The sequence below is a fragment of the Pangasianodon hypophthalmus genome, chromosome 20 (genome assembly GCF_027358585.1).
Source record: "Pangasianodon hypophthalmus isolate fPanHyp1 chromosome 20, fPanHyp1.pri, whole genome shotgun sequence".
NCBI classification, from domain to species: domain Eukaryota; kingdom Metazoa; phylum Chordata; class Actinopteri; order Siluriformes; family Pangasiidae; genus Pangasianodon; species Pangasianodon hypophthalmus.
In genome coordinates, this window is record NC_069729.1 from 15,735,782 (window position 1) to 15,807,870 (window position 72,089).

General features: G+C 38.6%; 1 protein-coding gene across 4 annotated transcripts; it reads left to right on the forward strand.

Annotated features, from left to right (window-relative positions):
- The first annotated feature begins 14,296 nt into the window (after positions 1-14,296).
- Positions 14,297-43,828, forward strand: dag1 (dystroglycan 1). 4 transcript variants are annotated; one of them, XM_026932807.3, is made up of 3 exons: positions 14,297-14,886; positions 33,774-34,336; positions 40,116-43,828. In XM_026932807.3, the coding sequence occupies exons 2-3, from the start codon at positions 34,007-34,009 to the stop codon at positions 42,387-42,389; spliced, it is 2,604 nt and encodes an 867-aa protein (XP_026788608.3). In that variant the 5' UTR covers positions 14,297-14,886; positions 33,774-34,006; the 3' UTR covers positions 42,390-43,828. The 4 variants fall into 4 exon arrangements, with proteins under 4 accessions (XP_026788608.3, XP_026788611.3, XP_026788609.3 ...); XM_026932810.3 differs by lacking the exon at positions 14,297-14,886 and adding an exon at positions 14,893-15,226; XM_026932808.3 differs by lacking the exon at positions 14,297-14,886 and adding an exon at positions 15,237-16,276.
- The last annotated feature ends 28,261 nt before the right edge of the window (positions 43,829-72,089 follow it).

Consider the following 72,089-nt stretch of genomic DNA (forward strand, 5'->3'; position numbering starts at 1 on the left):
AGATCAGGACATATACACAAACCGAACAGAAAAGATTTGGCTTAGGAAGGCTGCAGATTAAGATTACGACTGTATTATTGTAGAATTCTAACTCTATTTCCACTTTTGTCGTATCTATATTTACTTGTCAAGATGCATTCCCAGTGTATTAAGCAAGGAATAAAAAAACAATAGAGTGGTATGATGTGGCCAGATCTCTGACTGTTACCAAGTGCTGACACTGGAGACTCCTTCCAAAAATGCTAAATAAACGTCTCCTTACAGAAAGCATCATCATATCAATGATTATACGCATTTTTAAAAATATGTTTGTTAAAAGTATAAAATACAATTTATTACACAGGCCTACTTTTCATAGATTTCAGATACTACAAGATTGAATTACCAAGAAGAAACCGACAACAGTACAGTCTGGGTCTCAGGAGGTTAATACAGATAGTCACTGCTTTTCATCACAAAGAATCAACAAATATATTAATTAACCAAGATCTAAAGGCATAAGATGATACGGCAAAGTTCAGCCAGTGTCAAACCGCTAAAAATTGTTGACCTAACATTTACTCTGTGTTGTTACTTGTGATACAAATCTCCATTTCTTGTTGCTCATGTGTGCAGTAAAACAGTCAATGCCAGCTTGCTATGTGCAGGCTTCAGATGTTTTATATAATTATTACTCTGTAATAACGATTTCTGGAGCCTTGTTCATCCGGAGCTTGTTTACCAGACGCTCTTCAGTCTATGTGAGCTTGATGCTCTCGCTTTCAGAGCTTTGCGTCATACTCTGGCCTCAGAGCTCTAATGCATCTCTAGACGGAGCTGATCCATCCTACAGCATTAGCAGCCAAGTAATAAGTCCTCTCCCTGGGAGAAGCCCCATGATCTGGGAACTGATCGGAAAGGTGGTGCACGCCGCGTGGAGGAAATGTCATGAGGAGAGATAGTGTGGTCTAAGAGAGAAGAGGGTAGTTTTTCTTTTAATACCCCTAGCTCTATCTGATTGCTGAATGCTGTAGAATGGAAATGCTACCTTAGTAAAAATGAGGGGGAACGGTGGGACTGGAAGCGATTGCGTAAACAGACTGGAAGGTTAAATTTGAGTTAACTATTTCATTTTGTTTTTGTTCATTTGGAGGCATAATAAGGAAAATTCATGTAAATAATGATGAAGCATTACACGTCTACTTGTGTACTCCCCACTCAAAGATTATGATTATAAAGTCATGTCCACATGGTTCTACTTGCATACTTGTGTGGTAGCTAAGCTCAACATTGTTCCTGACATTGCTTTAAGTGCCAGGAACTCCCATAAACGGTTCACTGCAGCCAATTTACTTACTGTTTACTTTATGGCTCATTTAACTCACAGCAAACGCCAAAGCCTCCCAGGAGGATTTCTTCCTCTTTTGAAAAAGCAGAAGTATCGTATAGCATTGCCGAGCTGCAAAGATGCCTCTATTGCAACTCGCTCCGATGCGCAGGGGCAGTAATTTTCTGTGGTCAATAATGAATCATCCTGATATAAAGCCTGATGCTGATAATTCTCAGCGAGAGGCGATGGCACTTTCTCCGGCTGAAATTACTTTGGAATGTCTCCATGGCCTCTGGCCTTAGGGACTGCACTTTTAAACTTGTTTTGCTTTTGTGGTTCCTCATGGTGCAACTTTGTCATTCTGTATCTTTTGGCAGACAGCAGCAGTTTGTTTTGGGCTAAACAAGGCTCATTGTGAAAGAATGAGAGATCAGCAAGTTAAGACTGTCTTGGAATCCCAGCTTATGAGCCCTCTGTAGTGGAAGACAATCACGGGTGGCCTCGGGTGATCCTGGGATTCCAGTAGGTAGATGGAAAGTAGTGCTTTCAGGGCTGGGTTGTTATAGGAGCCTCTAGCACAAAAGATCAGTGACAGGAATTCGCATGTCACCCATTCACTGGCTGTAGTGACTCATCCTTTCGCCCAGAGGACACAAAATGGAGAAAGATAGAGCAAGACTGATTGAGGGGTCACTGGGATTCTTGGCAACTTTCCCACAGCCTGAGGTGAAAGAGGTGAGGGAGGACTCTAATGCTGCCACATGGCTGTTTACATTGTGAATGACACTAATGAATTTGAATGCAGATTTAGAAAGATCACAGGAGACATGACATAGGTGGAGTTTTTGAGTGCCTTGATCTTGTAATGGCCTAGTGCTTTATCCATGCAACTCTTGGTCAAAGCTCTCTAACCCTTCTGTTCTACTTGGGTCAAAATGATTCATTCATTCATTCACTCATTCATCTACAGTATCCACTTAATCCTGGTCAGGGTCAGAATGGATCTAGAACCTATCCTGGGAACAGTGGGTATGAGGTGGGAATACACCCTGGATGGGATGCCAATCTATTACAGGGCACCATGCACACCCTAATTCACACCTACGTACATTGGACTTTTAGAATCATCTATCCACCTCCTAGAAAGTATAGAAAGCATAGACAGTCGCGCTCGGGATCAAAGCCTGGACATTGGAGCTGTGAGGTGGCAACACTACTGGGTGGTGGTGCACAACCATTCTGCCCTGGTTGAAAGTTACTACAAAAATATTTTCCATCATGAAACTGGCTTAACGCTTGGTTCATCCATCCAACCATATTCCATAACGCTTATCCTACACAGGGTCACGGGGGAGCCTGGAGCCTATCCCAGGGAGCTCGGGGCACGAGGCAGGGGACACCCTGGACAGGGTGCCAACCAATTGCAGGGCACAATCTCACACACACACACACTATTATCACATACATATTAACTATTCACATACTACAGACAATTTGGAAATACCAGTCAGCCTACATCGCATGTCTTTGGACTGGGGTGGAAACCGGAGTACCCGGAGGAAACCCCCAAAGCACGCATGCAAACATGCAAACTCTGCACACACTTGGCAGAGGCAGGATTCACCCTCACCCTCAACCCTGGCACTGTTGCGATTGACTGATCTTTGTAAATACAAAACAAAATGTGATTTTAGTTATACTTGTTGTGCTTTTCCTTCATCCATGTATGTCTCTGGCCTGACCAGATGTTCACTAAGAGACTCATTGTGGTGATGAATGACATCATAGTCCTGTCTGCTCTGCACCTGAGGTTGTCTGTTCTTTTAGTGTGTGTTCAGGGAGCAATGTGATGATAGATACGAGGTAGATGAGGTGTGTGTGTGTGTGTGTGTGTGTGTGTGTGTGCGTGCGTGAGGTAGCATGTGTTACAGAAGTAATCAGGCAGATTAGTGGCCATTGTTTGCCTGCTGTTTACCCACCTGCTTCCTGGGCTGCTTTTCAATATCCATCTCAGTTGGTGCTGCTTGAAAGTGGCTCTTTTGACTTTTGCAACTTCTCAAAGTACTGCTCTACATTTGCAACTTATAGCATGATAGTACTGACCTAGTCTCTGTCACAGGCACTCCACCCACCTCCCACAACCCACGGCATGTCTGAAACCTTTTTACACTCTGTTGGCCACAAGTTTTACAATCCCGAGGGTTGCATTTGCAACTAATTGGCTATATGTTTCTTCTGTGCAGTCCATTCCGACAAACTTTTAAGCATTCAGACAGATTGAGCATTTTGGAGCAAGACATAGTCACTGGATTGAAAAAAGCTCCTGGTAAAATGTATTAGAAAGGCTTCTTTTGAAACAGTTAGTAGTGAGTGCGGAAGGTCACTTAAACAGCACTTTTCAGTGAAAGTATGTGGGTGAGTCTACGAGTCTTTAAAATTCAACTTATTTTTTTATCAGTTAAATCCAAGAAATTTTGTTCACATTTGTTACATTTGTATACGGTTACACCCCTAGCACATACCCGTTTCAAATTCTGGTAAGCATATCATGTGGTCAGTGATATAGGGGTCAAGAAACCTAATAATCAATGTATGTATGGCCATGAAATTATATAGGTTTTATGAATCGTGTACATGTTGAAAACACTCAGTGAGTCGTCAGGGGTTCAGGTGACATTAACTTCACTGGAGAAACCAAGTGAAGTATCTAAGCTTTTTCAGCAAGATTATTATGTTTCCATTTGTTCCTTTTTTTTTTAATTCCTTCTTTTTTTAAATATTACCTCAGCACAACTTTCCATCATATCTTCAAGAGCATCACTTATGGACTAATCAGACTAGTCAAATATTCACAACACATTGTATATATGGTGTTGAATTTAAAGTTGGAAGAAATTCTATTTATTTATTTATTTATTTTTACTATTTATATTTATACAAACTGTAATGCAATATTAGGTTGTTAACCCACAGCACAGTTGAATGCTCGAATCTTATTGCTCAGAAAGTATGCATTATTTTTGTATAATAGCATGGATCGGAAAGTAGTTTTGGCTGCAACATGAACTCTAGGTTTATATTAATGCTCTCATTCTAATACATTATTGCATCTATAGTAACAGCTCATACATAGGGAAAGAGGATGCTAATAATAAGCAGATTTTAAAAAACGTTGTTGTTTAGCAAAGTAAAATGCATAATCACTGATGTGGGAACATTTTTAGGAGACATTTATTTGACATTTATGAAAGCAGTTTTGGTTGAAAGTACTTTGTAACAAAGGGTGTTTGGGGGTTAGAGGCACTCCGCTGGCGTGTTGTGCTGCATCACACCCCTCTACCCTGTGTGCATTGTTTTCGTTTAACAGCACGGTCTGTTGTGTGTTATTCCTTACATATTAATACTTTTAATTTTCATTGCTGCCACAAAGCTCAGGGGTCCAGGGTTCAATTCTGAACTTCAGTTTAATTCAGTGTTTCTGTGAGTTTCCAAGGGGTTTTACTCTGGGTTCTCTGGTTTCCTCCCATCTCTTAAAAACATGCCAAAATGTTTTTTTGGCTATGCTAAATTGCCTCTAGAGATGCCAATGGTCTACGGTGGACTAGCATCCCATCCAGGGAGTATAACTGAATGAAGGAATGAATGAATATTTTACCAGTTAGGTTCCTGTCTTAGTTGCTCATGTAGTATAAACTTTCATATGATTAAAATATCTGAAGTGTTGACGCTCAATTTAGGTTTAATATTAGACTCGAATTATGCCACTCGTATATAATATATGATAATAAATATGCATAATTAACATGGTCTCCTACTGTTTAATGTCTCTCACTGCCTATAGACTACTCATGATTTGTCATAATGCTGAGTGCTCTAGGATCTCAGTTGCTTCAAAATGCTGCATGTGATCGGCTACCCACAGAGATATGAGAAACATGTTAATAACTGTGCTGTGTACGACTTCCTGATGCAACACCAGGAAAGTAAGGAAAAGAAAACCACCTACCTCAACATACTGTGATTAATATGTTGTTTAAAAACCACACGTCAGGGTATAGAATGGAATATTCAGAGTTTCAGGGTGTTTCTGTTTTATTTCAGGCTTTGGGGCTTGATATACCTAAACAGCTGCTATTATGGAATGGTGAAGAAGATGTGATTTGAAATTGGATATACTGTTATACTTCATGTTGCCAAAAAGTTATTTCTAAATGCAGCACCTCATGAAATCACCTTTATGTGATTTTTGAATATTGTCCTACTTTTAAAGAATGAAAATACTTTTTTTTTTTTTTTTATTTCCAAGTATCTTTGTTCTTTAAACAAGTTTGCCTTCACTTTATATGAGTATTTTTAATTTTACAACTTTTTTTTTTTTTTTTACATGTAATGAATCTTGTTTGAAAATGGGATGATATACTAAATGATACACTATATAGTTACAATGAAAAAATATAATATGTGGTCAGATTTAACAGAACATATTACATACAGTTTGCATAAAAAAATATGATGTTTTTCATCAAAATGTGATTTCATTGCTTATACTAAACGTAGCTTAAACAAGTGTCTAATTACTGGATTGAATTATATAGAATGAACAGGATCAGTTTTATTATTGATGATAAATGATGATATTAATGTAAAGCAATTACATTATGAAATGTCAGTGACTTGGGTTTGGTCCTCAGTTCGCGTGAAAGTTCGGAGTATTCGGGTATTCGGTATTTGAATTAAGTAAATTCAGTAAGCTTTTTTTCAGTGTATTTTCAGTGAGTTTTTTTGTATGGGCTTGATTTCTTCTCTTAAATAGTCATACAATGTAAAAATAAGAATTAAATAAAAATGTATTAAAATAACCCCAAAATAACACCACGCTAAGACACATTAGACTATGTTAAAGTCATATTTCCTGCAAAAACAAGAATTTTGCCATTCTTTGTTGGTGTGTTCTTCCAATCAAGTGTCATTTACACATTCATGCTTTTCTGTCTGCTGAGATAGTTGTGGTTGTAGCCTCTATGATCCGCTCTGCTGATTCATCACATTTACCACAGCTCCACTGAAGTGATACTCTTATACTCCCAATTCCACAGAAGAGGAATTTCACAAACCAGATCAACAGGCTACAAAATATTTCTGAATATTTCTGAATTATATTAGAGTTGTGCACACATTTTAACTTGCACCTACATATGCTGTGAAAAGTTGTCACATTTTAAGCACATAGCAGCAGTCATGGATTAGGGGTCAGGAAGCCTTGAGCACATTTTATGAGAGAACTTTAATGCAGTATGTACTGTGTATAGCCACAAACAAAGTATACTGATTAATAGTGTATACGTCATGATCTGAAATTGGAAATAACAATAAACCCTTATCATTATGATTTACTGGGATATTTGCATATAATAAAAAAAGATACTTTTAAGTAAAACACCTCCGTATGATTGAAAAGCTGCCTACTTTTAAAGAACTTTTTTTTCCTTTTCGTTTATAACCACTTTATATAGGTTTCCCCTTACCAAATTATGTATTATCTGTATTTAATGTTATCTTGATGGAAAAAAATAAAATGTAAAAAAAACTGTAATTATGTAAACAACAACAACAACAATAATAATAATAATAATAATAATTTTTTTAAAGAAGGGAAACAGCTTTGCTGACATGTCTTGAGACATGTAAAGTTTAATTGCACTGACTCTGTCTCACTTACCTCCCAACACACACACATACACACACACACACACACGTCTTTAACATGACCATGCCTGCATGTTTACCTTTTCCTGCTTGAGGTAACTTGAAATCAGATGCAATGTATGTATGTATGTATGTGTGTATATATATATATATATATATATATATATATATATATATATATATATATATATATATATATATATATATATATATATATAAAGGAGACTTTGACTATAAACTTGATTAGAGAAGCAAAGCCTGAAGCATTAAAAATTCATGACACTTCTCACTCAAGCTGCACAGTCTGACTTGGAGCTTTCTGCTGTTTATTAAATGAAAGGAAGGAAGTTTGCATCATTTTGTTTTTAAACTCCAATAATCTTTGACCTCAAGGGGCTTATCTATTAAAAAAAAAAAAAGGGTGAACCGTATAAATCCAGCTATATTGCAGGAAACACATGGCGAGTGTTATGAAACTGAAAGATTCCATGAATAAGTTCTTGTGAAAAGTTACACAAATCTGTGAAGTAATGCATATTGATAAGATCACTGATAATCAGTGCTAATTCTAAAGCGCCCGTGAGATTATTGAACAACTTCAGCAGTCCAGAAGGTCAAACCGAATGCATAGTGTACTGTTATCGATTACTTGGACTTCTGTATCATTGATTACTTTTTGTCAGCTAACTTACTGGGAACAAATAGCAAAAAGCCTAAAGAAACATTATTTACACTCATAAATACAGTAAAATAGTTTCGCAAATAAAAAAAAGCATAATTCTTGTTTATTTTGTTTACAATGATATGGGTGACCTCTGTGTCCTGATGCTAATAAAAGTTGGACAGCTGGAAGCAAGTTCCTACTGTGTGAGTCTTGTATTTTTATTCTTACATAACACTGTGTGTGTGTGTGTGTGTGTGTGTGTGTCCTCCCACGGTGCAGAAATAATATCTACACTTAATCCCATATGGACTGCTGAAGATAGAACAGCTGAGCAGATGATCATGGTCTCATATAGCGTAATCTGGTTATTCTGTCTGTTTGAGTTTTACAGTAAAGAATCCAGCTACAATATAATATAATTAGCAGTTAACTACATATGTTTATTCAGAAATGAGAATAACTATATTCGGCGTGATCAGAATCAGAATCACAATTTGCCATATACAGAACATTTAGGTGTATTAGAATTTTTTCTTGGAGTTTGGCCAAAACATGGTCCATCGAACACAGTTTACAACACACACATCACAGATAACGCAATACACAACACAATTACCATCCTAATATACAAATACACAAATATTGCACCTTAAGCAGAAATAATATTCGTTAGTATTTATTGAAATGTTCCCTACGTGGTGTTGACACCTTTCATGATGGACAATGTGCACACATTTAGGAGTTACCTCCTGTTCTGTTTTTCTTTCTTTCTTTTTCCATTTCTTAGGATTGAATCTAAAAAAAGATAAGGATTAAAACAATAATAAAAAAGTAATAACCCACTGCAGGCAACAATGTCATTTTTTTTTACATTTCTTTGTTGCATTTACTCTTAAACAAGAGTTGAATTTTTTTAAGAATAGAATTATCAAATACACAAAATGTGGTTAGCCAGAATCCATGTTAATGGTGTAAAGACATTACAGACATTCTAATGATTCTGTGGAAGCAGGGGCGTGGTCAAGCGGCGGTTGTTGAATGGAGGGTGGAGCCAGGAAAAGTGGGTGGTAACGATCTATACCTGTGCGGGATTTTTCTAACGAGTGTTTTTTGTGTTTCAGTGAGTGGCAGCAAGGATAAAAAAAGGGGAGAGAAAAAAGCCATGGGGGGGAGAGAGAGTGAGAGAGAGAAAGAGAGAGAGAGAGAGAGAGAGACCAAGCCTTCCTACCTTCTCCTCATTTCTGGTCCAATTCGTAGAAATGTTCCAGATTTATTTAACCTTTATTTTTTTAATTAATGTTTTACTATCAATCTATAATTTGATAGTAGGGTTGTACTTTAATAATGACCTCATTAGTCAATATCGCAATATCATTGTAAATAAAGAAACAAAAATCAGAGAATTTACTTTTCTTCTTCCCATGATCTTCAGGAAATTCAGAAGATTGGGAGATACTTGGGGAATATTCCAGATATTTCATAGGGATTATTTTTTTCAGGTAACAGGATTGAGTGAAAATTGTGGGACACTAAAATTAAAATTTTTCATAACCTACAGTATAATGGACGACTCATGGAAAAGGATGAATCAAGCATGAAATGTTAAATGAATTCACACATTCATGCAAAAAAGTGCCATTTGTGAAGCATTTAATGATAGCTATAATGTGCTGTAGCTAGGTTTTTTATTAATATTTTTAATTATATATCTGGTACATAAATATAGGTTGTTGTGAAGGACACTGTGTTTACCTGTGTTTAAAATGTACCTTACCTTTACTTTACATACATATTTGTAAAAATCTTATCAGTGGGAACCAAATGGCACCCCAAACAACTTCATTTTCTTTGTGCTTTAATGTCATTCTTCAACTTGACAGCAGATCTTCTTTATTCCCAATCTGGACACTTATAAACTATGCAGTCTCTTGAGCAGAATCCCAAGGAGCTTGCAGTGCCATTGCTTTTTCGCCCATTTCCATCATTTTTAATACCTTAAGTGCAAAAACAAATAGGATTTGAAGCTCCGTGAACATGAAGGCTCTTGGGGACATTGCTTTGTCCTTTTAAATTAAACACACTTCAGTGGATTTCCTCCAACGTGTAACAGTGCCGAGCTGCATGCCGTATACCTCTCATTTCATGAATCAATGTTTAGTAATCCAAATCAACCGGGCCAGTGTTAGCTCAATGGCTGTAGTTCTGTACTACTGACTGGAAGATTCTGACTTCAGATCCCAGAGATGTTTAGATTGTATACTGTATTACTTGTGAGTTTTTTTTATTTATTTATTTTTTTTATAAGCATCTGTCACACATTGTTGCTTATTTTCCAGTAAAAGCACAAGCTGAATTGTTTTTTTTTCCTCTTATACCACAGCAATTTGTCAATTGTTTTTATTAAAGGTCGAATTTTTGTCTATTTATACTTACACTTAAAAACAAGTTAATTCCTGTTATTTCTTATGTTATAGCAGCTATAAACAGCTGTTGCCTCCTCATCCTTTCTTTTTTTTCCTCTTACTTGAGGTTAATACAACAAAATAATCACAGCTTGTTATGTTACCAGAAAGCGCAGGCTCCTCTGTCTTGAAGACTTTCCCACTGAGGTAAACTTAAAGCACTGACACTAGAGACTCCTTCCATAAAGGTTAAATAAATGTTTTTTATGGACCATATCAATGACTATACTTTTTAAAATCCATTTATTATTAGTCTTACGTGGAGCGTCCGCCATACAAGTCCCTGTGAAATAGATGCTACTATAAAAACAATGTATTAGAACGAGCACTCTAATGTAAACCTGTTATTTGCCAACACTTTCCGACCAATCAGTATCGAGAACTCAACAGTGCTATGATATCACCGAGTAATCCAGTAACTGATAAAAACCTTAGCAAAAAATATTTTGCTCTGCATATTTCCTACGAACTTTCAAAAAACTCCTGAAGATGCACCTCCAAGAGCATCTTCAGGAACACCTTCAGCCCCCGCCCTTTATGTGTTGATGCGCTGTGTATACAGTATGTTTCTATATAAACCAGTGTACCTTTGACCACTCATGCTACTCTGTTACTGTCAGGACTTTATTTGGAGTAGAAGCACTTATACCACATCACAGTTGTATTCTCAAATCTGATTGGATAGAAAGTGTACATTATTTTTGTATAACAACATGGCTCAGAGAGTAGTTCTGGCTGTAACATGAACAATAGGTGTATCTTAATGCGTTATTGTTTCTATAGTAACAGCTTGTACACGGGACTTGTATGGCAGATGCTTCACATAATCTAAGACTAATAATAAATAATTTTTTTAAAACCATGTTGTTTAACAAAAAAAATGTTTAATTGTTGATATGGTGAAGTTTTTTTTTTTTTTTTATTAGAAGGTGTTTATTAAACATTTATGGACGGAGTCTCAGTTTTCTAGCAGAAGAAAGTCTTCAGGATTATATGATTTCTGGTTTTCCAGTAAAATGACAACCTGAGAGAGAGAGAGAGAGAGAGAGAGAGAGAGAGAGATATGCTGATGAAGCAATGACTGTTTATCGCAGTTAATATGTAAGGGATAACAGGAACTAACTTGTCTTGCGGATATTCCACAACCTTAAATCTTAACTGTTAAAATGGATGATAAGTCATTCATTGTAGAATAATACACTCCAGATTGTACAGTTACATGAAAATAATCTACTTTGGGGTGTTAAAGGCACTCTACTGTGCGTTGTGTCGCATCACACCACCCCATCCTGGAATACTTTCATGTTTTATTCCTTATTTAATCCACCAATCAGGTTTATTTGTTGCTACTTTTTTGCACTTACTTCTGGTCAGTTGGTGGATACTTAATTCTGCAGCACTTATATCGCCGACAAACATTTCTCTGCTTGTAAATTGCATTGGATCGTGTTGGAATTGCATTGGAATGGAAGCAATTGCCAAATGAGTACAAAAGTATAAAATTGCTGAGTGGAAGATCACTGAATTATTGAACGCTGCTGCCCATTAGATAACATCAGCTAGGTTACAGGCAGCAAGCATGTTCAGATTTAAATATGAGTCCAAGTGTTAGATTTTTTCACCTGTGTTGTTTTTTATGGCATTGGTGCTTCAGGAATCCTATATCAATCAACTGTCTACATTTTGAGATTATATCCTGTAACTAGGATCTTAGGCACAGTTGAGGAAAGTTGACCTTATTATAGTATATCCTTATTGATCCATCATCACCAGGGCTTTCTTTAAGATGGCCAGTTTCATAAGCACCAATATCGATCGCTAAGACAGGAGTCTTGGGAATCGACCTACATGTTGGAGAGTGAGAGTGAGTGTTTTATCTGTAGAAACAGGGTTTCAGATACTTGAGTTGATTGACGTGTTTGTGTTGTATGGCACTTCTACACTAACCAATTTTGCCACTTTTTGGGCTGTGATGATCTAGTGCTGTTTCTTCTATTCTCAGTGTAGATGACCATGTTTATAATTTCAGCCATAGATACAAACCTTCTTTCAAAAGATTTTTCTTTTTTTGTGATGATTTATGAATCTATCAGAAATCATCACACTAAAACTGGGAGATCAAATGTAAGTTCTCAGATAGTTTCTTTTAAAGCATTAAGGGATATTGGCAGTTTGGGGCCTTTTTAAATTTATTATAATAATTTGATTATTTTAATTTTTTTTTTTTTTGAGCTAAAGTTAATAAAGATATTGGACACATTACAGTCAGTGCACATTAATTCAGTGCTTTCTTTTTAGTCTTGCCTGCTCTTCAGCACTCCTTTTTGTTGTTTTTTTTTCATCCTGCTCTTTGAATTAACTACACAATTAGAAGTGCTAGAATTTAAAACCTTGTATGATATACAAAGCTCTCCCACATACACAAGGTTCACACACATTTGCCATGTGATGTGTGATGTATTTTTGTTTTGGAAAAATACATAGTAGCTACTGCATATACAACTATTTCTTCATCATTAGAGCTTCATTTACAAGTGTAAAAGTAACTACTGTATTTATTTCTATAAAGTATGTGTACTTGTATTATTATTTTGGTCGATTCCAAATACCTAACATATTTTCTGCTGTAAGTCAAGCAACTTGGTTCAGCTGGTAAGGGCTTTGCATGGGAATTACAGTTACTACATTACTTCCTGTGTACAATTAATTAAGTCCAAGTGTATTACTATAAGCATATTAAGCACTTCCATAAAATCTATGGGTTTTGTAGAGATGATTAAATTTACAGAAAATCAGAAGTATCAGTGTACTAAAAAATGAACACATCAGCAAAATAATTCTGTGGCTGGTGCAAAAAATGTATAATTGTGTAGGAAAGACAAATGTTTCAAACCTGTAGTGTACCATGAACATAAATCATACTGAACATAAATCATATCAAACAGGTATGTTTACTTGTTTATTTTCTTTCTTATAAGATCTAGAGTATTAGATTACATTAGATTATTAGATTATACTTTCGAGCTGAGTACTGCTTACAGATTCCACTATCGAGTTTATATCCAGATCCACATTTATCCACTCACGTCCACTTTAATAGGAACACCCGTACACCTGCTCATTTATGCAGTTATCTAATCAGCCAATCGTGTAGCAGCAACGCGATGCGTAAAATCATGGAGATACAGGTCAAGAGCTTCAGTCAATGTTCACGTCAAACATCAGAATGGGGAAAAGTGTGATCTCTGTGGCTTTAACCGTGGCATGGATGTTGGACCCAGAAGGGCTGGCTTTAGTATTTCAGAGAGAGAGAGAGAGAGAGAGAGAGAGAGAGAGAGAGAGATAGCTCAAATTTTGGTGTAACATCTTTAATTAGATTTCATTAGATATGAGTGTATACTGTATGTAAAAACTGAAAAAATAAGCACCAAAAACTATTACAGTAACGATAGATAGATAGATAGATAGATAGATAGATAGATAGATAGATATAACTCTTATTAGTGTGGTTTGAGAGAGAACTTGTATGACTGTATATGTAAAAACTGAAAAAAGCAAAAGAAACTATTACAGTAACAATAACTATGAAAAAGATAGATAGATAGATAGATAGATAGATAGATAGACAGCTAAAATTTTGTTGTAACATCTTTAATTAGATTTCATTAGATATGAGTTTTAACAGACCGATAGTTAAAACTCTTATCAGTGTAGTTGTGGAGAACTTGTATAACTGTATACTGTATGTAAAAACTGAAAAAATAAGCAACAAAAACTATTACAGTAATGATATATAGATAGATAGATAGATAGATAGATAGATAATTATAACTCTTAGTGTGGTTTGAGAGAGAACTTGTATGACTGTATATGTAAAAACTGAAAAAAGCAAAAGAAACTATTACAGTAACAATAACTGTGAAAAAGATAGACAGACAGACAGACAGACAGACAGATAGATAGATAGATAGATAGATAGATAGTACTCTCATCAGTGTGGTTTGAGAGAGAACTTGTATGACTGTATATGTGAAAAATACACAGAAGCCCCAGTGTTTGAAGGGGAGGAGTGAAGGCGAGCTATCTTTCCTCCTCCTCCCTCTCTCTCTCTCTCTCTCTCTCTCTCTCAGAGGTGGAGACTTAAAGAGTACTCGTATATCCAAACCTGGCTGCTTTTACTTCCCATTACACTGCTCGTCTGCGGAGGAGCTGTGGAAAAGCTGAGGAATACTAATTGACTGTAGTGCTGAGCTGAGGAGGAGAGGAGAAGCCGCAGAGCCTGGACTGAGCCTGGACTGAGCCTGGTTAAAGCCTGGTTAAAGCCTGGACAGAGGCGCTCTCCGCCGCTTGCACATCTCCGTCATGTGATTGTTCTTTCCCGCGAGTCTTTAGTTTAGCTTTTTTTTTTAATTAATTATTTTTCATTTACATTTCTGCAGCGTGTAGAGACAAACCTCGAAAGTGAACGCTGTGCTTTTTAAATGGTGGATTCGGCTTGAGATGTGTGAAAGAAGGGAAAAGGGAGTTTGTTACAGAAGAAAGCCGTTGTGTTGGTGAAAGCTGGGACAAGAACAACCTGAAGAACCATCACGACATTCACTGGGACATTGTGCGTCTGTGTGTGTGTGTGTGTGTGTGTGCGCCAGCGAGCGCGCGCGCGCGCGTGTGTGCGTGTGTGTGTTAGTGTGTTATTCTGCTTTCGCAGCGAAGACCCACTGAAGGCATTTGGCTCAAGCTTCGGAACGGTTAGTCTTTCCTGTTTTTCTTCTTAATCTCTGAATGATTGCGAGGGAATTGCAGGCTTTGACGCGCTCTCCTGGATCCACTAGTCCAGGCTTTGACGACTCGCTTTGTGGCAGTGAAAGTGTTCGACTTTGCGGCTTGGTTTTAGGAGGAACAGCCGCCGAGAGAACATGAGATGTGTTTGGGCTTTATACATGAGCATTACAGGCGCTAGCTAATATATAACCGAGCTGGATAAAGCCTTAAAGCGACGCGCCTTTTCTTTCGTCTCTACGGAAAGAAAAATAATGACTAGAAATGATGTTCTAGCTCAAATATAAGGTCGGGCAACAACACAACGAGGTAAGAGATTCATTAACAGCTTTATTATGGATTCTTTTTGAAGCAGATTTGCTTAGGGTGCACGTTATTTGTTTATTTCTTATGTGCGAGCTTGTGTATATATGTTTACATATATGTGTGTGTATGTTTATGTATGTATATAACGTTAGCTCGGTGCTTAGAAGCTAGCTAGCTGTATAGCTAGTCTCACTTCATCCTACTGCCAATAGGTCTCGCGAACAGGTGTTAGCTTGTTAGCATCATAGATATCTTATCTTATCTTATCATAACCGGCTAACTTAATATCTCTTCGTCTTTTTTTAAATATCACATTGTCTCCATAGTACACACTCTCTTAGGCTAGGTGTTAGTTATGCTACTTAGCCTGCCAGCTAGGTGGTTATTCGTGTGTATGTGTGTTTTTTTAGTACCACTTGAAGAAATTAGCTTGCTAACCCCTATGTTAGAATTTAACTAAGAAACGTTAACTAGGTTAGCTAGGTAATGAGCTAGACTAGTTTTAGTTTCATAGCGAAAGGTTGAAAAGGTTACAGAGGGAAAAAAAACAGTAGTGAATGATTTGAAATGATTGTAAAAGCCCTAGCAAGCTAACGTCACCGGAAAAACATTGTTTAACTAGCAAGTTTAATTTAGCGTTATGTTTTCTGGTTGTTGTGACTAGCTATGAGAGTTAGCAAGGAGAGTTACTCAGGTTAGCAAGGTGGCTAGCGAGGTAACCTTTAAAAAATATAGTGAAAGCCGTGTAGGTATAAACGCTAGGTGTCTGGAACAGATTTCTTGGCATTGTTAATCACGGGTTTATCTTCTGGGAGTCGTGTAAATGACTCGTACTACAGTTGACGTAGGCTGGATGTGTAGAGAGGGTGCAGCAGCGCCCTTTACCGTTTTGGGCTTTGACATTTAGAGACATTGCGGTCAGATCAGTGGCTCTAGGAGACATCCGTGGGAGTGTGTTGCAGAGAGCTGTTCAAACAAGAACAAATTGAAATAGTTGCGAGATGAAGAACGAGCTTGAACACAGCGCTGATGTGTAAATACAGCTCAGCTCAGGTAATCGTTGATTAGTTTCGGGTGATCGTGTGTGTGTGTGTGTGTGTAAATGTGTGTAGAGAAAGCTATACGATCAGAGTGACCACAGTAACGACAGGCGCGTTTCTTATTCCTCTTTATTGTTTATGTGTGTGTTTTGTTTAAATCACGTATATCACGTTTTGTGCGTGTGTTGAGATGTTGGCAACCTTTTTGTCGGCTCCAGGAGGCGTTATTTGTCTTGCGATCTCCTGCAGTCTGTGTGAACGGCGACGTCCATAGAGCTGCTAAACGCATTGAGGTTTAGACCTGGTTAGTTAGTTGGGAAAAGAAAAAAAAAAAAAAAACACCCCATGTGTTCTGTACAAACAAGCAGCAATGTGATCATCTTTGCTGATGTCAGTTGTTGACGTTTTGTCACGTTTTGAGTGAGATAGGCATGTGATCAAGATTGATCACTTTGATGAATGTGTAGTAATGTGTATAGTTATGGCATATTTCTCAATCCTAAAGTACAAGTATACACATGTCTGGATCTCAAATAACCAAACCATTTAAACTGGACGAATATAGAAAGTAATACATACAAATGTGGGTAAGTAGCTAAACAGACTGGAGCTGGGAACTGGTTAGTTAGACAAAAACACTTCAAATATCATGATCTATATAAACCCGCTTAATTATGACACACATTCACGCATTTGTCCATCAGTGTGATCATCAGATGAATTGTTATTACACATTGTCACATTTTGATTGCACTTTTCAATCCAGGAATGATCGCATTGCTGAATCTTACCATACTGTTAAGGAGTTTATATATATAAAACACATTCACGCATATGTGTCATATATATATATATATATATATATATATATATATATATATATATATATATATATATATATATATATATATATCACCGAGCCAGTTTTGAAATATATTCACAATGATCTATCAGCGTGATCATCTTTCAAGAAAACACACGTATTGTTATTACACATTGCTAGGTTTTGAGTGCATCATGAATGATCAAGTTGATCAAGCTGTAATGTTTTTGTCGTATCACCTAATCCACATATGGAAGTGTCTCTGTGTGTGTGTGGCTTTAGAAGGTGATTAAATGCTATTCATCATACACTGAAAATTATTTACAGAAAGATATCTGTAATATTTATGCCACATGGTCCAGTCCTTTTTTATGTGTTTTTAAAATATACATATAAACTGTCTGTGTATGCACAGTAAGAAGTAAACACAATGGTTTAATTATATAAAGAATAACATTTAAAGCTTCAAAAGCCTTCCAGCTTCCTGATGTTTGTCTATTACTTTGTATAATTTGTTTATTACATATATTATAGGACTGAAACCGAAATCCTTCCTCAGCTGTCCGTGTCTTTCTGTATAATTATGTCTGGATTTATTTTAGACATTGTGGGACGTCATACGCAAATTTAATACACACAGTTGAGATAATCTGCCTGTGATTTTGGACCCAGGCTTCTTTAGATTTTTCCAGAGCCTCGAGCAACACTGACCATAGTGTGGGTTGATTTTCTTGCTTTACGTCTCTGCATATAGATGAGTCTGGCCATATATATATATATGCGTATGCGCTGTTGCTTTGGAGCGGTATCTCTGCCTTGGCATGTAGGCTGAACCGTGTTCTGCCAACTCCCTTTTCGGCCTCTGGGGAAGAACTAGAGGAGGTGGGATAAAATTAGACAGGCTTACATTTCCGAGTTTTTTTTTTTTTTTTTTCTCCTTCCCCAGCTCGTGTCTCGCATACTGTATGTGTTTCTCATTGACATACAGTGCTCTGCAAAGTTTGTGTTCGGATTCTTCTCCACACGGCGCAGCCAGCTGTTGGGGATAGTAAATGAGTCTAATTTTCCTCCAGAGTCCTGAGTATAATTGCGATAGTAGGTATTGCTGCGGTCCCCGAGGCTCCTCGATCACCTTCGGTGTATTGTAGTGAAGCTGATAGCCAGCCATATTGATTGGGTTTGTCCTGAAAACAGCTCTCTTGGTGCAGATTGCACTCATTTGTGGCTTTCTTGTTGGTATTTCTATACATATAAACAGTCAGCTTTATTATGTGAAATGACAGCTTACTTCATTTAGAATAGTAATTTTTGTTTTTAGTGCATTTATAATTTTGAAAGATAAAACTCTAATAGTTAATAAACAAGCAGCTCTGTGTATTATGTGAACCATATGGGAATCAGAGCCATTATTTGTTCTTGGTTCTTGTTTTTCCAAGTAATTAGACAGATTAACATAACGGTAAATAATGTTGTCATGTTAATACTCGGTTGCAAATCCAGTGGCTGTAATGGCTGCCTGAAGGCTGTGACCTGTAGACATCACCAGATGCTGCACATCATCCCTGGTAATGCTTTGCCTGGCTTGTAAACCAGTCATTTATTTTCTGCTTGTTTTCTTGGGGCCTTTTTGCCTTTGACTTCAGTACGTGATCTAAAGCTCAGTGTTCAGATCAGCTGATTGGCGTGACTAAGAAACAACGTTAAACATCTTGGCCCTGACAGAAAAAAAAAAAAAGGCAACAAAAATGCTGTGTTTCAGGGAACATGCTTGGATCTGAGAAATTAAGATGTGCCAGAATTCGACCTGCTGCTGTTGTTGACAGTCTCATCATCAATAAAAACAAGAGTTCCGCCGATGAGGTGGTGCTTTGGATCAGTTCTTTTCTTTTTTTTTTCCTCCAGACTTTCATCATTCTGTCACTCTGGTACAGGTGAATCTTTCTCTCATCTGTCTATAAGTGTCAGACCTGTACAGGCTTTTTATGTACTTTGTATCCTGGAGAGCATTCTTGTTTTCAACCAGTTTTTCTTTGTGACTGAAAGTATTATTTAGTCATCCATCACTGTGATATTGTGCAGTTTACCAGCCTGCTTGCTGTTGGTCAGCTATCAGGTGCATTCTTGTTCCATAACGGTGATGAGGAACACACCTTGGGTTTTTAATTTTGTCTCTTACTAGGGAAAAGTGCTTGGAAAAAAAAAAAAAAATATATATATATATATATATATATATATATATATATATATATATATATATATATATATATATATATATATATATTATCGTAACCTGCTGAACTCAAATATTCCTCTTTAATTAGTAATGATTATATGACATTGAAACATACTTACATTTCTAAGAAACATCCAAATGCCTTAAACATCCAACAACAGTACCAGGCCTTTAGGAGTCATTGACCGCAGGCAGATAATTGTTGAAAATCAGCTGTAGACCTTTTGGTGGTCCAAAACAAAGAAGCTAAAAGTAGCTGAGCATGACTTGTCCAGTGGCTTCTGGTCTCCTGAAATGGCTGGACTGTACAAAAAAAAGGCTGACTTATATGGTATTCCATATATAGGCATAAAGTCTAAAGATGGTATATTCTGTAAGGAATGAAACACTTGGGGCAGTGAAGTTACAGGAAGATAATCAACAGCAAGGTGTTGTGATGTGGCCCGAAGTTCATTATTTTCCTATGACAGTGTTTTATTCTTCTTATACCACAGCAGTTTTCCCAACAAGTACAATTTTCACCTCTATTAAGGAACATGTATTTTTATCTGTTTATAGTTACATTTAATGTTGACCTCTTGCGTTAATAAGTGAGCTTGTTACTGTGATATGTAACAGCATTTCCTTTTGTATTTGATTTATTGCCAGTTGCCAGTGAGAGCGATGTTATAGAAAATGAATCAGCTTCTGACCAATATTCTGACCAATGACCAAGATTTGCTGTGATATAAAATCTTGTTTATTAGTCTGAGTGCTGGAATGTTGTACAGTGGGTATTTGGTGCTGTAGCATTTTCTATAGCGTAATCTATTATTATTTTAAACATGCAGGCTGTTTGAGTGCAATATTGTATACGAGACAATACAAGAGTGCAAATTGTGACCTCTTTTCCCGTAGAGCTCTAAAGTTAGCCGTGTAACTTTGCCCCACTTGGTTTTAAAAATAGAAAACCGGGGTGCTGGGGTGGGATGGGGAGGGTGGTAGCCGCTACCAACCATTTCGTACATCTGACATACATGCATGCTACCTTGACAGATCTGGAGTGCATCTCCGATTGTCCTGTCTCTTCTATACATACACCTAGAGGCAAAGTCCTGTGAAATATAACAGGCAGGAAGTTAGCACAGAGTCGTGTTTCATAACGTGACATGTAAGGCAGAGTCATGATTGGATTTGAAACCTAATCGAAAGACGGCGTGGCTGGGCGAACCCGCACTCGCAGCATAAGAAGCTCTTTCTTCGAGCACACACAGCTCCTGTTTGTTTTCCCGCGAGCCGCTCCATCCTTTTGAGGCTCTGTGCGCTGCAGCACAGCAGCGTGCAGCGGCTCACGGTTCAATCTGCAGACTAACCTAGATTTCCGTAGTGCCGCTCGTAAATAACCAGGGTTCAGTTTCAGAGCGAGGAGGCGTCTCATCCTGTGTACAGTTTCATCATGTAACACTGCACCATCTGCAGATTTTGAGTGAGAATCATTTGACCAATGTAGAGCTGAAGTACGCTAAAAATACTAATGCTTCGAGCCGTTGCTTGCTGACAGACGTAAAGAAGGTAATGCAAATGAAGGCGAGCAAATCTCAATTCATAAGAGATGTGCTATTGTTTAATAATGACCAATTTGTCAGTTATTAAACAGTCAGTACTACCTCCCTGAATTGTTTTGATGCATAAACGATTTTAAATTACTACTTTACATGCCGGTCTCTAATGATAAATTATGCTTGTCAGTTCCTAAATTGTGAGAATACTTTAGCAGTTTGTGCCCTAATTGTAGGGGCTGTAGTCACAGAAACAGCAAAATACTTTTTAACGTCCATCCCTGATGAGGAAAGCACATATTGAAGGATAATTCTTTCAGCAAATAGGCCTGAATACAAGACTTTAATCTACAAACAAACTCACGTCGACCCAGTTTCAAGTAAGACTGCTTATGATTGTTTTTCAGTGTGTATAAGAACTTTTTGAAAGTCACTAGGGAAAAGGAAAAAAAAAAAAAAAACAAAGACGCACAATATCGTGAACGCATCATACAGTCTGGTGAGTCGTCTTTTACTGTTTGCAGCTAAGCAGGATAGAAGAAATCTAAAAGAAACTTTCATGACATCCTCTGTTTGAGTTGATGTTGATAAACCGTCTGTACTAGAAATGGGTCAAAGCCTGCAACAGCAATTACCATGTTATTGCTGTTCATATAACCAACTCTCTGAGGTTTCCATTATTTTGGCTTAAGCTTTGAAAATTTGCAGATGGTTAGCTCTATCAGAGAATGGCTTATAAACCAAGGCCTGAAATTATTCACTCTCGGGGAGTTGTTAGTCTTAACTAAAAGCTAATTTTCTGTGAACACCAGGGACGTTTTTTCCTACAGTGATTTTTTTAATTTTTTTTTTTTTTTAAACACAATCGCTTAATTTTCTCGTAAAGCCTACAAAATGATAGATTGCTTCACCCTTTCACTCATCTGTGGCACTTTAGATTTTTCTGAAATCTAGTCCTAATTGTTAGAAATTCCCTCAGGCCTGACATGGTCTGAGTAATTGGTGAACCAGTACCATCAACTTGTAGCAGCACTCCAGTCGAGCACATCTTAAGACTTTATGCTGCGTCAGAAGCCGCTTCCCTTTTGTCCAAGCCTTGGCTTTGACATTTTAAAAGAAAAAAAGCTGCGAGTAGACATACGACCTTGCGGCTCTGCCTTTGCAGCGTATTCTCACAGCGCTGTGATAAACCTGCCTTTCAATAGCCAGAATGTTGGGCTCAGTGCAGGAAAGATTGCTGTGGTGTCATCTTTTTTTTCTCAATTTAATAGAATTTCAGAAAGTCTGGAACTACTTTAGAGACGCTGTCTAATTCATTGACTTGGAATGCAGTTGGCAGAGTTTGTTAGTTAAAATGGGGACTTCAATGCTTTGGCTGGAAACTGAATAAAAAAAATAGCTGTATATTCTTGTATGAGTAGAGTGGACACTTCTGAATATTCAGAGAATCAACCTAGATTATAAAATGTAGCTACCGATTTAGCTACTTCTATATTTTCATGTCCAAGGCTGAGTGATCAGATCAATAATTAGTTAAGCTGCTGAGATTTGACACCACCGCTGTGGACAGTGCCAATTAATGTTTCCCACAACAAGTTCGTGTTGCGGCTCCATGAATAGAGCAGAAGGAAGTCCCCCCCCCTCCTCCGCCCAACCTGGTGAGTTTGAGGTGCTCTGTGACCCCTCTGCAAATTACCCAGCTTTTCCTGAAGTGAGAGGGTGTTTGCTGTGATCTAGCCTGAGTGAGTAGAAAGGAAGGTAATTGTTGAGTTGCCTGTTCTGAGCTCGGTGAACCAGTAAACCCCGAAGCCAGCGCAGTCACAGTTTTCTAAACTGAGAGACCGAAAGAAAAGGACCACCTGCAATTTCTTAACAGATTAGTCTAGTGAACAGCAGGGAAAGTGAGTGTGCTCATTCAGGGGGGATGTCATTCAGATTCGGAGCTGCTTGTTCATCCCCACCTGTTCCCTAACAAAAGACTCAGTCATATGAATGGCGCCTGCTTTCACACCGACTCTTCGAAATCATTTACCTTAGAGCAAGGGATTTGCCAAGTGCTTAGGTTAATTGATAACACATTAACCCTAAGATTAGGCGTCACATTTTTACTGCATGTGAATACCAAAGCTTACAAAGCATGGTTTGGATATTGAGTGAAGTATGTTTATTCCAAATGTAATACCACTATCATTTTTAAAACGGCCGACTATGTAAATGAAAAGAATGCTGGGTCTTATCTTTGCAGATAAAAATAGGAGGTTAGGCTGTTTGTTCCTGTGCAAACTGCTTGACCTGATTGCACCCTGATATCCTTTGAACACCGTGTCCTTGACGCGTATCTGTTTGGAAAATAAACTCATTTAAAACCTAAACGTCTTACTTGGAAAGAGATTAATGAATACCACTAATGTTGAGATCCCGCTTTTGAAGCGGCCCAGTGAAATTCACAACCTTTGGAAATATGACTTTGATGTCGTCTATGTCGGCTGAGGCTTTTGGTGAGGTGCTTTATTACCAATTAAACACAGGAATCCAGATTGAGACACTCGAGTTTAAAATTCAGAGCACCAGCCTTCCTGGTGAATTCCAAAGCCTCAGATAAAGCGACAGCTCTATGCTGACGCTCAGCAGAGACTTAAGGCTAGTGCGTAATGGAATATTACTTAAGAAATTATTCTGCGTCCTAATGGAAGCTTTCACAGCCAAGCTCCTTATGACGCCAAAAAGTGGGTGCTGCATTTACCCTGACCACCTGAAGGAAATGTAGATGAATTCTGTAAACGAATTGTTCTCCTCTTTTCTTAATTGTTGTATGTAACTGTACAAGTCCATTCTTTCTACTAGTGTTTCTGTATTAGGACATTTCTCTTAATGTTTCTTGAGCGAGTCCAACATGGTTGTTTTCGCTGTAGGCATTCTACCAACACTTATAAGCTGAAGTAAGAAGTCAAACAGCAAGGAACTTGCATTCTTTCCACGCCGATACAGCCAGCTGTTGTCTAGGGGACTGGAAAACCCGGGCAGCGTGTTAGCCTGGAAGAGGTGATCATTAGATAAGGCTCATCTACCATGGCAACCCTCAAAATGTTAGACAACTCTCACATCCAGATCTTTCCGGGTGGAGAGTGCGCAGGCGTCAGGCAGTCTGCTGGTGAAAGAATTCTAGCACCGGATTGGTTGTAGAGACAAAGAGATTATATGTTTGACGGAAGCAAACTATGAAATCTTCCACCTGGCTCTAGACTCTGGCAGCGCTGACCCAGTAAACATGGCCAGAGATGTGGACACCACGAAGCAGACCTGTGTTACTTCTCACACTTAAACACCAACGGCTGCTTTTCACACCGACCAGCGGCTTTGCCTCTGAATGAAGGACTTTGTTCCTGCTTCTGGAGATGGTTCGCTCACACTTGTTCCCCAGCAGCTCACAGTGACCTGACCCTGTACATGTTTCTTTTCGTAAGAGCTGTTGTTGAGGCATTTTTACGAACAAAAACTGTGGATCAACACTCCTAAAGTGTGACAATTGAATATACATTTATATATTTGCGAGCCTGTATTGTGATGTAACATTATTATAGAGTACATTTAAACGTATCAGTGTTACCTCTGCATTTTTTTTTTTTTCCCAAGAGAAGGCTGCCTATGTAGATGGCATATTTGTGCTCGGAAAATTTGGAAGGAGCACCAGGACCTTTTTAATACCGCACAAGTTTAAAGGAGCACTGCATTTCTTGGAGAAGGCTTTGTGCAGGTAAGGAGTAAAACACTTAGAGGCATGATGTTATAGGAAAATAATCAAGGACAGGATGGTGTGATGTGAATTATTTGATTATTTTCCAATAACAGCAAGGGTTTCATTCCTCTTATACCACGGCAGTTTGCTAATGATTAAAATATTTTATTTATTAAAAAAGGACACCTTTTTATCCATTTATAGTTACATTTAATTGTGGAAGCTAGTTCACACAAGTCGTAGCACCTATAAAACATTCAGTCCTCCCTCCTTAGACTTAAGCTCTGACTGTTACACTTGAGACTCTTTCCATAAATGTGAAATAAATTTATTTATTTTTTTTAGTCTGTTTATTAATATCCTAAGATTATGTAGATCGTCCAAGTGACTGCGAACGAGCTGTCGCTACAGAAACGACAGCATTAATATATCGGATCAGATTCGAGAATTCCACAACGCTGTTGCTACAACATTGCTGTATTTTTCCACAGTCTATTTTGTAGATGATATGATGATGGCAAACATGATGCAGTCTCCTAACTTGTGTATACTTATAGGTGCTGATGTGGATACACATCCCTGTGCGAGCTACAATTTGTCAGGTGTTTGCTACGTTGGGAATATGTATTTTGCCGAAGCTTTTAAGTCTGCACCGGAGACCCGGAGACCTGTAGTTACAGTATATTACTATACACTTGGAGCAGTTGCATCACCTGCTTGTTTTTCATAGAGGAAGCCATAATTTTCCTCCAGTGTAGTCACAGTGTTTCATCGTAGTACTTTGGAGCAGCACTTGTAGTTTGTATCTTTACATCTACTGATATTAGCCCAGATTTTCATATCATCTTGAGGTCAGTTTAGATTGTGGAATAATAACGGCATCGTTTTTTTCTTCACTTGCATGTGAGAACTGTGTCTGGTGAACAAAACCACAGGCTTTCCTTCTCCTCCTCCCCTTTGATTTTGTCCAGATGCAGGAACTTTAAACGCTGCCTTCTAGAGTTATCTCAGAAGCACAAAAAACTGTGTCCTTAGCCAACACAGTAGCAACAGTTTTATTAAATGTATTTTTTTAGAAAGCGTAAACTTAGTGTCAACATACGGTAGTACTTTCTCCTTCTCCACATGTTGGTTCTTGTATCTTAAGGATGTGTTTTCCTCAGCTTCATGATCAACAACAGGTTTCTTCTGTCGAAACAGGTGGCATTATTGTTCAAACATCTTAAACCATGTACTTGAAGTTTACACTAGCATCGGCTTTGTTGACATCTACTGTGCGTGTTTGAACTATTTATTGGCCCGAGTCTTTAATCCAAGATGGGCTCCACAGATGTGTTTCTCTTTAGCAGGTTACGTGCGCAAGTTGTGTGCCTCCGTGGAGCCATCTGCTTCTCCCTGAGGAGTTTGCGGAGTGTGTGGGGAGGGAGGGTTGGCGTCATGCTGCTCTCGGCACATGGAATCCACCTTCAGAAGCGCAGCAGCGTTCTCACACCCCGAGCATCGCAGCTTTGATACGTGCGTGTCAAGCACACAGAGGGTGGAAATAGATTTGCTTCCTTCCACAGCACAGCACTGTGGTTTGTTCAGAGCAAACATCGATCATCTTTGAAGTGCCGTCTTTCAGTCCACAGTCGTTCAGCACTGTAGCGTCTTGTCCTCCTAATGCCCTCCCAAATACGTGCACACACACACAGAGAGAGAGAGAGAGAGAGAGAGAGAGAGAGAGAAGAGATGAAGGATAAGGTAGTTGGGTAGTGTATTTTTTTTCTTTTTCAAGTCCAATTCCCAGGAGGACTCTGTGCCTGGTTGTTGAACACGCTCTGAATGCCATTGTCACCCCCTTGGCTAAGGAAACGTGACGAGCCACTTTTTTTTTTTTCCCCTCCACCATTTCCCCCATCAATCCCATCCCCCGCCTTTTCTCTGCCGTCTCTACCCAAGAGCAAGTCCGCTCTCTATCCTTCCTCAGGCATCCTGAGCAGTGTCATCCCAGATCAGTGAAAGTGAGGAAGCAGAAGCGTTTAGCCAATCCTGCTTTAACACGCTGGCATCGCCTCAGTGTGAGCTGAACTGCTCATTCACAGGATAAGGGATTCGCTCTCTCTGCAGCCACTTGGTGCAGATCCAATGTGTGTGTGAGAGAGGGAGTCCATCTTGCGATTAAAGCAAGGAAGCCTGTAGCCTGAGATTTTCATGGCTGATGATTTGAGAGTGTGATTGTGATTGAAGACATGCTTGTCCTCGATTATAAGGGTCAGTGATTCTCTGTCCTTGAATGTCCAGCTAAAGCAATTTGTTGCTTTTTGTGTTATTTGAGAAACACACACACACACACAGTCAGGACAGTGACATGATTTTCGTAATTTTGCTTCTGTGCACCACAGTGGATTTGAAATGAAGCAATCAAGATGTCACTGAAGTGTAGACTTTCAGCTTTAACTCAAGGAGTTTAACAAACATATTGCATTAACTGTAATTCCTAAACACTTAATGCAGTACATTTTTGTTGAATTAAAGCTGAAAGCCTACAGTTGAATCCTGTCTTGATTGCTTTATTTCAAATCCATTGTGGTGGTGAGGCAAAATTATGAAAATTGTGTCACTGTCCAAATACTTATGGACCTGACTGTATATATTGTAATTGTGTAGATAAGGTGTCGCCTACTGTCTAGACTTTTTTGCCTTGACCTTGCTGAGACTATTTTTGTCCCATTACGTGGAACAGAAAGAGCTGTGGTTGAGGGAGGTGTAAGCAAGGGGCTGGCCAGGTTATTTATAGACTCAACAGTGATAAAGAAGCAAGATGAGGCTTTGGCAGCACCACTCAGGGGACTTGGTGATGTATTAGATAGATGTCTGTATCTACACCGACCATGTGTCTCCACCTATTTTTGAAGATAGACCATTTAGAGAAATACCCTTGGCCCTGCTTAATAACCTGCTTCTAAACCACCACTGTTGGAGGTTAACAGGTTGTTCTCTTTAGCTGTTTTTACACCAAGGTCGACCTTGGAAAGCAACACGAGACACACCAGGCTGACGTGGAGGTTGTTGCATTACACAGACTTTGGAGTGGGTCTGGAGCTGTGATTTGTAAGCAGTCTCAGTGTTCCAGCTGTCACTACTGCCACCTGTCTTTCTGCACCATGGAGCTGATGGTGGTCTTCATACAGCATCCGAGATCCCTGATAAGCAAAATGAACAGCTTTAGTGTTTATCCCAGTGTGCTCGTCAGCATGCATTTGCAATGACTCTAAAAAGAGGCGTGCAGACAGAGCGGCCATTACCACTTTGATTACAGGCTATTTCTGGATAAACGCGCATTGAATGCAGCTCAGACATAATTTGAAAGGTCACAGAGCGCATCTTGTTCATCGTTGGCGGAGATGTGCTTGGAGGCAAATATAATTTATTTTGACAAGTTGTCGAGAAGAGGAACTTAAGAAGAGCAGTCAGAGTATTTTCGTCTCCTGACCATCTCATTCTCTTGGAAGGTCAATAAACCCCAATTTTCAGAAAGAATTAGGAATATTATTTGATCTCCATATTCCCCACGGCAACAGTTTAGTTATTTCAGGAAGCATTTGGATGATTGGCAAAGTTGTTTTAGCGATCATATTTCCTAAGCAGAGGCTATTGCCTGGAAGTAGCCGTTCCTGTTTTCAGCTTTGAATCTCATTCTCAAGCTATGCTTGTTGCTTGAAATGATTTCAAACACCTAATCTAGGAAAGATGTTAGTCTTGGTAGCAGCTTATCTTAAAGTTCCCTGGAGAGACATGTCAGGATTGAAATGTAAAAGATTCTCATTTTGCTTAAATGTAATTATACGAGATATCTACAGATTTCTGAAGGGTTTATAATAATAATAATAATAATAATAATAATAATAATAATAATAATAATAAGTTTTACATCATCTCGGGTCTAATTTGCATGCCACCCCACACCACAGTGTTGCCATGATGTAATTCCAGAGATCTAAGCAGCCTTGAAAGAGGAATATGGTAAACCCCATATAAGCTGTAACTATTCTCGAACAGAGCTTCACACAACTAATCAAAGCATTTTATGCTGTGCTTAAACATTTCCTATTTCCCATGGTTCATTTAGCTTTGCTGTGAATTAAAAATGTATGTGTGGGGTCTGATAGGCTTCTATAACCTTTTTAAAAAGTGTTTGACAGGATCAGGTGAATTCCCAAACGCAGGATATGAGCAATAAGCTTAGTTAATTCGTGATTATAGGTTATTTAGTTTCTGACAAACTTTGTGTTGGTTAATGCAGTGAAGGAATTTGCGAAAGTGCAACGTAATCTGTTTGTAGATGAGTTTTTTAATATTTTCTTCAGCCCACAGGTGGCCCGTGTAACACAAGATCTTAGGAGTCTTTGTAATGAACCATGGGAGAGTAAAAGCTTCCCATTGTTGCAAGAATGTGTGCAGAGTCAAGATGGCCGCCGCGCCCCTTACTCAAGTATCACCATTACTGCCAGGTCACTTGGTTCATGTTTGCTCTGCAGGCATGTGGGGACCCGTGTGTTTGCAAGGGCACTTTCAATTTAAAAACAGACTGGGTGTGACTTTTCCGCCCCACACTGCTGTCTCTCTGTAGAGTCCTTTCATATTTGTTTCTTTCAGTTCTTTCACCATAGGTGTTGGGAATTCATGCACAGTTCAGTTTCTTGTTATATCTCACAAATTCCAAGATGCAGTCATGTTCAGGATTTGCTTGAACATGACATGTACTCCCATATGTGCCAACATGCTCTGCATTGAAATATGATATGAAGCATGAAATCTTTGAGAATTTCTTGCTGGAGATAATCTGCCTTCAATGCTTGTAGCCACCATATGTCTTGTTGCCCTCATGTCATCTCATCATTAATAGGAGATGCGTGTACAAGCAGAGAATTTCTGATCATGGTTCAGGAGAAAATGAGGAGTTCCAGAGAACATGCTACACACACACACACACACACACACACACACACACACACAGTGATTTTTTTTTTTTTAAACTTTTGTTTGGTAAAAAAAAAATCTCAATAGACACATACTGATTTTCTGTAATTTTTAAAATGATAATAAATGGCTAATCACTGGCAAGCTTTATTTCAGTAAAAGAGCTGCTCTATTTCACGCTTACCAAATTACACCCTCTGAGGGTGTAGACCACACACTGGGTAAGAGAACGTCAGTTAGGAAAAACAACAGTTTCCATGATGTCCCTATCTTTCTGTGTTCCTGTTTGTTTGTTTTGGCAGCATTTTTTCTTTTTCTTTTTCTTTCCTGTTTTTTGTTTACTTGGAGCTTGTGGCCTATTACTGAATCTTGTTATTAGTGTATTATCTAGACTATAAGTGGCTGCCTAACAGCTCCGGGGTCACAGGTTTCATCCAGGGTGTGTCCTGGATCCACCACAACCCTGATCATGATAAAGCAGTTACTGAAGATGAATGAATGAAGTTGTGTCATTTCACTACACAATAACTACACTGTAGCTGTCCAGCAAAATTATACATGTAAGCCACATTTTACTGTACAAACAGCAGCAAAAAGTATCTTATAGTTGAGTTAATACGGTCCTGCAATGGAATCTATTGTACTATCTGAAAAGAAGGAAAATGTTGCTGACAGCTTGGCACTTGCTTAAGTCGGCTTTGTAAGCTGTAGACCGACGAATTTTGATATCACTTGATCTCTCTTGATTGCTTCTCATGAAAGACTCAGGCTGCATTGGTCTCCAAATTGCACAGTTTCGAAACCAAGAAGAACCTCATTAATCTGGTGTTTTTCTTCCCCTTCTGGATTCTGTTAGAGCATTAACAGTTGGCTATCGCTCAAGACGTTATAGGTTCAAAACCACACGACGACTCCTGGCACTGTGCCCTTGAGCAAGGGACTTAGTGCCTCTGAACCAACCTGAAGTGGCTAATGTCATTCACTTTGGAATGTACTGTGGTCTTGAAATCCATGGTTAGTAATAAACGTACCAAATATTCGTCCAATCTTACAGACATGCGTTTCTGCAACAACCTAAATGTCAAATAGTTATCAGTTCCCTCCAAATAACCATGATTTGTATCTTTATCTGACATTTTTTCCAGACTGTTTTCTTATTCTAGCAAGCAGTAATTCATTTATTTATTTTCTTTTTAAACAAATGTCGCACTGATGCAGAACTGAGAAAATGAGATTCTTTTCAAATGGTTGTTTCAGGTCAACATAATGTGGTTAAGTGTTAAGTGGGCCCATGCCTGCGATCATTTTCACTCCTTCAGCGTCTTAAAGCAATTTCATTACATTTTGTAAAATATTGAGAGAGGGGAAAAGTCAGTGTTGGTGTTCATCATTTGTTAACATGTTTATTTATTTATATTTTTTAATTTATTGTTCGCAGCGTGGCCTAAACTGCTAAATCATATTGCTTGTTTCAGTGGTGTTCAGATTAAATAACTGAGCTGCATTCAGTGCTGTCTTATTATTACAGCTTCAAGGTTCAGTCTTCTGTGTATTTTACTTTGCGCACATTTTGAAGGTCATACATTCATAAACAAGTGATCAAAATGGTTTTGTCTTTTCCCCCCTCTTGCTTAGCACTGAATTAACCTCCTTACGCTGCTATATTGCAGTAACAGATTCAGCATTGTTCCTCTCTAATTACCAGTGCTAGGGCTTCTGGGTGCTTGAGCAAATCTAGAAATAATGACAAATTAAGAGGTGAAGCACTTTTTTGGTACCAAAATGAGGGTAAAGTTCATGCAAATTTGTTCAACAAGGCATTCGTTGTTTTGCCCTCATTTTCCAGAAATGAAGGCTCTGAGCTTCACTGGTTCAGTGACTCTGTGAGTGGAATGCGTTTGCAGACAGAGTGACTCACCGCCTTTATAATCCCATCTAATACCGCGAGCCCCCATAAGCGTTGTGCACAAAGGGTGTTGCCACGGTGCCGGGGGGAAAGCACTCGCTGGCTTCCAGAGCTTCTGTTTCTAGCGGTTTGTATATACCTTGCTTTGTAAAAAAAACTTTTGACCACCAGAGGCCCACCCTCTGTGATAATGTGAACTTATTTGGGCCTTAATCTTAATGTTGCACTTGAGGCAAAGATAGAGTGAGGAAGTTATCAGGTTTAGTTTCACTGCTGAAATGTAGTGAGACTTGTCAGCCCTGCTCTGCTGACTGAATATAGCCTCTAGTTCTAAAGAGGAATTTAGTGATGGGTTATCATTTTTAGACCCTCACATTGTGAGTGCTGTAAGGATGTCTGTATCTGCAACTGGAGATGGGTTTAAACCCATCCTTTCATGTGCCCATAATTCCATCAGCCTATCCTTACTGGCTATGGACGCAGGAAAAACAAACCATGACCCGACCTTGTCCATCACAATGATGCTCCGTAAGAATGAAGGATTTGCATTTGGCAAATTTCTGAATGGAGCATGAAAAGTTATCAAGAGTAGAGTTTTCAGTTTTCAAAGATGGGCCTTCCTCCACCACTCCACCATCACTATTGCCTGAATTAGGTGTGTTACTTGTTAATCAATAGCTTTAGCAGGCTGTTTTTAAGTCAAGCACCCTCACTCATTTAGAGTGACTGGAAGAAAGTGTTTGGAGCTTCTGGACTGTCTTGTTTTCTTTGGCGCGGGCTGTTTTTGACTCCGCCTTTCTATTTTCCATTGCCCAACCTCTTTATAGGAAGCACTGGACTAGTCAGGCTTAATGCCTCTGTCCATGCATTAAGGTTGACATGTTTTACTGCAATATCTTTTACTGCTTGTGTTGGAAAAGAATGAAACTCAACTGTAGATCCTACTGCTGTGATAAACTGATGAAGATTTTGGAAATTTGTATTTGTTAGACAATAGGTCAGGTTTCCACTTGTGGGCGAAGGTTTTATTTACGTGTAAACAGGAATAAAGAAATAGCTGGCATGCTTCATAAGTCTGTCTGTCAGCAATGGTTTATAATTGTGATACTAGACAATGAGTAGAGAGTATGGTGGTGTTGGTTATTCACCAGAGATGATTGACTCAGTGTTGGCTGACATGGAAACAAATGGCTTGGCAAGCAGTGAGTGTATTTAAAATCCTAACAGGAACACACTGCAGGGGTAGTAGATGATGGCTGGCCACTGAAGGTTCTTGGCTCTGATGACTGTTACACAGCTCCAATCATGTTCCATCAGCTCTTAATCTGGATTCACAAAGGGGTTCCTAACCTGAAAAACACTGTTATGTTATTCAGCAGAGAGTCCCAGTAGTACTCCTTTTTTTCCCTCTTCTGTTTATATCTCTTTGAGTCCACAGTGCAGGTGTCTGGTTGCTGGCTAACACGAACCAGACTTCAAAACAGACAAATTGATTATTTTTGTCTTGGTTAGAACGAACAGACATTGAGAAAAACACTACAGGCTATCAAGAAGAAGCTTACTGTACAAGACTATTGTTTTTACGAGCGTACTAAAGAATCTCTGCTCTGTTCTCACTGGGGCCCGGATAACTCGGAGCGTGAGAGCTAGCTCTTCTACCGCCTCTTCCCTCATAGCCTGAATCCTGGCCAGAGTGGCACTGAGAGGAGGGCCTCTGGGGAAATCATCTGTATTGTTTGGAACTGCATCCCCCTCTTCAATCGCACAAACCCGGCTGCCCACTGCCTTCCTTTAGAGCACTCCTCCTCTTGCTGTGCGCTTTACTTGAAAGGACCAGTATGAATAATAAACCCCCAGAGTTCAGTGTTCTGTCTCTCCCTCCCCATGAAACAATAGGGGAAAAGCCATGCATTTATTCCAGCCTCACCCCCACAGAAATGCTTCACTCAGTTGGTCAGTGGACTGACCTCCTGTCTTAACGCATTTTTCTTCACAGTCTGCTTGGTGCAGAGTGCTTTTCAGGGACATGTTTGGTAATGGCTGAGCGAGTTTGCCGAGCCAGGACAGAGAAAGCTGTGAATGTTAATAAGATTAGACTTATCCACCTGTGTGAACAGTGTGTGTGTGGAGCCAAACGAAAGTGTAGTGGTGGGAGTAAAGAATCCGCCATACTGTTGACCGAATGCAAGGTGGTGGTGGGGTGGGGTTTGGGGGGCATTATTTTGTCCGTGCTTTAGACTCCTTAACTAGACATCACCGTGTCTCCTTTGGTATTGAAATGCACGCTAATGAATTCTCTTCTCTTTCACCAGGTCTCAGAGGCAACTTCTAACAATGGGATTTCAGGAGTACTGAAGAGATTCTGACAAAAGGCAAGGGAAGAGAGAAAGCAGTGAGAACAAAAGAAGAGGCTTGCCAGAGAGCTGGGGGCACTTCTGAAAAAACAAGAAAAGGATCAGTTCTTTGGGGCTCAGCAGGGGGTGTGCATGCTGCCCCCTCAACTGGACATTCTTCTTTGTGCCAGAGTGAGACAACAAAAGCAAGTATGCGCAATAAACTGAGCAAGTTCTGGGATGCAGGCTGCTGGCCCATGCTGAGGCTGGGGAGCAGGACTATAGCGCTGCTCCTGCTGACATTCATGCTGCCGGCAGAAGCTCAGGCTTCATCACCCCAGGGAAACTTGGAGGTGCTGGGAGACATGGCACAGCTGGAGGCCTCCATGCACTCGGCAGTGCTCTCTGACCTCCAGGAGGCGCAAGCAGTAGTGTCTGCAGTGGCACAACCAAGCGGCTTCCCAGATTCCTCTGCAGTAGTGGGAAGGATGTTCCAGATACAGATCCCCTCAAAAGCCAAGGATTCTGGGAGGATAGTTAAGGTGAGCCAGAGAGTTTATCCACTGCCTTTCATCAGATGTTCCACATTTTGCATATCTGATGCATTTGTATTCGTTGTTCAGTAAACTTAGTCAGTTGTAGAAGTGACATTGCCTCTAGCGTCGCTTCTCGAAACTTATTCCATGCTTCCCTTCTGAGTAGCGACCCATAAAAGGCAGCAGTTGCTCTAATAACAGAACACAACTTATAAACCCCATGAGTGCATCACACATTAAGGCCCAGTGCTCTCACAGAATTCAGAGGATGCATGTACCCTGAATGCTGATCAGTGTTGGTAATACCAAATTCGTCTTCTTTATATAGAGCATGTACCATGTGCAAATGCTGTTTAGACTTGTGAGAGAACATGCCGTTCTTTTTGCTTTAAAAAAATAATAATAATCAGAACTAGATTATGGCTGTCTACAGTCTTGCTAGATAAGGCTATCTAGTAATGATTTGCCCTCAACAGTCATTACACCTTGACATTAAATATGCATATACTGCTCCTCCAGTAATTTTATTTTGTTAGCCGCCAACAAACAGGTGGGGATTTTTTTATTTATTTATTTTCCCTCCCCCATGGTTCCATGTCAATTGCTGTAAAAGCATGACCCCAGCACATAAATTGTCATTGTGTTTCCCTGTCCCATATAAATGTTAGGAGACTTTCCCTTGGCTGCCGTGTAATCCTATATTCATAGGATAATTTGTGCCCGTCAAGACCATTTTTAAAGTTTGAAACCTCAAGCGCCTTTGTGCACTTTTGGAAAAATCTCCTCTGACAGCTGCACCGAATAATGCTACGACTCAACACTTTATGTGGGGTACAGCTGTTGTTTTCAGTATGCCACCTTAACTGATTTGTGTCTCCACCCTCACCTCATGAAAATGAATTTGGTACTGAACAGAACTCATCAGTAACCATATTCTGCACATTTTAAAGTGTAAGCGTAGGCTAGGAAAAGGACAGTTACTGATATTCCCCAGGGTTGGAAAACTTACTAGCCTGGGCGCCCAGGACAAGCGGAGTTTGTATTTGGGCTGTTTGTTTTTTTTTATATGTAGTTGTAGGTAGGTTCAAGGTTTACAGTGTATTTGAACATAATTAGCTTTACAGTGGAGCGACGCACCTTGATGCTGTAAATATAGCATACGCTACTCATTAAATAGCTCCACACATCAGTCGAGATGTGATTTGGCTGGGGGTAGAACAATTTTTAGTTCTACCGCATACTTCAATACTAGTATACGCATACTTCAATACTACTCTAGACTGTTATTGAGTACTACCTGCGGACCAGGTTGTTTTTGCTCTGACATGCCATCCAGTGGTTGCTGATTTAAATCCTCTAATTGTACATAATATACACAAGCGAGTATGCGAACAATGCCGCTCACGCCGCGGTTGTGTGCGTGCGTGTACGTGTGGTGAAGGTGAAGTATATTTGCACTTTTATGTTTAAACATATCAAGAGAAGATAAAGACTCTAGCCAGTCTCAGATACTATCTTTTATGTGCTATGTGAGGACACAACACCACTGCTTATGGCCAGATCATTGACCAATGAACATGACCATATATTTATTTGTTTCCCTTAATTTGTAGTAATGCACTTAGCTAGGTAACTAGCTTGCCATACATTATTACCTTACTTTAGCTACCAGTTATAAACATAGTCAGTTTCTGGGCACCAAAAATGTGGAACTGGGCAGCACAGTTTACTTTTACTTGCCCAGTAGGCTAGCTAATAAATTTATAATTTGTCTACTCCTGGAGCACTCCACCATTTTTACTGTATTAAGTGTACAGCTGTTAATGCCAAATCTAGCTTGTTCCCTAGCATAAAAAAACTTGGAAGATTCACAAATGGCATACTGAGCTGTTCCAGTCTCTAATGCACTTAATTGATTTCCTGACTCAAATGTGTTGAGCTACAGAGGACTGGATTAGAATAAATACCTTGAATGAGGGGAACAGAGCCTATAAATACTAGAAATAATAGTAAAGTCCTGTTTGTATTTTTGTACTTGTGAATAAAAAGCAACAGAACGCCAAATGCAGTTGACAAGTGCCTCAGTCTCATGGGTTATGACAGTGACAGAAGCTTTTGTTGTTCTCTTTGTTGGCCCCTTCAACATGGTTTGAAATGTTCTGTGAATCTCCTGCACCCTTCTTTCATTTTCCTACATCTGTACTCCACTCCCCCAGTGCTTTCGTATTCGCCTGCGACACCAGGATTCTTTTACGTTCCCCAGCCCCTCCTTTTTTCCAAACAAAGACGGGTACTGAAATCTAATTAGCCTTGGCTGTGCAGTAGCAGAAAGCTTTGTATTCCAGCAGCCTGCATTAAAAAATAGCCTTGGGAACGTGACTCATTCCATGTTTATGGTTAAATACAAATCATGCCAAGTCAGACCACTTGTATTAAGGGGTTATGCCTTATGTTTTTGTTTTGATTTCCTTTGCATAGCAACAAACTTTGCGGTGCTGTGTTGTATGGAAGTGTAGCATTACAGTCATGTGCCAGTGGCCTTTGAAGAATATTTCAGGAACCCTGAATAGTCATTTTTAGAACTGATTTAATTCACACACAGCCTTTTAGTCTTGCACAGAAATGGCAACGGGAGAGGAAAATAAGTCAGTCTGTATGTGAGGCTGCCAGCTTGTTTGCTCCATTATTCTTTCTGTCCACAAGAGTGCACTGCTGAGAGTTTACAGATTAAAAAAGTGTCGTTCACTGGCTGCACTTTCTTCTAAATAGTTCTGCGCATATAACCCTATCCCCACACTTTACTTTTTATCCTTCTCCCTACCAGTTTGAGCTGTTTAAGGTGATGTAAGACTTAAATGCCATCTAATCTTCTATTCTTTGTCATTTTATATGTAAGGCCTGTTAATTCTGCACTAGGTGATGGGTTAAGTGCACTTTTTTCAGCTTTCCTTCCCACTGCAACCAGTGTATGCATTTTACATCACCTTTTGCTCATGATTTCCTTTCTCTTGCACTGCTTTAAGCTTGCTTTAAACTGGCTGTTTCACATCTGAGAAGAAAGGCTGACATTCTTTCCCTGAAGAATTTAATAATTTAATATAATTATAATTTAATATTTTAATATCATATTCAAATCCTAAATTTAGCAGTGAGAGTATTACTAATTTAATATTTTAACTGAATATAAATGTCATTTCTCTCAGAGCTTTATTGCCTACTTGATGAATGTTGCAACAGGGAATTTGAGGACATTTTATTTACCTTTATAATGCTCAGGTTTATTTTTGACCTCAGTTATTTGTTTTCTGTGTAGTTTTCACTCTGAGAATGTGAAAATGTGGTTTTATATGTAGGTATATTTTTACTTCACAATGAGTGAATTTTCAACAATAAAATATAGACTGGAGATCTCATTCCTTTAAAACATCCAACATTCGGCCAAACTGAAGGGTTCCGCCTCCTGAAATTTTCCAGTGAAAAGACTTTGCTCTGCCAATTCCCCCTGTGTCTTCGCAGTCTCCATTTCAACCTCATATCTCAAAGACATGCCATAGCCTACTCCTTCAAAACTATGAATCTTATCTTTTCAGCTGTCTTCACGCCATAACAATGAAGCCCTGTATTTTTTTTTCCCTGCGGCTCCCCCACACGTGCATGCTAACAATAGGCCTCTTTCTTCATCTCTGACGGCTGAGTTTTCATTTCTTTCCCTTTAATTCCTTGATGTCATTGCAACAGGAGTATTCTCTTCCTCAGTCTTCACTTGATTAAGATATGGAGGTGTCTCAGGAGATCACTGACTTGTCTTCTGGTTTGGTTTGCTAAAGTGTGTACGCTCGCTTCCTCTTGCATGTACCTTAGCCCCTTCTCCAGCATTGCACCTTAAATCCCTGCCTCTAAAATACGAAAAAGAGAACCTATAAGGGAACCCAGATGTTATTTGCTTATGCCATGTTGCTATTCTAGCCTCTCATTTCTTCTTTCCCCCTTTCTTTTTCTTTTAATTCAAAAAGTACTTGCTTTTGGCAGGGACTTGTCTCTCTTTAGAGCGGCTTGCATGAATCATCAGTTTGGAAACTGTGGTAGCCTAAATGTTAGTGGGGCTGTGGTTTTGGCAGTGGTTTTGTTGGCGATATTTTGGATTTAAGAAATACAGTAAGGGCAATTCCTAAACTTTCAAACCTGAGAACATATGCATCTTGTAATGTTTCATACTGTTGAAGCAGATCTTAGTAACATGAATCTTGTGCAAACCAAATAGCACTGAGTATTAAAATAGTAATTGCCAGAATTTGTGTCTACTTTGTAATAGATCATAAGCAATAACAGGGTGTGTTTTTGTTTTTTTTTTTTCTTTTCCTCTAGTATTTAATATGTAAGGAATAAATCATGACAGGGCATGCTGTTGTAGGCAAATAACCAAAGATGAGATGGTCAGATGTGGCCCTGAAGTGTTGTATTCCTCTTAGACCACAGCAATTTGCCATCAATGCATTTTTATCTATCTATTTATTTATTTATTTATTTATTTATTTATTTATTTTGAGAGCAAGAGAAAAAAAAGAGAAAGGCTGGTGAGTAGATGAATGTTTATAGCCCTCTCCTGTAGCCGAGAACCTACAGTTTTACCTCTGACTGTTACAATGCACTGACACTGGAGACTTCCAAAAATGTTAAATAATCGTTTCATTGTATAAATGATTATACAACAACACATTTGTTTAATTATTTATTATTAGCCTTTTTTATGAAGTCTGATATATAGCCTCAGGCATATATGTCCCTCAATATTAACCGGTCATTTGCAACTCATTCAAGAATTCGACAGCGCAGTGGTATCAGATGTAATAATTAATATCTATGCATGTTCTTTGTATATTAAGAATGGCACATTTCTTTACAGAACATTGACCTTTTTGAGTGCTGAAGTGTTGACGTTTTAAATCTACAATTCATCAACCACGTTATAGAGAAGTTGTAATTAAACTTCCTCCTGAATTATTGACATCTTTCTATGTAAACAAATAGGCAGTCACTGGTCTGCATCGATGTGACAGCAACATTCAGAAGTGCAACAAAACTTGCAGTTTAGAAAGGTGTGGCAGAGGACAATTTGCAGCTATAAAAGCGTAGGGACAGAAATAAAAAGCCCAGCTATTACAGCCATAGTTCCCACATTCTACTGGTTAGAGCACTAATGATCTGTCTCGGGAGCATCATCTTTACATTATTTATCAACCTAGAGTTATAAGCCATCAGTTTAAGGGGTTGGAGGGAGAAGATGCATTTTTTTATGTTGTTTGATTAAATGGATCACTTTCCATTTATTCATTATCATGCATTTCTGACTCATTAAACAACTCTAGTTGCCTAAAGTTTACTCCACTAGTCTATGATTTGAACAGCATGTCATTAGAGAAGTTAGAAATACCCAGTGCATTGTTTATGCCTTGCTGCAGACTAATTATTGCATTTCCGCAATCCACATTACATGATCAGTGGTTTTATATCAGTCAGATCATTATTTTAGGTTTTCAAGCCATATGCTTTATTGGTTTTAACTGTTGTTTTTGCATATTTCAGATGAAATAGAAAGTTTTGTTCCACATTTAATGTACTGATAATTTCATACCCCACTATCACACTTCCAATGTCTGTGTCCTCTAGCTTTTTCAGCTGTTGAGGTATTTATGTATGATGGCAGTAGGAATTTCAGTGTACTGCAATAAATAATGACTGGGTTTTGTAATATTTTGCTTTTTCGTTTTGTTTTTTTCCCTTCCAGATTACAGAGGCAGGCAAAGATACACTACCATCATGGTTGCACTGGGAACCAATAAGCAGCACCCTTCAAGGACTTCCTTTGGAGGTAGACAAGGGTGTCCACTACATATCTGTCTCTATTGCTAATGGAGGCCATGTGTCCCAGAGTCCTGATGTATTTTCCATTGAGGTTCATCCAGAGGAACATGCTGACACAGACCCTATTCAGTTAGCAATCCAGTTAACTAATAATGATTCTCAGCATTTTGTCTGTGGCAATGAAGAGCCTGTTACCGTGCTTACAGTAATTTTGGATGCAGACCTCACTAAGATGAGCTCCAAACAGAGAGTGGAGCTTTTGGCCAGCATGAAAAAATTCTCAGGAGTAGGGCTCCAGCACATGAAGATCTTGCCTGTTGTCAACAATCGCTTGTTTGATATGTCTGCTTTTATGGCTGGGCCAGGAAATGCCAAAAAGGTTGTAGAAAATGGTGCTTTATTGTCTTGGAAACTTGGCTGTGCCCTGGATCAAAGCAACATTCCCAACATCAGCAGTGTTCAGGTTCCAGCAAAGGAAGGGACAATGTCAGCACATTTAGGATATCCAGTGGTGGGATGGTACATTGCTAACAAAAAGCCACATGTACCTAAACGAGTACGGCGGCAACTTAATACCCCTACTCCTGTGCCCTCCTTGCTTCCTCCAACAACATACCCTGAGCCATCGAGCCGCATCGTGCCCACACCAACTTCCCGATCAATTGGACCAACTTCCGACAGTTCCTCACAACCTGTGCGGGGCCCTGTACCACTGCCTGTGAAACCTACTATTCGCACCAGAGATCCAATTGCTCATACTCCCACAATAGGACCCCCTCAGCCCACAAAAATTATGGACACTACCAGCACTATTACAATACAGCCCACCATGACCAGGCCACTGTATGTTGGGCCTTCTGTAACACCATCAACACCAACCACCAAGAAACCAACAAAAAGGCCCAAGAAACCCAAGACCACCCCAGTACCGAAGGAACCTAAGACAACGACAGCCAAGCCACCCCGACGTACCACCCCCTCAGTTGTTTTACAAGATGGCAATACAAGACCAGAGCTGCGCAACCCAATTGATCAAGTTAAGTCATTCATTGGCACATACTTTGAGGTGAAGATCCCATCTGACACATTCTTTGATCGAGAAGATGGTACAACGGACAAGTTAAGATTAACTTTGAGGAAGAGCAATGACATTGTTGGAGAAGACTCTTGGATTCAGTTCAACAGCACTAGCCAGTTGCTTTATGGATTACCAGACTGGCAGCATGAGGGCAAGCATGAATACTTTATGCAAGCTACTGACAAAGGTGGTCTCTACACAACAGATGCCTTTGAGGTCCGTGTCAATCGCTTTGGAAACAATTTTAAGTCCCCAGTCCTGTTTGCTGCTCGATTCCAGGGGGATCCTCGTTCGGTTACCAATGACATCCATAAGAAGATCCTTCTTGTCAAGAAATTGGCCTATTCTTTTGGTGATCGCAATTCAAGTTCAATTACACTGAAAAATATTACTAAGGGATCCATTGTAATTGAATGGACCAACAGCAGCCTCCAACAACACCCATGTCCCAAGGAGCAAATTCAGGCCATGAGTCGAAGGATCTCTGATGCTGAAGGCAAACCTTCACAAATATTCTACAGTGCCATGGAACCAGACTTCAGACCCATAAATATCACTATAAAAGGAACGGGTAGCTGCCACCGCTACATGTTTGTTCCACCAGCTGAGATCTCAGACCCCGTTCCGCCTGCTGTTACACCAGCTGTAGGAGCAGGACGACAGAGCAACGATGATGTATATCTTCACACAGTTATACCAGCTGTGGTGGTTGCAGCGATCCTGTTGATTGCAGGTATCATTGCTATGATTTGCTATCGCAAGAAGCGCAAGGGGAAGCTTACCATTGAAGACCAAGCAACCTTCATTAAAAAAGGAGTTCCCATCATTTTTGCTGATGAACTTGATGACTCTAAGCCACCTCCATCATCTAGCATGCCCCTTATCCTCCAAGAGGAAAAACCTCCTCTCCCACCACCTGAGTATCCCAACATGGCCAGTCCAGAGACCACACCTCTGAACCAAGACATTTTGGGAGAATATTCAGGCCTACAAGATGATGACCCCAATGCCCCTCCTTACCAGCCTCCACCCCCCTTCTCTGCTCCTATGGAGGGTAAAGGGTCACGCCCTAAGAACATGACCCCATACAGATCACCACCCCCATATGTGCCACCCTAATGTTTATAGATCCCTCCAGTGTGGAGGACAGGGAACTTGTGCAGTTCCAAAACCAGTGTTGTCTCTTTGCATTTTTTTGGAAATCGGAGGGGCATTACAATTTGGGACATTGGATTGGGAGGGTTGGGATGATTTTGGTAAAACTGGACTTTTTTTTGGAGTGGTGATGGTGGGGGTGTAATTATATAATCCTCAAAGACAGCAACAACAACCTCAGCCTCTGGCTGTCTGGCTACTGCTGATCAGTTGGAAGATGCACCCTCCGATCCTAGCGCTTTTGTGTCTAGATGGGCTTTTTTTTGTTTGTTTTATCATTTGTATTTCTTTTTGACTTACTTCAGAATCAAACTACTTGCCTAACAGCACTCTTTTTATCTTCTGAACTCTTTGGATAATACATAAAGACAATAAGTAAAGTGACTGCAGGTGCAAGTGTTTCATAGTGACATTCTACAATTAAGGAAAAAAAAACATGACCTAGAGGTACAGTTGTGCAGACAATTATGGGCTTGTTTGATTCAATAAGGTTTGCCTTTTAACATTAATTGTACTGTTTTACCCTTATTCACATGTCTAGTAAAGATGAGCATAATAAGAGGTAGCCAAAAACCTTGAGAGGGATAGAACCTTTTTGTTTAATCCACTGTAAATTTGAGGGTTGCTAGATTTCTTTTTTTCTTTTCTTTTTCCTTTTTTTTTTTTTTTTTTTTTTTTTTTTTTTTTTTTTTTTTTTTTTGGTGGGTGTCAAAGCAACAGTGAAAAAATCTTTTATATCCCTACTAATGGAAATGAGTTATGCTATGGATATGTTCTGGATAAATGTTTGAGGATGTGTGTTTCTGTCCTTATAGAGATTCATGCCAGACTGAGACATGGAGATATTATTGTGCCATTCTGATTTTGATTTTTTTTTTTTTTTTTTTTTTTTTTATTATTGGGTTTTATGTCTGTTTCGATTTATAGTAAGGATATATGGCATGATGTAGCTGCTGCCCTTGGAAGGAAACATAAATGGGCAAAGTCTGAATACCTACATCTCACAGCAGGCATTTGCTACTCATTTCCCCTTTTAGTACGCATTGACATGGTTTTGATTAAATGATTTGAAAGACTCACAGTCTAGCCTAAAATTTTCAAATGATTTGATCCTCTTTTATGGTTTGTTTTTATTTGTTTGTTTTTTTTTTTTACTTTTCAATAATGATTATCGAGTGTATGCCTTGACTCAAAATAACTGAAAATAAAGACTGAATATTTTAATAAAGTATCATTCTCTAACCAATGGCATCATTTATTAAATGTAATGATGATACTTTATTTGCAGTTGAATGTCAGTTTTTGCCTTGGCAGTAATGCAGCAAGTGTCTTCTTTAAATAATCCTCTGCCTATGGATATAACTGTATATATAGTCCAGAGGTGTGCACATCAGAAATGACAGGGGGAAAAAAAAAAAAAACGTATCTGCAGTTTGTTCTAGACCAGAGGTAAGTATACCAACAAATTACTAAAATATCTGTAGTGATGTTCACAACCCAGGGAAAACACATTTCCTTCATTAACATCATATATCTGTCTAATTTTATAATGTTTTTGATACAGCCACAATTTTATTAAGAACAATAAATATTGAATTTTGTAACAATCTATTCAGATGTTTAGAGATTGCAGGACCAGGTACCACAGTATAGATCTGCATGTAAAACCCCTTAAATGTAGCCTGGTTTTATTTTTATTGCTGTGCTTTTGTTATAATCAGTTATCATATGCTTGTGTATGCTGTATGCTTTGCATTTTGTGACTTTAACTCTGGGTTTAAAGGGTTTAATTTAATTATTAACATTATACTGGTTTAAGGCTTTTAGATGATAGGTGAAAAACCAAAGATAAAAACATGAAAGTCACTAGGTATTGTTGATCTCTCTTTCTCTCTCTCTCTCTCTCTCTCTGTGTGTATGTGTGTGTCTATATATATATATATATATATATATATATATATATATATATATATATATATATATATATATATATAATTTACATCAATTCTCTGCTGTGTTTTACGCATCATTTATGCATCATTTAAAGGATGGCACAAACAGTATAAACAGTGTTACAAGCATACTTTCAATCCTAATATGCCTTGTGTGACATTTTGTCCTTATGTTGTCAGCATTTTTTATTGTTTTTCTGTATAAATCAAAGCTCTTGAATGTATATGAAATTATCTTGTTTCTTTTTAATTTAACATCAGATGAGATTACAGTGCGGTTGCTGATGAGCATTCTAAAACAACACCCACTTTAATCTGTATGCATAGCAGTGTATCCAGGGGAAAAGTCTAGCTGTATATTTATTTTTCCCTGCTTCTTTTTATACTTTTCCTTTGCCCCAGGTGTGTTGCGTAAGCCAGGGTTCTCTGCTATAATACTCATTTTTAGCCTGCCTTGAGTGTGATATAATTTTGCTCCATTTTTACTCTAAATTTGAATGGAAGACCTGAGAGATGTGTGTGTGAAGCTTGATACAAGGCTTGAATAGCCAACAGTAATTGATGGAATTAAAAGCAGAATTAGGGAGATCGCTCACACTTTGTGAAGCCACATCTTATAATCAAGGCAAGGAAGTGAAATAAAAGCCTGAGTGCAGAAATGATTTTTTTTTTCTTTCTGTGTTAATAACATTGATTTAATTTGTCACTGGACATTGTATGTTGGACTCTCGTATTAAAAATTGTTCTCACCAAAAATTGTGTCCTCATTGCTGCTTATAACTTTTACTCATTGGCAAGACATGAGTGAATTTAATCCAAGCATGGACATGAGGGCCCTACAGTAGTTTTGTGTTGATCTTAGAGTCTTCTGGTCACTAGCAGAGTATCTTAACCACTGGATGCCCATGTTGGTGCTATTACATACTTCTACACAATAGTGTGGGCAGCTCCAGCATCCCCAGTTTGATTTTTAGCTCTGGTTACTGTCTGTGTGGAGTTTCCCATGTTCTCCCAGTATCAGTGTGGTTTCCTCTGGGTCCTCTGGGTTCTTCCCTCCTCCCAAAATCATTATATGACCAAAAGTTTGTGGACACCTGACCATCACACCCATATGGGCTTTTTGAACATCCCATTCCAGATTTAGTCTCCCTTTGCAGTTACAATAATCTCCACTGTTCTGGGAAGGTTTTAGACTAGATGTTGGATTGTGGCTGTGAGGATTTGTGCTCATTCAGCCACAAGAGGATTAGTGAGATCAGGCACTGATGTTGGGTGAGGAGGCCTCAGGGTCCTGTTGGTGTTCAGCCCAAAGGTGTTCAGTGGTGTTGAGGTCGGGGTTCTGTGCAAGACACTCGAGTTCTCCCACTCCAAACTTAGCAAACCATGTCTTTGTCAGGCATTGTCATGCTGGAACAGGTTTGTGCCTCTTAATTCCAATGAAGGGAAGTTGTAATGCTACAGCATTCAAAGACATTCTATACAATTATGTGCTTCCAGCATGGCAACAGTTTGGGGAAGAACCACATATGGGTGTGATGGTCAGGTGTCCATAAACTTTTGGCCACATAGTGTAGGTGGATTGGCTGTCCTAAATTGCCTATACGTGTGAATGTGTGTGTGCATTATGCCCTGAGATGGACTGGCATCCAGTTGAGGTTGTATTCCAGTCTCACACCCAGTATTCCCAGCGATAGACTCTGGATCCACTGTAACCATGATCAAGATAAAGTGCTTACTCAAGATGAATGAATGTTTATTGTTCAGTAAAATCCTTTTTTTCTGTGTGTAAACATAAATGTCTATAGTTCTTTTAAATATTTGGTCCCAGGTACACTTTTGGTATTGTTTACTTCTGTACATCACAAATACACCTAGTAAGGTTAAGTCAGTATTACTTATTTGGATTGTAAAGGCATTTGAAAAGGATGGGTGGATCAACAGCAAATTATAAATTTTCTTTCTCCCCTTGTTGGCCAATCTTGCAAATTAGGTGAATAGATATTGGTGTATCTACCAGTTCTTGAACATATATCAGTTATTTGAAACAGGGCATGCTGAGGTCAGAAGTGATGAACTGAACTTATGTGATTTTTCTTTTTCACCTCAGTTTCATGTACACTATTACTTGTTAACAGTATCCATAATGTACACTACAAGACTCAATCCTTTTAATATTATTGAATTAGGGGTGTAATGTAATGCCACTGTGTCACTGTAATGCACCTGTATCTGTCTCTGTCTAGTGTGCCAAATATCTGTATCTGTATCTGGAGTTAGCCCTTCCCCCTTAGTGGGCAAGGTTTTGTTTTTTTCAAAGTAAATATGAACACTGAAAAAAAAAAAAAAAAAAACTCAGAGGTAGAAATGGCAGTACTGTCAGCATGGTGTGTGAATTATGACTTTGACAGTTTCTCAACCTCAGCTACATCATTCGCGTTCATAATTTCTCAACTAGAGATGTGCACTTTAATCTCTCTCAGAGTTATTATTTTAGTTTAGTACCTCCCTGCGATATTTTCTAATTTACTAGTAAAACTAGTACCCTTATTTAAAACCCAGTGACCCTGGCCAGGTAGTTCTAATAATGAATGAACAATGACGCATGTTCACATTTATGTTCACTTACTTTGTCCTGTGAGCTTCATATCTGGCCGATTAATCGCGTGAACATAAAAGTAAAAACCTCCTGCTTGTGCAACTTTTGTGTTGTGTCCCACCGAATTCCAATCCCAGTGCACACCTCTAGTCTTAACCATATCATGTGAACCTTTCTAGCAAGCCTTGTTTTTAAAAATATGCCTCCTATTCATATCTGTATTTGTATCTATTTGGAACACATGATCTGAATAATGTATTCGTATTCAGGCACAGCCTTATACTACATCATCAAACATTATTTTTTCCTCCACACTTTCTGTTCCTCTGAAGATCAAGGCTAAATAAACATCAGCTTTGATTGTGTGCTGCACGGAGCTGTTAAGTGCCCAGCTCTCAACATCAGCATCAACATCAGAGCATCTTTGGTTCTACACAGCGATGGAGACAGAATTTCATCGGGGTTTTTTAGGGTCGCAGTCTGAACTGATTTCACTTACTTTTGCTGACGTTGTGAATGTGATATTGGATGAGCCACGTCTCCACATCTGCTGCAGCTTCTACAGTAGAGAAGGATCTGTAGGCCATCTGCGCTGACTTCTGCTCCGTTTGGAACGTTTATGATGAATACGTGGCTGGAAAGTGTGACAAATAGCTGTGATAATGTTTTGAATAAGCAGAACTTAGACTGTCTAGCTGTGCTCATTGTGATCCCTCAGAGTTTGGTTACAACCATCTTACAGTACATATGAGTGTTGTATCTCATATACACTATATGGCCAAAAGTATTTGAACACCTGACCAATCACACATGTGCTTGTTGAACATCCCATTCCAGATTGTGTCCCTCTTTTGCTGTTATAATAACTTCCATTCTTCTGGCACTAGATTTTGGAGTGTGGATGTATGAGCTAAACTGAGCTAAAGGACAGAGCTGTAGTGCTGCAGATACAGTATGTGATGTGTTCTGGATATTTGGTGTGATAAACAAAAAGGGAAAAAATTTACATGCACACACATTTTTAAAGTAGTTATATACAGTATATAGTAATATGATTATATAGTAATTTATTTAATGCCAGCCACATGTTCTCCACGCTTGGGTGAATTTCTATGCACACTTTTTCTGAGGTTTTTTGAACAACAAATGAAAGAGTAAGTATCCCAAAGCCTTTTTTTTTTTTTTTTCTTTTTCATTTAATTACGTGCAGTCTGAAACTAAACCAAACAAAGTAGCAAGTGAACCAAAGGTGGTTGTGAGTGGACAAAAACAGTAAAATAAACATTTTTTTTTGTGTTTTAATATTTTTATTATATATCCTAGATGCAATGTATCCAAAAATGAGAAAAATATTTGCCAAAAATGAAAAAGAAAAAGGTTATAGGAGGAATCTTAAAAAAAGGTGTGCAAATCCAATCTAGTGTGTAGTAGAACTTTATAGCTGATGCGGTTTGATTTAAGAGCACGCTCTCTTAAAGGCCCTTAAAGCATAAAAAGGAAAGTGATGCACTGATTTAAAAACAAATTAAGTCTTGCTCTCCTGTTGTCAGCTTTCCTTCATTTCCTTTTGATAATGCAGATTCAAACTGCGTATGGCTTTTTTTAATGGCCATGAATTGCTTTCAGCTCTCCCTTCAAATTGCGGCTGCTTGTGTAAGAGTACTTGGCCTTAATTTTTCTCAGAAGACGAAAAAAGACGACCTGCATTTTCCCGCCCTGGGGTTTGACATTTTGAAGAAAGCCATGCCTGTCCATCTTATGTCTGTGATAACCACATCCTGAGACAACAAGCCTGTTTTTAGGCCTACAGTTCTGAGTTGAAAGACATAAGAACAGGGAATACATTCTTCTAGTCTTGCTGGTTTCGATGTCAGCGACATCTCTTTGAGACACGTCATGCAGGACCAGAAGAGTGCCTAGTTTCTACACTAACTCTACAGAGGGCAGGATGAAGTTTTCTCTGTGTGCCTCTTTCTAAGTTCAAATTTAGCATGCTTCATTAGGATTAGGGATTTTGGTAATATGTAAGGCATGAAACACTTTTGCATGCTGATCAGGGGTGTCGCCTGACCCAATTTATTTTCCATTAGTTTAAGGGCTAACATTCATTAGCTGGCTAGGGGTCCCTGGAGGATTAATAGTTAGGCCACAGTGCTCTCACTGCTGTGGTCCAGGTTTGATTCTCAGCCAGGGAACCAACTCCAGCCACTGGGGTTATGTGCAACAGTGCGCTCTCAGTGCCGGTCCCAAGCCTGGATAAAACTGGGGAGGGCTGCATCTGGAAGGGTATCCGGTGTAAAAACTGTGCTAAATCAAATACGCGGACCAATGATCTGCTGTGGCGACCCCTAACAGAAGCAGCCGAAAGAGGACCATTCATTAGCTGGCTAAATCAGATGGAAGTGTACCTAGTGTAGAGTAGTTTTGTTTTAAAGCTACTGTTGATTTGGTAAATATACAGTAGAGTATAGAGGTAAATTTGAATTTGCATTCAGTTTATTGACTTGTTAAAAACAAAACGAAACAGGAAAATGCTTCATCTTGGCTAACTTCAGCTAGCTAACTACCAGTGCTAGCAGGTTTAAGCTAAGCTATCCATCTGGGAATTTTTCCAGTTATGTGATAAAAAATTACTATTACAATTTATATCAAGGGGTCCAACATAGGATCCTGGCCATAAGGAATAAAATCATTAAACACTGATTTAACATTCCAAAAACATTTTGGTTTGAGCACGTGAAAATAATCAATGATGGGGTGGTGTGATATGGTCCCAAATATAATTATGTATAATTACGTATGTATCAATATCAGCATGTCAACGAATACCATTATATTTTTTGCATGTCATAATTACAAGAATGACACATCATCATTTTTATCCATTTATAGTTACATTTAATGTGATGAAACATGCAATCAGTTAGTTCCTCAATGTTTTATTAATCTATATGGTTAGCTGAATAACATGATATTATTTGGAACATGAGCCTCAGAGTAGAGCTGCTCTTTTGAATTTAGAGGAACCAACTGAGGTGGTTCAGACACCCCCAGGTCGGCTCCCGCTAGAGCTGTATCAGGTACGTCCCACTGGAGAGATTATAACTCACAGTTGGCTTGGGAATGTCCAGGAAAAACTGGAATCTGTAAGGACCTGTAGGAAAAGCAGAAGGAAAATAAAAGAATGAATGAAAGAAAAATGAAGGTCTCCCGAGAGGCACGACAGAAAAACATTTGCCCTATCGTATGGAGATCACGAGTTCTGAATCCTGAAGATGCCAAAACCACCCGTGGCTGGGAATCCAAGACCCATGGCCTCTCTTTCCCTGTCTCTGTCTCTCCCCTATCAATCACAGAGACACTAGCCACTTGTGGGTGTCTGTGAGCTAATGTGTGCAGAAGAGGGTAGATAGCGCTGTCCTCCATGTGTGTTACACTGCCCTGTGACACACCATGAGCTTTTTCTATCACTGCCTCTTGCTTTGTTTCTATTTGTTTCTGTCTCTTAATGTCTCCTTCTGACTGTTCCACTTGTACTGTTTTTCCTTGTGTGTCTTACCATACTGCCCTGTCTCTCTTCTTCTTTGCTTTGTGTGTCTCTGCTGCTTGCTTTGTATCTCTCTGTCTCTGTTTCTTGCTGTCTCTCTTTCTGCTTCATGCTGTCTCTCTCAGTTTCTTGCTTCATCTGTCTCTCTACTGCTTTATTTGTCTCTTTCTCTCTCTGTCTCGGCTTCTTGCTTTGTCTGTCTCTCTCTGCTTCTTTTTTGTGTCATTGTCTGTGTCTCTGTCTCTCTGCTTATTGATTTGTCTGTCTTTGTCTCGGTTTCTTGCTTTGTCTGTCTCTCTGCTGCTTGATTCTCTCTCTCTCTCTCTCTCTCTCTCTTGGTGTGTCTTATATCTGTCTCTCTTTCTCTTGCTATGTCCATCCCTCTATTTCTTGCTTTGTCCTTTTCTAATGCATCTTGCCTCTCTGTTTCTTGCGTGTAAGTCTTGCTCTCTGTCTGCCTGTCTCAGTCCTTTGCATTCTCTTCTTCTCTGTTTATCACCTTCCTCTGTCTCTTTCTGCCTGACTCTCCCTTTGTCTTCATCTGCCTCTCTCTTTCCATATCATTGCATCTTTCATTGCCTTTCATTTCTTTGCCTCTGCCTCAATCTTTCTTTCTCTCTGTCTCTTGTTTCATTTCTGTGACTCTATCTCTCTTTCGTGTCACCAGTTAGCTGGATTTCATTATTATTGTACTTGTTGAGTGCGTGCTGTTATTTCCAGCCCATTAGTTAAGCATAAGGGATTGTTCTGTGACCATCGATGTGCCTTTTGCTGCAGTTTTGCGAGTAATACAGTCACTTCTTATCTGTCCCTTGGAAATGAGAAGATGAGTATGAGAAAAGACTGCCATCAACATCTTAGAAATCTGCATGGCTGAGAAAAAAAAACCCGGCCACAAAACATTGCGTCCTCTCCAGACTGATCCAAACCATGAAGAGCTGGCTAATTCTGCTTCATCTAAATTTTTCAACTCATGAAAAGAAGCAGAAGCTCCTCTTGTGGAGGAGCGTAAATCTCATCGGCCATGTGGGGAATTAATGCGGTGTCGATAACCCCATAATGGCCCTTCAGTGCGATCATGGCTATTAGAAGCAGCTTTTTGCCCGGCTGCTTAACTCATACTGCGTTATTGGCTCATCGTGGACTTGATGACACTTGTGCTATCTTTTTCATTACCCGGCCTCATAAATCCTCACACGCTCTTGACAGACGCTCACAAAAGCTCTCCAAATGTTATTCTCTTCTAATGAAGCCTTTTATGTAAATACTTGGACAGTTTGTTTGGTTTGGGCCAACTGCAGTGCGGTGATTGAAGGGAAAATTCAAACTGGGGGAAAAGCCTCCTAAATCATAAGCGGGGCCGCCTGAATGGAAAGTGTATCAGTCATGGTAACGGATTTTCTGTGTCACAGGGCCTAATGTTTCTAATTATCTAAACAAATTGTGGAATGCAGACTGTCGTCTGAATCATTAAACAATTCAATATTAATGCTAACTAACCAGCCCTCCTCTGTGTACCTGTTCCTATCATTTTTCAAAACGTCAGAGGGTTATTCTGCCATCTTTCAAATGGTTGATACAGACTTCATTTTGTGCCAAAGGTTTAATAAAATTACATGATCTGTAGCGTTCAAGCAGATTTTTAATAAGAGCTGTGTGGGGTAGACATGTGATTCATGAGGCTGAAGCTTACGCAAGTTATACCCAAGATTGCACTAGTCTCAGCACAGACATACACTGCATGGCCAGAAGTCTCAAACACAAGAGAATTAGTGAGTTCAGGCACTGATATCGGGTGAGGAGGCCTGGTCCACAGTCAACATTCCAGTTCTTCCCAGAGGTGTTCAGTGGGGTTGAGGTCAGGGCTCTGTGCAGGCCACTGTTCATTCCAACCTTGGCAGACCATGTCTTCAAAGAGCTCGCTTTGTGTACAGGGGCATTGTTATGCTGGAACATGTTTGGGCCCTTTAGTTCCAGTGAAGGGAAATTGTAATGCTACAGCATATAAGACATCCTATACAATTGTGCTTCTAGCTTTGTGGCAACAGTTTGGGGAAGAACCAAACACGGATGTGATGGTCAGGTGTCCACAAACTTTTGGCCATATAGTGTATTTCTCGGTGGTGCGAAGCCCCTCTTTGCAGTTGCGCTCCCAACTTTTCCAAATCCTACCACCTGATGCACTACACACATAAACTTTGGAAAGTAATTCTAATCTACAGGGATGTGGGAATATGATTTAAATTGGGGGTGCTGGAATTTTTTTAAGCAGCATACATGTGACATGCTCGCTCTATCTATCTAAATCCTGCAAGATACCCTCAGCACCCCACCGTCTCATGTCCTGTGAAAACAGTGATAACTGAGGAAAAATACAGAACAGTACTCGCAAAAACTCATATAATGCTAGCACATGTAGTCACCTTGTATTTGGAAACTTGTTAAGAGACAATGAAGATGCTAGTCAAGCAAAAACATCCACAGCTCTTAGCCAAAATGTTAGCTAAAGACTTTTTGTTAATGGCACAAACATGATGTTTCATCAGCAGAACCATTATCAGGACAGGATAAAGACTCTAGATACATCCATCCTCTCAGGGATTCAAGTACTCACTTATTCTGTGTAGTCTGTATTAATGCACATAATTAACTTGTCATACATTTGAGTATGACCAAAAAAAAAAAAAGCTTTTTAGCCTAGCTGATTAGGCCTCTGAAAGCACACTGAAGCTTTCACTTGCCCTTTGTGCTAGCTAATGAAGTTATGATTTGTCCACCACTATACACATTATATAACATATTGAAAACAATGAGCCCAAAATGTGTTCTTCTGCTACCTATGACCGCTAGGGAGTATCATGCGTCATCCTCATGGCTGATGTTAAGGAGACACATGTCGGAGCTTGACGCGGTGTGCAGCACTTCAGAAAGGCAAGCTTCCTTGACACTGTCATATATGCCTTCCACTTTCCATCTCCCTGTCTGACACCTCTCTCACTGTCAGTATTTCACCTTGGAATTTATGAAGGACACTCACGTGGCTCCTCAGTCAGTCATCATTCTGTCTCTTTCTCTCTCGAGCAGGTAATTTGGAAGGAGGATTTCACCACCAGCCTATCCAGCCAAGGAAATATCAAGGAGATCCGTGCTTCTCTCTCTTCTTTAGCATTTGGTCAGGGGAAAATTAGAAAGGTTGAGAGAGAATGAAAAAGCATGCCATTTTTCCTCAGCTTTGATTAGACAATGTTGTCGTGTCTTGATATGTATCATGTGGCTACCATCTGCATCAACACTCAGCTCCCAATGCTGTTACATTTTGACATATTCTGTTGTATTACACTCCAGATGACTGATTCTAAATCCCTGCCAGGATGACTGCTCAGTTTATATGTATGAATAATAAACGATAATTTGTGTTTTTGATCATTTGATGCTGTATTACTCGGCTCTCTATTATAGATTTATGTTGATAGACTGTTATGATTATTATGTGACTCATATTATGACTGCATTGCATTTCTGTAATATAATATGTGCTCCTAATAGTTTAAATGTAGTTTTGCAGTTTGATACAGCCATCCAAATGATATTCTGGATAATATTTACTATTAGTAAGATTACTACTTGTCACACTGCAGGAGATGGTCTCAATAAACTCTTGGCTGAATTCTATAACAGATTGTGTGATAACATGTTCTCCATTTCAGATTATGTTGATCCTCTAACAATAGACCTGTAATTAAAGAAAATGTTTACGTTCTGCTTACGTCATCAGTTAGCACGGTCTGGGCTCATGTTCTTCAAAATGAGCTTGAGGTATTGAGGATTTTTTTTCTCTCCATTAACATTGTTTCGTTTGTCTTTCGAAACTGGGCAGATTGGAAAAAGACCAGGTGATGTTTTTCCAGTCTTCAACTGTCTACTTTCTATCAGCTTGTGTCCACCATAGCCTCACATTCCTGTTCTTGGCTGACAGGAGCAGAACCCATCATGAGCTTCTGTCTTCTGCTATTTTAGCTCATCCACCTCAAGGTTTGACATACTGTGTGTTCTGAGATGCTTTTCTGCTCACCACACTTGTAAAGAGTGGTTATTTGAATTACTGTAGACTTCCTGTAAACTTGAACTCATCTGGCCATTCTCCTCTGAGATTTGTGTTGTTTGATGTAAATATTAACTGAAGCTCTTCACTTTTATGTGCTTGATCTGCCACATGATTGGCTGATTGGATAACTGCATAAATGAGCAGGTGTACAGGTGTTCCTTTTTAAGTGGCATCATGAGATAAAGGATTGATGGGACAAAGGAAGGCCTTTTTAAAATGTATAAAATTTCTGGGAAACTTTACTATCCATAAAAAAAATCCTAACAAATAAACACTGTTATCTCCGGCTAGCTAGCTATGTCAAAACAATTAATATTAAAATGTCAATATTTAACTATTTAATACTAAATTGTGGTTGGATTTCCATTCACTTGTATATAAGGTAAAATTTGAATTTGAATCATGATATAAAATTTTGGCTTTATTACCCACTCGTTTAACCAACCTCTTTAGATATACATACTATTAACGCAGTTACTCACTCTAAGTTACTTAGTGTACACTTCAAAATACCGTATTTCCACTGCAATGTATGTGTTGCTGTAATCCTGCACCACCTGAAACTATTCGCAGCTCACAGCTGGCTGGTTTATGTGTAATAAACGCTTCTCCTCACACTCTTGTGAGCACTCTTTATTTTTATGCTAGCGTGCACTGAGGAAGGCACAATTAGGCATTTTGCTTTGTTTATGAGGCACATCTGGGTAGGTAATCAGGAGACACAGCAGTGTAATATTGCTCCTGGGCATCCCGCTCGCAGAGATGATACGTTTAAAGGGAAATTCTAGTTCGCGCACACACTAAAAGTCTTTTATACGTGTATCATGGTGATTTAAAATTGTACATTATTTGGTGGTTTTGCATGCATTGAAGGTAAGACAGAGTCTAAATTTGATTCCCCTAACTTTCCACAGGGAACTAAATGAGATGGCAAATATAAAGGCTTATAAAGGCTAATATACCACCAAGGCAGCATCACAATATTCTCCAAGCTCAGTGCAATTATTTCAACCATATGGTAAGAACTGATAAAGTAGTGATCACTAAGCCTGTTCCTGGAGAGCTCAGTTCCAGGCTGAATCCTGCAGAGCTGATCCGGCTAATCAAGCAGACTGATGATGTGGCATGAGTTTGATTAGGGTTGAGACTGAATTTGTCAGAAGGATCTATCTTAAGGACGAGTGTTGGTGATCAGTGAGATAAAGGACAGGACACATGTTATTACGTTATCAGAAAGTTAGCGAATAGCATGGGATTATATTTCACCTTAGGAGGTGAGGTGTTTTTCTCTTCCTGTGGCTATACAAGACTGTTTAAAGACTGTGCCCATTGGAAATTTTCTTAAATTTCTCACCTTATATTATCAGCAGTTTTGCAAGAATCATACTTTTATCATACGTTTAAATACTAAGGATAGTCACGTGCCATTCTATATGCCACTTGAATTAGAAATCACTTCAGTTGATTGCCAAATGTCATATTTCAAGTATTTATTTCTGTCTAATATCTTGTGCTGTGTTTCAAAATGTTGTACTTGTATACTTGTATTGTACATTGCAATAGATTGATATAGCTACCTCAGAATTACATTTGACTGCCTTATTTTTGTACATTCATGAGTATTTTTAGTGACTATGAACCACAATTTGTTCATCTTTAGTGGCTAAAGCCAAAACCTATGCAGGGATCACAGCTAGTTGGTAAAAAATAATCATGGCTGATCAACTACATTTGGGAATGGAAAATAGGAATTTTGTGAAAAATTATATAAATTTAATTTTTCTGTAACAGCATATAATGAGGAATAAGACTAGGAAAACTGGGAATATTCCTTCCGAGTTTCCAAATTCCTATGTTAAAAAGATTTTAGATGAACTATGGTTAACTGTGCATCAGTACAGTCTTGTCTTCATATGTTCAACTGTATTAAATCAGTAAAAGCTGATGATGAACTAATTTTCCTCTTGAAAGAGACAGAATTTATAATATGCCCAAATTTTACAAGAGGCAGCCATGCGAAACGCACAGCATCTGATTTCAATCTGGAACGTCCTAACAAAACTAAATTGTTCAGAAAGAAACAGAGTCTATTCTTGATTGAGACAGCGGTGTACTTACAGATTACATTTGACTCGGCTGCTCTTTCGCTTTGATCCTTATTTTTCTTTCTGATTTGATCCCTCTCTCTCGCTATCCGTGGCCTCGCCACCGCATCAAAGCTTGATTGAGTGAAAACTCCTCTGCACATGTCTGCCTTGATTAGTATTCTGAGCTGATATTGCACGATGTGTTGGAAATATCACATGCTGTTCATTTGCGTGTTGATAAAATGTTGTCTCATGGTACCTGACCATATTTGTAAATGCTGTCCTTTTGACATTTACGAATGGCAGTGAACAATTTATCTGCGTTGAACTTGTATGTGGTTGGCTTGGGATGGCCTCTGGGGATTTGTTTGTTTGTTCACACCTTAGCATAAGATTTTAATACACAGCCTGATTTCATACTTCAGTTTGCATTTTATCTACAACAGTATTACCGTACACCGATCAGCCATAACATTAAAACCACTGAAAGTTGAAGTGAATAACGTTGATTATCTCATTACAATGGATGAGTTTGACACTTGGTGAAAGCAAACCATACACACATTTGTCAGTATCCCAACAAGCAATGATGATATAGAAGTTCAGAGATGCAATAACTAACTTACGCATTCCCTTTACAATGTGGAGAGTCGGTTTACTTGATTCTTCATCAAGCCATTTCATCTTGATTGTCAGTCAGGATAAAGAACTTCAGGATAATTGCTATCTGTCACTACTGTCAATGCTGAACTAATTAGTTCTGATGAGTTTCGCAGGCTAGCATCAAGACGCCGTGAGTTGAGCTGTGAAAGAAGAACTAAGAATGAGACTGAAGGGGGAAAAAAAAATCACAATGGCTGCGTGTAAAATTGCACCCCGTTCAAATTGCAAGGTTAAAATGATGTGGATTTAATATCTTGACAGCCAATTGTATGTGAATGATAATACACCATTCTACAGGGATTATGACAACTACAGTGAAGATATAAACCATAATAGAGTTACATAGTAGTTCAGTGGCAGTGTGATTAGCTCATGAGCTTTGAAAGGAAAGGAGAATGGTTTTGCATTAAACCTCTGATATGATGTCACTGCCAGCTTGTTCTAACTTTTTATCCTTAAGGGAAATGGGAAATGGATCAAGCAAATATATCATAAAAAGTAGTGTTATCGCTTGATCGCTCCAGAGCAGAACAGGCTATTACTGCGCAAACTACGGTGCCATGCCCAAACCCAATTTGTCCATCACAAAAGTGTCTGAGCCACGCCAAAACCAATGAATCTCTCAGAAGTGTGGTCAAAGGCCATTGAGGACAAGTTATGGAATTATTTAGAGGAAGATAACAATATTTTATAGCAAGCAAGGTGAGAAATGCAATTCGCTGTACTATTCCTGGTATTTTGAATCATTAGATTCAAAATATTTCTGAGTAGCCATGATTTTATGGTTTTTTTGTGTGGTTTTCTGAAATATCCTGTTAGCTTATATTAGCCAGCTTGCTAGCATTAGCAATGAAGACGATTTCTGTTTATGTCAAATAATTTCATTACTTAAACATCCTTTCACAAAACCTGTTGGGAAAGCTCAGGTAAATCAGCTGCCATTAGCAGTAAAGATTCTGAATTGTTATGAATATTACAAAAATCATACTCAAGTAATGTATTAACGCACTTAACTAGCTAACTAGTTGGGTATAAGATATTACATTACATTATCTACCTTTGTTTAGACCAACAAAGGTAGACTACCTACCCTGATGCCAAGATCACAGATATATGACATGGGACAAAAAGGCTGTTTGATCAAAGTGGTTATTAAGTATGTCTTGTTTATTTTTACATTGTCAAAAATTAGCTAATCTGCTTGCTGTAGCAGTGAAGATTATGAAAACTTTTGAATATGACTTAAAAATCCTATCAGGGTTCATGTCAGGTTAGCAGATAGTTAATTGGCTAATGTTAATGGTAAGGATTATGAACTGTTATAAATATTACTTAAAAATCCTGTCTGATTAGCTCATGTTAGCCAACAGTCTGGCTTAATTAGCAGTGAGTATTATGGATTTTTTGAATATTACTTTAAAATCCTCTCAGAAATCCTGTCAGATCCGAGCATGACAGTTAGTTGGCTACACTTAGAAGTGAGGATTATGAACTGTTATGAATAATGCTAAAATCCTGTCAGAAATCCTGTCATATTAGTTCATGTTAACTATAGGCTGGCTTTAGCAGTGTAGATTATAAACATTTTTTGAATATGACTTAGTCAGCTACAGTTAGAAGTGAAGATTATTAGCTGTCCTGTCAGGTTAGTTCATGTGAGCTAGTATGAAAAACTTTGAATATAACTTCTTTGAATATAAAATCCTCTCACAAATCCTGTCAGGTTAGCGCATAATAGTTAGGAGTGCTATAGTTAGGAGTGAAGATTGTGAACTGTTATGGATATTACTTAAAAATCCTGTCAGAAATACTGTCAGGTTAGTTCACGTTAGCAAGTAGGCTTAGCAATAAAAATTATGCAGACATTTGAATATGACTTTAAAAGAAATCCTGTCACGTTAGCTCTTGATAGTTAGTTGCCTACAGAGAGCAGTGAGGATTATGAACTATTATGAATATTATTAAAATCTTGACAGGTTATTACATGTCAGCTAGTAGGCTGGGTTCAGCAGTGAAAATTGTGAAGATTTTTTTAATATGGCTTAATCCTCTCACAAATAATATCAGGTTAGCACATGATAGTTAGCGGGCTACAGTTAAAAGTGTGAACTACGAACTGTTATGAATATTATTAAAATCCTGTCAGAAATCCTTCCAGGTTAGTTCATGTTAACTATATAGTTGATATATGATATATGATATATATCATGTTAACTGGCTTTAGCGGTGTAGGTTATAAACATTTTTTTTTTAATATGACTTAAAAATCCTCACAGAAATCGTGTCAGGTTAGCTCATCATCAGTGAGGATTATGAACTATTAAGAATATTGCAAAAATCAGGGGAAGCTGGCCATTGTTTTAGAACAAACTAGAGTTGATGTATGGCATCACATGAACTTCTGCACTACATAGACATGCCTTGCAAGCATTTGGCTAATTAAGACATCAAATATTGTTGATTTTGTTATTTGGGTGAAGTTTAATTGATCATCTTCTCTCAAAAAGATGACCATAGCAATTTAAAGAGCAAAAATTTACAGTTAAGGACTAGGTGATTCTAGCCTAGCCTTGCTTCTGTGTTACTGAGTGGAAGATTTCCCTGGACAGTGGAGGGAAGTCTATCAATAGCTGAAAGATCCAATCTGCCCCGCTTGTTTAAGGACGATCGGGCATTTTAACATTCAATTGGGCACTGTCACCAGCTGGAGAAAAGTGGTGGCAGGCCATAGCATGAAAGCAGAAAGGCATTGATTTATCTGAATCCTATTTGTTTCTGTCTTCCAGAGGAGTGATGTTTGAGACATACGAGCAGAGGGAACCCTATTGATGGGTGCCTTCATTGCACCTTTCTATCGTCTTTGCCTGAGAAACTTTTATAAAAGAATAGGCAACACTTTACTTAAGGATAGTTTTCATATGGCACTTATATAAGCCCTTCTTGTCAAATGATATACGTCTATATAAATGATTATAAGGCTTGTTTCAACAGACATAAAGATTGATTTATTTTCAATTTAAATTATGTATGTTTCTTACTTTTGAAAAGTAAAAAAGTGGAAAGTGAGTTAAATAATTACTATTACTATTTTTATGGAAGCCTATGGCACTGTATAAGGAAAAACATGACAGGGTGTGATGTTATAGGAAATCGAGCCCAATGCTGGATTTCATTGATACAGCCCAACGCTGGATTTAATTTATACAGCCCAATGCAAACCTGAACTTATCATATCAATGATTATACATTTGCATATGCCATACAAGTCCTTGTGTATGACCTGTTACTATAGAAGCAATAACATATTAGAACAAATTAATATAAACCTATCATTTATGTTGAAGCCTATCAGAGTGTTGTTATAGAAAATTAATCCACACCATTTGATTCTGTTATACCACTAGCTTATGCCAACAAAAATCAGGTGTTATGTCAACTTAACATCAAGATTCTAAAAGCAGTCTTTATGACATTTCTATTTGAATAAACCTTTTATGATTGTTCATGTAGCTTTATGTCAGTTGTCAGGAAGGATTTATGTACATAGATTTCACATTGGCCTATGAAACCCGTCTGTAAGTAAAGCATTACTGATTAGCACACTATGATTATATACTGTATATTAGCCAGTAATCTTGGGAATGTTCCAAAGTGATAAGCTGTGACCTACACCAATAAGAGAACTCTAAAGATAACAGAGACAGCGGCTGCATGGATATAGTATACACGAGCTCAGGCTCATGCTTTGATCTAATCTTTAAATGTTCCTACAGTTAATTTTCTTTGCCAGATAGTTTTCTCTCAGATCAGACAGTTACAGTTACAGCTAAATGGTGTTCACTGCTTCAACTTTAGGAGCAGCATTTCTGAGAGGGAGTTTGTAGTATAATGACTTCCTAACCTCTACTAAACTAGTCCCAAGGGCACAAAGAGATGTTCTGTCTAAACACAAACACAAATCAAACAAACGCAAATACAAATCCAAAAGAAAGCATATGAGCAAAAGCAACATGAAAGGTAACTTTATGAAGTGCAGATTCTCTGCTTTTCAAAGGAAGAAAGAACCATAAAAGCCTTTTCAACATCATTGTCAGACTGTTCCTGTGCCAGCAAGAATGCCATAAATACTTTTAAGTGATGAATGATGAATGAGATGGTGGAATAAAAAGTAATAGAATAAAATCACTAAATCTTTAATTTTCACTGACACCTTTTCTATAACCAATTTAATATCAAGACAATCAGTGGAGAATTGAACTTTAGAGAGATCTAACTTTCAGTTTTTCACACAAACTTAGAGTGAGCCCTATATATGCACAGTCACTGGCCGTTTTATTAGGAATACCTGTACATCTACTCAGTCATGCAATCACCCATGGCAGCAGCACATAAAATCATAAAATCACACAGATATAGGTCAAGATTTTCATTCAATGTTCACATGAAACATCAGTCTCTTTGACCTTTGAATGGCTGTTGGTGCCAGATCAGCTGGTCTGAGTATTTTGGAAACTACTGATCTCCTGGGATTTTCACACACAGCAGTTTTTGTTGAGTTTACATTGAATGCTGTGGAAAAATAAAAAGCATCCAGTGAGTGGCAGTTCTCCAGGCAGAAATGCCTTGTTGATGAGAGAGGTCAGAGGAGAATGGCCAGACTCATTCAAGCTGAAAGGAAATAACCACTCTTTACAACCGTGGTAAGCAGAAAAGCATCTCAGAATGTACAACCTTGAGGAGGATGGGCTACAACAGCAGAAGATCACATCAGGTTCACATCAGGTCACAGCAGGAGCACATCACTCCTGTCAGCCTAAAATATGAATCTGGGGCTACAGCGGTACATCCACATGAACCATAAAGAACAATAAACATAACATATGCTAGATAAACCATTGAGATAATGACAGAATCCCAAATTAGCAACACAAACATTAATTACAGAGATTATTTTCTCAGAAAATGGCAGCTCTTCAAACCTTCTTGATTTGAAAAAGAAGGCGAAAAAACAAGCTGCATAGTTTTTTTGTGTGTTTGTTTTTGCAAAGTGTGTAAGGGGAAAACCACCAGAATTCTAATCAGACTGCATATAAAAGATAATGAAAAATTAATAATCAGTTTTGTAATATGAACATAGACTCTGCTTCATTTAAAAGTCTTCCTGTTAGTAAACAAACATCCCAGATCCTCTATTACAATATTTCATACAAATATGATATCTATAGAAGCCCTGGTGAATAAAAAAAAAACAGTTACATGAATGCATAAAGGCGTTCTTGCCTTTAGAAAACTCTGCACAGAATTTAGAAGGACAGCGATAGCCACCATTTTAGGTTACTGTTGTGTTCTCTTCAGATCCCCTGTTAACAATTTGTGTTTGCTAAAAGCATAATGTCATGCACTAGTAAGCTAAAATCCCCCTCTCCAACCACCACACATCAATTTATTTGTATGCCTAATTATTTATAGCACTACTCAGTTTAACATGTCCCTCAGGACTCATTTCTGAACAGGTAATTGTCATGGTTTCTGCACTAACATCCTCTTGCTAGTAATCACTCGTGAGGCTAATCAAGAAAGCGCACATGTATACCGTGTAAAAATGTGGCCTCATATGTCCCTGACTATTCAGTTTTAAAAGGCGACGCCAGCTATGCCTGAGGTAATTTGACTGTCAGGAGGATATGTCCTTCATCTTGTTTAATGAGTGGAGGCAGTGGGAGAGACTAATTAGCCATAATTTGCTCAGTACCAGCTCGCTCAATGTTCCAGGGCTTGCCTCGGTCTTCCTTCTACCTTTGCCCTGAGAAATGTCAATGGTCGCTGTGTTAAGAGATGGTGGCATCTAATCAACCCTAGCTGGCATGTGTCTGTGCAAATGCTCATCATTAGCGCCCTGGTTCTTTCATTTGTCCCACTTTTTTTTGCTGAGACAAGACATTATACATTAGCACCAGTATAACTTTGTGTGGTTTAACAGGACAGACCCAGATAATTTAAGTTTCATTAGAGAATGTAACAAATACCTTAAATTAAGAGGAAACCATACTGTAAAGTGGTTAACCACTGTAAAATACTTACAAATACTAATTGTTAAAAATTTATTTTAACAAGAAGACCTGTCAGTCATTCCTATTTAATCGATTTGGATGCTGACAATGAAGATAAGCCTTGGGTTGTACTGAATGTTTGCTTTACACCTCTCTGTCCCATTTCCAAGCAGATTTCCAAGTATCTCTCTGTCTGAAGCCATTTACAATCACTCCACCGAGCACACAAATTGGTTTGATTGAAACAGATGGCATATAGATTTCTGTCCAATCCAGATTCATTCATTTTCACTCGTCATCCTTGGTCTTTATAGTCCTCGGGCAATATGTGCTCCACAGACTGGATGGGATATCGTTTTTTTGTTGTTGTTGTTGGTTGTTTCTAGGTGTGCTCAGGAAACAACTAGACCAGTAGAAATAACTCTGGGTAAAATATATCTTGAATATAAAATGGTATATAGAAAACTTACATCTTGTGAGAAAAGGTTATGTACCTTTTCTTCAGTATAAAAACACTCAAGCTTACTTGCATGCTTATCCCATGCAAACCGATGACAATTACCACAGACATCCGCTGGCAACATTACAGACACGGAGTAAAGTCTGGAAAGTGTATCTCATCTGAATAGTACTTAAAATGTTTAGTCATTGAAAGTTTGCTTCATCCATTGGCTGGAGATCATGCACGTCATCAGAAATCACCATAAGCCATCTTTCAAGGGCAGGAGCTTAGCCTGAATGCAGTTGTTCTCCTCCAAATAGCTGAAAATAATAACCTGACCAAAACCTTATGGAAATATGTCCTCTTCTTAGAACGAATCTGCGTTATTCATGAAGCTATACCCCGGGAGTGCTCAGATTTCCGTTTAGATACCTATGTATATTCATGTGAATGTCAATAGGAGGTCAGATCAGATGATAAACAGGAACAAATTACAAATGGACTGAGGGGTGTTTTTTCATTTCTTAGTGTGGCCCGATGCTCTATCTTCGCTGACACATCAAATGAAGACGCGTCAATTAAAAACTGCTTGCGTTGAGATGCGATATGAGTGTAATCTTTTTGCTGTATTATATGCGCTGGAGTTGAGTGGAAACTTGTTTTATTTGACTAATGATTCGCTGGCGCCACTGTCTCCTCCTCCTCCTCCTCCTCTCCCTCTCTCTCTTTCCATCTCATCGACTTTTCTGGCCTCGCTCCTTTCCTTATCTCTTTGGGCACGTTGCCCATCCACCCGCCTCTCCCGATCATTTTCCCTCTTGCATCTCGCCAGACTTTTGTCATGAAAATCTTTAATTAAGTTTCACGGCTCAGGGAGATTTCTCAACGACTTGCATTCCCCTGCTGACGAGTCATTGCATTCTGCATGTCGATCCCTCCCTCCTTGCGCCATCCTCTCCACGGTCCCTGATTGGCATATGGCATGTGCATCCCAGCTGTCTGGAAAAAATTGGGCACCTTCTCATCAGAAAATGGCCCCTTTTTCTTGAACCAGCATTTTCACTTGTTCAGCTTCTGGTGGATTCTTGCTTTCCCTCCTTTTCAGCTGTCTAAGTGCTGATCTTTTTCCACAGAAGCCTCTGGGCTCTGATAGCATCTCACTCCCTGGAGCTTGCAGCATTAAAACCCATCAAACTCAGTTTTGTCTCAGCTGTTGATTCACAGGCTTTTTCTCATGGCTTCCTCTAGAGATGAAGCTGATGATGCTGTGATGGGATTACATGGACATTTGCTGTTGACTTTTCTAGACGCTGAACATGGTAGATGGTGTGGATTTGGACCTGTGTAGCAGTAGTGCATAAAATGGTGTTCCACTGACATCTTAAAGGTGTAGTATTCAGCAATGATCTTTATAGTCATTTTACTGACATATTTTTTTAGACATAGCCCTAGAAAAACAATAATCAATAGTCACAAATTGTGGGTTTTGAAAAAGATCTGAATGCGATACAGGGCCAGTTTTCCTAAAGTAGGAGATGAAGGAATTTCTCAATCACATGGACTGACAAGTGAAACCCCTATATCCACTAATCTACACATAATAATAAAACATAAATAAAATAACATAAAATAACAGTTTTGCTCAAAGCTTACTATTCTTTTTTTATTACTTGCAGCATCAGCATTTTTACTGGATTATACTCTTAGTAAAAAGGGTTGCTCAAGGGTTGTTTTGACAGTTCAAGATACTTACTTGGAACCCTTTCTAAAAGGAAACACATGATCCAATGTACCATTATAGATGAGGCAAAACTAGTTTACCCAAGGAAAGTTTCGATAGTGTGCAGGGTTGGGGCATTTTTAATTTGGATATTTATAGAATCTGGATTTCTTGATGAAAGTAAAAACTTCTGCTGCTTTTTTATGTTGTCTAATTACAAGTGGCAATTTAGAAGTTTCTGATTTGTGAGTTTATTAATGAAAAATGTTTTTAATTGGCAATCCAACTTATAATTCCTACTCAGGAAGTCAAATTTCTCAAGAGCTCTGACTTCTAAGAGTTGAAATTCCATACTTCAGTAGAGAGAATTTCAGCATGGTGGCACCTGTAGTGCAAATTAACAAGAAATTGTAGCCTTTTCAGCAGACTTTTGAAATCCAACCCGGATATGATATGCCTTAAAATTGGAAAATACAGGAGGATAATTGCAATTGAAAGGTTAATTTGTTTTGTGCAAGAGTGTTTTTAGGACTGTTAATGGCAATATGTCAGCCTTTGTATCCACACAGCAGCAAAACCAGCAGCAGCAGTCAACATGCATCCAATTTCCCAACCTTAAACAGTTGAGGTTGTGTCAACATTCCGAGTTGGAAAATAGTGAGTTCCCAGTTGTCATGAACACAGCACTGTTTTCCCTCTACCACCCAAACAGTGTTAAAATAGCCAAATCACAGGTGTCTGTTCATGTTAGCAGAATAGACTAGTTGGTGCTCTCCTCCATGTGTGTTCAGCTGCCATGTGATGTTGTGTGTGTGTGGCAGTTAGAAAGAGACAGTGATAGTAGCTTCACCTGTCTTGGAAGAAGCATGTGTTAGCTCTTCCCCTTCTTGGTGGCCAGCAGGGATGGTGGGTGACCTCTTGAACAGTGCTTCTCGCAGTAGGGTCCATGAAGCATAGACTGTGGGTCCCTTTCTTTCTTTCTTTCTTGTTACTGTGATGGAAATCACAACACACCATTATCAAATTTATTCTATTTATTATTGAGTTTTGACAGGTCACTTGAATTGAATGGCTTTAATCCAAACCTTAATTACTCAAAAACAAATAGGCCTATAAATAATGTCAATGTATTCTGTCAGTGGAAAGCCCAGGAATAAAAAGCTATAAATAGCCAGAATATTGTTCTACACATTTATGTTCATAAACTTTTACTAAGGAATCCATGGAATCTATTTTATAGGGGGTCCCTGGCTGCAAAAGGTTTGAGAACCCCAGACTTAGATAGTAGGGTGGGAATTGGCAATGACTGAGTGGGAAGAAAATTTGGTTTTAAAAAATACATATTATGAGCACCACTAATGAGGTGAATTGGGTGATGCAACAGCAGTATGAATATGGATGTTTTAAAACGGTTCTTGCAATTTGTAACACTATTCCACTCTGAGAAGTTGTGTTGCTGTAAAAGGTTGGCCAACTCGCTTGGCACATTTCAGATCGATTAGGTCTACATCAAAAGATTACACGAAGAGCACAGAGTCCTCGACACTGGTCCATAGCAGCTGTTTGATTCGATTTTACACAGACATGGCTGCACATTTTCACCATTAACTGATCTGGACTGTGGGTGTCATAGTATTACAGCTGGGAATCAGAGGGCTTGAAGTTAGAGATGTATTTTTATCATTTGATATCCATGAGTGAATAAATGATACATTTATGTCAGGTTTCTATTCTGTATAGGCAGTGCTAAGCTACAGTGCATTGCAGTTGATGTGTGAACAAGAGAAGGTGTTCAACTCTAAAGCATTTCTATTTCCTTGTCAATTTGAGAAAGGATGATGTAACACATTTTCTAGCCAAAAGCCAGTGGACTGAATAAAAAAGGCAGACATGAATCAACACGCAGGCATGCACACAGGCCAACAACAAACCATTACAGTGGCATACTTACACACAGATGATTACCCTGAAATCGCATGGATGTAGAATTAACACAGAAGTGCCAAATAGCCAATGCAGGGGAAAAAAACCCCAGCATGAAACAGCATGGAAGACATTACTGCAGATGGCCAAGAAATTACATCAAACTAATTAAATAAACGAACCAATTTTAGTTTTAAGATATACTGTTTAAATAGATTTAAAGCCCTCCCTAAACCTGCGTTAAACTCTAAAATCATGACTACCATTGCCAAATATGTTGGAATATTTGTAAAGTATCATTTGTTGTGTTTTAATGAAGCCAATTTATTAGAAATACCTGTTCATTCATGTAATTATCCAATGGCTGTTTTAAGTATTTTAGAAACTGATCTCTTTGGTTTTCATGCAAAACTGTCTCTAGAGTTTAGACAGAATGGTGTGGAAAAACAAAAAATTCCAAACTTTGACTGTCCAGTTTTGTTGAGCCTGTGTCCACTCTGGCCTCAGATCCCTGTTCTTGGTGACAGGAGTGAAACTCGATGTGGTCTTCTGCTGTTGTAGCCCATCCACCTCAGGTTTCGGTGTGTTGTCAGTTCTGTGATGCTTTTCTGCTCACCACGGTTGTAAAGAGTTGTTACTTGAGTTGTCATATCCTTCGTGTTTTTGTTGTGGGTTTTGTTTTGTTTTGGTTTAATCATTGTTCCTAGCTATACTTTAGTCTGTATGTTTAGTAAAACTGCACTGATTTTACACTTACTGGCCACTTTAAAGTCTACATCACTAATGCACAACAAAAATATTCATGTAGTAAAAGTCCATTATTTCTATTTCATATGCTATTTTATAGTTAAAATACAAAGTGTTCTTCAAAGTGTTTATATAAATAATATTATTTATGTATTATTTATGCAACACCCAATCAAAGACAAAGCATCTTAATTCTACACCAAAACTGCAAACCTGGCAACCTTTCTTCTTACGTTTGGCTATATCTTCTCTGGTGAACTTACATTCTTTTAAAAGTTCTTTTAAAAGAAAATCCCAACCACAGAAATCACGCTTTTTTGTACCTGAATGACCAAGATCAAAACTGCTATTAGCCAGCAACATATCAGTGGCATAATTTTTAGCCGAACAGTTTACACCTGATCAGTGTGAGTATGTCTACCTTTTTAAAGCTGCAAAAGAAATAGGAATTGGCAGTATGGCTGAATTCCAGCAAGATAATTGCAGTCTTCAACAGACATCCTAGACATCTACACTTACTGCTGTAAAAGGTAGGCCTCTGGTTAATTAATAAGCCTGTACTTTCTGCTGTCCATGTTATAGTCGGCAGTTAAATGGTAGGGCACTAAAGCTCATTCTAAACCAGAAGTGCTAATGCCTGAAACCTAATCTGACGTACAGTGTAACTTTTTATGCTAGCTGGATGTGAGAAGTGGAGAAGCAGCAATCAAGCACTCACAAAGTGCAATCTTTCTGTAATGTTTGGCAAGTGAGGGCAGAACACAAGTGTGTATGCTCAGCATGTGTTTTATTGGGGTGAATACAATAATCATAGTCATGGTGAAAGAACAAGCAACCTGAATCAAACAAGGAATATGTGTAACTGAAAATCGTGGAAATGGACCAGGATCAAAATGAGGAAACAGAATATAGAAAAGAAAACTTAAAAAAACAAGAAAAGTTAAAAAACAAGACTCAGACCTGACGACATGAACACACAATAAGACTTAAGAAACAGAAACAACAAGGCAGAAATAACCAAACTAATCAATGTGAGACACAGAACAGGTGAACACATTAGGATAATCCACCAATATCAAGACATGAGCAGAGACCAAAACCAAAACAAAAGCATGTATCATAACAAAAGCAAATGAAAACAAAGCTACACAAGAACAATTACCTTATCGTACCTGCTTGCTACGAACACCTTGGACACAGCATACCAATGTCTTTGACTTGAGACATTGTGAAAATGTTCCACTTTGATAATCCTATCCTCATTCCTACTTTTTTTATGTAATTAAATTGTTGTCAAGCATATACAGTTACAGAATCTGGTTAATGCATATTATTTAACAGTTATTTAATATCAAAAATCATATGTAGCCTTTACGACCATGCTGACAGAGGCTTTACCTATTTTTTTTACCTATTCTTGGCATCACCTTTTCATCAGTCCCATGTCATGGATTAATAAAAACATGATAAATGTGCTTAAGATATTTTGTTGTTTTGCAGAAAAGCAATACACGAGAATAATAAATGGGAATATCTGATCAGGCTGGCTCAAGCAATCACAAAATGTTCTTGAATTATTAACGACAACAGCATAGACTACAGACACCTGGGAAAAAACAAGGAAGACATTAGAGATTCAGTTAGCGCATTCTCCCTGCTTCGAGACTTTGACATACACTATATATATGTAACATTCATCTCTTACCATTATTAAGTAATGTTTTCTTTATTTTAAATGAAAATGTGCTTCCATACCACTTGCTTGTTAAAGGTTCAAGGCTGTGGTCATGGAATATGTTTACCAATTATACTTTAAGGATATGCTTTTGGGTAGAACGCTTTGGCTGCTTTTACTTGAATGCTCATGTTGGCATGGCTCAGTTCTCAGCATGAGCTTAACGGTTACGCAGCAATGGATGGATGTTAGCTCCTGGGCTTGCTGTGAAGAAGGTCAAACAGAGGTGAGTGTGGTGGAAATGGTGTGACAATGGGTTCCGAAAACCATAGGAAGCTCCCTTGCTCTCATCACAGTGCCTGCACTTACACATGCTTCCAAACCTCAGTGCAGTCCTCAGTACATGCTGATTAAAACATCACTTCCTCTCACAGCATTTCAACTCGAAATAAGCCTAGAGTGACCATTATTCTAAAATGGAAGGACAGAAGGCTTTGAGGTTTCTTGGTAATATGACAAGGTGCATTTTTGTGAGGGTGATGAAACTGTTTATAGGTGCTACATTGTATATGATAATAGTAACTCACTTGTTTGGAGGGTGTTCCACATCACTAAATGTAACTATAAAAGGATAAAAAATACATGTCGTTCTTTAATAAATAAAATTTGTTGGCGCTGGCAAATTGCTGTGAATAAAACACTTTTGGATGAGCTACTGTAGGAAAATAATCAACTTCAGGGTAAGCATTTTAATTAGGTGTCATTATTTTGCTATAACAGCATGCCTTGCATTTTTTATTCCTTACATAACTTACATTTAAAGTCCATTATTAAATGATGCATGCCAATATGCATCATATTGTATGCATTACAAAGGTGCAATATTTTTTTACAAGTCACTTGTATTACACAAAATGGCAGCTATTTTATTGGAATGTGACATTTAAAATCTTTCTGTGCTTGTTTACTGTTTTTCAATCTTAAAATCAATTTTTTTTTCTTTCACTCACTTTGATTTTAAAAATTCATCTTCAAACTGACCACAAATTATTGATATGTCTTTAAATATTTCCTTCTCCTCAGTTATTTAACCCAAATGAATTAGCCTGCATAACTGATTTAACTACAGCTCAGAGTTTGAAAGGCAAAACAGGGACACTTTTTTGTGAAGCTAGCATGTATTTAAACAGTACCACTGTGAAATTGTTTCAAATTGAAAAGCTAAGAAGGTACAGGTTTAAGTGAACTCTTGATGGATTGCTCAGCTTCGCTCCCAGTCACCCATTTACAGAGACTCATCTGGGCATTTAAAACCAAACAGTCCTCTAGTTCTGAGGAGAAGAAGAAAAACAAAAACGAGCCTAAAGCAGCCGTATTCACATTTCGCCTTCTTATGATTGCCTATAACTGTTTGTGAACACTTTTATCTTTCTTTATCCAAAGGCCCATGTCCCACCCCTCACCTCCTAAAAAAACCCCAGGAGATAGGATTGACTGATTATGCTAATCACTCTTCTTATTTATGATATAGCACAGAACCCCAGGAGTTAAACTAAGAAGATTTGCCACTTGATCCAATGGGGCTGATTATCACAAAGTCAGAGAGATGCACTTTTTTTTGCTCCAGGGTTGTAAATATCTGAGGAGCATCCGTCCCCAAAGGACTGTGAAGGTTCTATCATCCTTTTTCTCAACCCGTCTAACAGATTGTGTGTTGGTTAGGCTTTGGTCAGGGGTACGGATTTTGGAGTTTCAACAGTTAAACAGTTAGATGTTCTTGAAGGTAGCATCAGATGCTAGGAGAAAAAATAGTGGCCATCATAAAATAGTCAGTATTTTTGAAAACTAGGATTAGCCATGCACAATTAGTAACTATAAGCTGGAGAGTTGTTCTAAGTGGAAATAGAAATTCCTAAATAAGAGTTTTTCCTATTCCCAAATTGCTGATAGGGATTTTTACTAAGAAATGTCTAAACTAGGAGCGATGTTGCTATGGATGTTTTATGAATAGATATTGACAGTGATTGATTGATTGATTGATTGATGTGGTAGCGACATCATAAACTAAGATCCCATTGCTCAATATCATTATGAAATAAAAAGTGTTGAATAGAAGATTTTATACATGAAAACAATCTTAATTTTCACATCAACTAT

What these genes read in the sequence shown, in the direction of transcription:
- dag1 (XM_026932807.3), top strand. Translation starts at nt 34,007, where the DNA reads ATGCGCAATAAACTGAGCAAGTTCTGGGATGCAGGCTGCTGGCCCATG. An exon ending in ATTCTGGGAGGATAGTTAAG is followed by an intron (nt 34,337 to 40,115) that starts GTGAGCCAGAGA and finishes TTTCCCTTCCAG; the next exon opens with ATTACAGAGGCAGGCAAAGA.